A 72089-nucleotide genomic window follows, 5' to 3' on the forward strand; every position below is an offset into this window, starting at 1 on the left:
TACATCCTCTTTTCCTCATGGTAAATAGAGAAAAAAAGAGAAGTAAGATTTAATTAACAATGAGCATGAATAATGAAAACACTAAAGAATGTAAGAGATCCTCACTAACAAAATAAAATTAAAGCTAATATAATGCCTTATGGCAATAATTTTGATAAAACAGACAGTGGAATCCATTATACCCAACTATAAGCAATTAGTTTTAAGGGGGAATAATGAAAAGCTCAAATTTAGTGCACAAAATTTTCCTTCTCCCTAAATATATAACTTATTTACTGTGCTCTAATAAGAATATGACTCCTTTTAAAATTATTTGAAAATTGTACTTTTACTCTACGGTGCATAATAAAAAGCATACATTTCAAACTCTTTCACAAATAACACAGAATGGGGAATAATGTAAAGGAATTTGCTATAAAAAATCTAGTGTTTAATTGTATTTTAGCATTTGATCTAGTATTTAGTAATCTTTGACTTGATGCAAAAGATAATTATGACTTGCATAATTTCAGCTACTTTAAATTTTGGCATGTTTCAGGTAATGATTCTCAGGAAATGCTTTGACATTTAACATGCCACTAAATGCTAGGAATCTGGAATATAGCTAACATTTGTCAAAAATGATATTTATTTTAGCTGTACCCCAATAGAAGAAGTAATTACACTATTCCCAGACAAACTCCTTGTCATTACCATGACTCCCTAGTATTGCTCTTACCCATATGTGTGAAATCAAGCATGCTACTTTATCTCTCTCGTATTTACTTGATTACATTACATCAAAGTTTACTTCCAGTTCTCGAAATAATTCTGATTATATTATGATTTTCTGATGACAGTAATAATTTCATTCTCTATACTGACTTTTGATTTAATATAATTACTGCCTTTCTGGTTATAAGTGAAGACTAAATGTTTAAAAATGATACAAAGAAAATGTGTATAGGTATAAGTTATCCTAGACTATTTCTGTGAAGTGATACTCTTTCAAAGATAATATCCCATCTGCATTTCCCCCTGGTATTTCCTGTATCCTATCTATGCTTTCAAGCTGATGGCTGGTTCTCATTGACCCAAAATGAGGAGAGGACACGGCCCAAAGAAGAGAAATGTGTAAGTCTTGCCTGGTGTTTGAGTACCCCAAACCTAAGCCTATGTAGTGGTAAGGTGTGGGTGGGAGAATTTAGATTTGGAATCTAAACAAATTGTTTCAGAGAAAGAAAAAGTAACATTACTTTTCTGGGCTGGAAGGAGTATGTAACTAAAGAATGGGGCCAACAGTATTGGTCTAAGAATAGTGTGTCATATTTCCTGGTCAGAGTTTCAGGAAGTCTCCAGAGATCAGATATATGGATATGGGTATATCTAGGGAAATGAAGTCATAGAACCCTATTAAAATTAGTATGCCCTATATATCCAGACAAAACTATAATTGAAAAAGATACATGCACCCCTATGTTCATAGCAGCATTATTCACAATAGCCAAGACATGGAAACAACCTAAATATTCATCGACAGATGAATGCATAAAGAAGATGTGTTACATATATATGATGGAATATTACTCAGCCATGAAAAAGCATGAAATGATGCCATTTGCAGGAACATGGATGGAACTAGACATTATCATACTAAGTAAAGTAAGTCTGAAAGGGAAAGACAAATACAATATAATATCACATATGTATAGAATCTAAAATATGACACTGATGAAATTATCTACAAAACAGAAATGGACTCCCAGACATAAAGAACAGATTTGTGGTTGCCAAGGGGAAGGGGAGGTGGGGGAGGAATAGAGTGGGAGTTTGGAGTTAGCAGATGCAAACTATTATATAGAATGGATAACAACAAGGTCCTACTGTATAGCACAGGGAACTATAGTAAACATCCTGTGATAAACCATAAAGGTTAAGAATATACAAAATAGTGCATACATATATATAAATGAATCACTTTGCTGTACAGCAGAAATTAATAAAACATTGTAAATCAACTATGCTTCAATAAAAGCAATTACTATGTCCTATAATAACAAGGAAAGAACAAAGATACTTCCTGGATATCTTGCCTTCTATGACATAAAGGCAATTGCCACTTGTACATAGAATTTTGAGAAGTTTCACAATTATTTCTTTTCATTCTTCCCTTACTTTAATTTACAGCAGGCAACAGTGAACCTGTTACCTTGCCCCAGATGACTTTGAGCTTAAGACACAAGACTTGTTTTAACACATGGACTCTGGGCAGAGTAGAACTCTCCAGTTCTAAACAGAGGCTATAAGAGGCATAATGTGCTTGTTCTTGTCTCCCTTGTGCTATGCCATCAGTTACAAAAAAAAAAAAGCACTTTCCAAGTAGCTGTTACTCCTACAGCCTGGGTCCTGGTATGGAGAACACCTGATCTGATTTGCAGCCTGATGCTGGGTCCAGCTGAGTCCAGTTAAGCCCATGTAAGGCAAGCCAAGACACAGACTTTTGGGTGAGGAATAAATTTTGTTATTCACCACTAAAATATTGGTGGTTTTTAATTACAGCAAAGACTAACAACTATAAGATGTGACAGAAGAAATATGAATTATCTTAGCAGATAACTACAAGGAAAATAACTTAAGAATTTAGCATACCAACCCCCCCCCCCCAAAAAAAAACAATCAACCAACCAAACGCAATATTCTAAAAGCTCCTTAGGATTTGGAGACTATCCTGGAAACTGGTTGTAGCAATACCTAAAATTGAACAAAATTAACTTTTTCCGCCCAATTGAGAAAGATTGATAAGTGGAGAGAAGAGAATAAAGTGCAGATTGAGGAAAAACTGGAAGTTTGAGTTTTTTAGGTAATAGAGTTTAGAGATATGCTGTCCAATATAGTAGTCACTAGCCACATGGGGCCAATTAGTGAATTTAAATTAATTAAAGTTAGATAAAACTAAAAACTCAATTCCCCAATCACACTACAATGTTTTAAATCTTAATACCTACATGTGGTTAGTTACCCTATTGGAGAACACATATTATAAATATCATCATCACAGAATGTTCCATGGGACAATGCTGGTCTAGAGGTCTCAGCGATTTATCCTTTACATGGATAATAAACAAGATAAAATAATTCCTATGTTTCCATCTTGGGCAAACAGAAAATTATGGGATACTGTATTATTCCTGAAAATTTTCACTTTTACCTTCCTCTCTTTTAATATAGACTTGGCCCTGTAAGTTGTTTTGGCCATATGAAAAGAAGTACATTTGATGTGGTCAGGTCTGAGCGGAAGCTTTAAATATGACTGCAGGGTTCATCTCCTCACTTTGATTTTCCCCTTTGACATAAAAATTGGCATGTCTCAAATGAGAGCTCCTTCTTATTCTGAGTTCCAGATGAGACGGCAGTGGAGCAAAAATCAGGCTAGAGTAGACCTACACTCCAGAGAAAATCCAAAGGCAACGTGAAACCCTCATAAACTGTGAAAATGAACGTTGTTGCTGCAAATCACTGAAATTTGAATTATTTGCTTCCTCTAACAAATCTAATCAATACCAAAATGATTCAGAGAACAAGGGAATTTTGGAGTAGAAAATAAAATTTTAGTATGTTGAGTATAAGATCCCAGTGTGATGGCTTAGTGAAGATACCTGGTAAATATGTCCAGTAGATATTGGCTTCTGGAGCTCAGTAAAAATAATTGAGGCGGGCAATATAAGATTTGGTCATAAGCTGCACAGAGATGATCATTGAAATTTGGGAATGGATGCTGTTATCTATGTGGGATTCATAGCATAAACAAGAGTTTTGAAAATGAAATCTCATTTTGGTAGATGCATGTTATCATTTTATAAACCTCCAAATATGTATTTGCCCTTTGCTAGATAAAATATTATTATAATTGCAATCTGGAAAAGTGCTTCAACCTTCAACCTGCTTTCCATGGGTTTAGCTGTATCTAAAGCTCCAGAGGTGGGCTTTCTCTGGTTAAACCAGTCAGAGTATTTCTTTTCCTTGTATACAATGATCACTACCCTTCATGAACAGTGAGACATGAAAAGGTATTTGTGAGGCTTCTGGGAAATAGACCTTTTTTTCATATAAACAGGAAGAGATTATTTTCCCCTGGATGGTGTAGTATGACTGTGAGGTGTACAATTGCCATAGCAATGTGTGATTCAGGCAGATTTTCTGAGGATGCTGGAGTAAGGGTGCCCAACGTGGAGGCTGAAAAGAAAACTGGCACCATGATAGAAAAGAGTGAAAAATGAAGGCACAGAAGAAAAAAAATAATCAGGGTGCTTGATGGTTTTTGAACTTTCTAAAGCTTCACCTAAACAGCCCTACTATTTGTCTTTTTAGTTATGTGACCCAGTATCTTCACCCTAGTGATTGAGTTAATTTGATATGAATTTTTAATATCTCACAATAGAATTGTAGCTGGTATACAAAAGAAGCACAAATATGAATAAATGGCTGAAGAAAAAACACTTAATTAAGCCTTGAAATGGCATGCCACAGAAAACAGGAAGAAAAACAGAATAGGCCATGGAAGACTGCTTCAAGTAAAGGGAAAAATTGATAATTCAGATGCTACTCAAAAATACAGAAAATAAAAACTGTAATATTCTCAAAATTTTCACTGCATTTAGTAACAAAAACATATTTTGGAATAAAGCATGCTATGAACTGAATGTGTCACCGGATTCATATGTTGAAGCCCTAACTCCCAATGTGATGGTATCTGGAGATGGGGCATTTGAGAAGTGATTAGGTCAGAAGGATAAAGCTTTCATGATGGCATTACTGTCCTGAGACACAGAGAACTTCCTCTCTCCCTCTCTCCCTCTCTTCCTCTCTCCCTCTCTTCCTCTCTCCCTCTTTTTCTCCCTCTCTCCTAATCATGTGAGAATATGAAAAAGCAGTCATCTGTAAACTTCACTAAGAACCTGACTTCTAGCCTCAAAATCTGAGAAATATGTTTGTTGTTTAAGCCACTCAGTCTATGATATTTTATTTATTATAGCAGCTACAACTAAGACAAAGCATAATGCTTTATTCAAAGGTATGAATAAGTTATACGGTGGAAATAAAACTGAGATTTCTATAGTTTGGGAACGACTGAGAGTTTTTAAAATAGAGCAAAAGTAGACAACATCCACAAACAAATTTGGCTATGAAGTGGGAAAAACAGGTAAACTACTTGGTGGAGTAGCATATGAATTTGAGGCAAACTTTTTATGTTTATGCTTTTAAGATTTGTGTTTTTTAAGTTTTCATACATATGATCACTTAAATATATGGTAATATGTCAAAACAGAGAACTGGACAAACTGAAAACGTATGAGAGAGTTGGGATAAGGAAATGGATCCATACCACAAATCAAGTGGGAAAGGGAGGAAACAAAGCCTTATATTAAGACAGAGCCTTGTTCTAAATGTGGTATTAGGAAGTTAAGAATTTTTTATTATTATTATTATTTTTTCTTGAAGTTCTGAAACAAGAACTCTGCATGAATAAGTGATGAGGTGTTTGACTAAGTTTGCAGTAGAATTTGTAGAGAAGAGAGGAAATTATGAAAATGAAACATTTAGGAGAAAGCACTGAGGGTTTATTTAATGTTGGGAAACAAGAATCTGCATTGTGTTGTATAGCATTGGGTATACAGTCCAATTGAATGTGGTAGTCAACGAGAATAATGGCTGGATTTAGAATACAGCAGACTCATTCATGTTAGGTACTACACTCTTCAGTAACTGAGAGAATGGTGAGTTAAAATTGAGTAGTTGGAGGAATAGGCACACCCAGATGGCATAATGCTCAAAGGAACAGATGCTTTTAACATGAGGGTGATGCAATAATGATCTTGAAACTATATTCAGGAGTGAATTGGTTATCATCCTTGTTTCCTAGTACTAATGTAGGTGGGATACAAGATAATGAGGAGGCTATAAGAAGAGTAATACTCTTAGCAGACAACCAGATTTCAGTTAGTGCAATGAGATTGAGGCAAAGTATACAGAAATGTTCAGGTTGTGGGAGAGTTTTATAGCTGAGAATGTGAGTTCCAGAAGGCAGAATGACATGTTTTGATAAAGAGAACAACAATGGGAAAGAGAGTTGATATAAAGGCAGCAAAGCATAGATGAACCTTGTGAATGTACTACAATTTTTTTAAAAAATGCTGAATTGTGCAGCTTAAAAGAGTTAATTCTAGATAAGTGAATTATATCTCTATGAAGAATAATAATTATTAAAATTACGGAGATTAGTGAGGACTAAAGGTATTTTCATGGATGATGAAAAGTTAGGAGCGAAATGTTAGAATTATCTGGAAAAAATTTTCCCAAAGGAATTAGATCCATTCATACCCAAGAGAAGGCGGTAACTCATGCTTCTTCCTACAAAGAATCAGCAGCAAATAGTCAAAAGTAATGTATAGACGTACTTGACGGAGACAGTGTTCACACTTAGCTGTAGTGCTGGCTCAGCTGGTTTGTCGAGAAATCTGAGCCCTGACAAGCACTGGTGCACATCACCATAGGGCACACAATAAGCAATTCTGAAGTAGTCAGAAGGAATAAAGAATCAAACACACACACACAAATTAAGTAACAAAAATATTATTGCTATAGCACCATTATCTCCCCAAGAGTAGGTGAGCTGCTGCTCTTGAAAAACAGAGCAGCAGAAAAACATAAACCTCTAACATTTTTTCTTTGTGTCTATTATAGATTTTTACTGTCCCACCAGAATTCATTCTCCAAAGATAGGATTCCAGTTAGAAAAAAAAATAACAAAAAATAAAAAATAAAGAACAGAGATTGTTCTTCATTATATATCATCTATTAACAGCAGAAGAAAATGTCTGTTCTGTTCTGGGCTTAGTGCTGAATTTTGAGTAGCAGAGAAAAACAGAAAATGAAGGCAGTCCTCACTGACAAATGTTCCACAGAAATAAATCTGAGATGCTACAATATGGCAATTACATTGATATAATAGACACCCAAGCCCCTGTAACAAACCCAAGGGCCTCAGGAGGAAGGAGAAACACTATGTTATCTATCACGGAGAGATTCACTTCATGTGAAATTCATTGAGTCCTATGGGCTGTGTGTTGAGATTTTGCTGTCATTTTAATATAGCTAGGTTTTCCAGAGTTGTTTTAAAGGCATTGTATTTTATAATACAAACAGAAAAGGAAAAGATTAAAGATGATTTAATAAGAATAAAATAATGATTGATGACAGACATATCGGGTACTGAGACAACGTTGAGAAAACTGATTTTAAGCAAGAATAGTCTGTATTATAATTTCTTGATATGTTTTTCTGGACAACTGGACAGGAGAGAATGGTAATAGGGTTTAAGAGAAGAAGGAACAATACATTTCCTGGAGAAAAATTAAGCAGTCTGATTATGTCATTTATTTATAAGACTCACCAGTTCAAAAATATTAAATCATGTAAATTAATAATTAATTCATAATTAAGAGAGCCTTTGTCATTCTTATAATATGAACAATGTAAAAATTTGTCAACTTTCTATAACCTATTGTTTAATGCCCAACAGAATTACAGTTCATGTCTTGGGAACTGATCAAAAGACTCCAACTTTGATTTTCTTGCTGTCTAGAGTTAAGTTATTCAGAATCTCTTTATTTTGATATCAAAGGAAGGTCTCTACCATTCATTAGAAAATTTCAAGATTCTTCTCTAGTACAATTTTGTTAATCCTTATCTATTTCTGGATGTGCCTTTGTTAGAGCAGGAAAAAAAAATCAGAACTCTTTGTGCCTCGTGCCTTTATACTTAAATGATAGCACACAAGGCAAATTTCAGAGACGTCATTTGAAGTCTGAGAGCCTTTTAATGTTTTCTAATTTTTCAGTTTTAAAATTTTTAAATGACATTAAGTATGGTAGCCTCTTTTGCCATTTTTGGGACAGAAAGTGATAACATTCTGACTTTTGCAAGCAATAGGGTTATAGGACAGTGGCATGAACATTTATAATGTAGAAATGAGGTAGTACTCCACCAATAGAACAGTTGATATGAAGTGAGAATGAGAAATGTTGAGAAAAAATGTTCTATTTTTTCCATTTACAGAACAGCCATTGTTGAATTCTTAGGAAATAGTTAATATTTGGACATTATTAATAAAAACCAAAGAAAAAAACACTGAAGTGTATTATTTCCTGATGATCAAACAATAAAGGAGAAGGAGATTCAGATTCAGTTAAATAGAAATGGAATAATGGTGGTGGGAGCACAGGTGAAATCACAGACAACCCAAAACTTGTGATTAATAGAAACTGATCAACAGTGATATCCAAAGGAGAGAAACAATTTTGGAATGAATTCTGGGTAAAGCTTGGCTAGGAAGATGGGATAGAAAAACTTTTCCAGCTGAACTCATTGGGCTCTAGTTAATTAGTGTACTGCCTTATCCTTTTCCATCCATCCCCACCCTCAAGAGGCTAAGGAAGAGATGCAAACTCTTAGTCTTGGTTACTTGAGGAAGGGAAAATAGAGGATGAGCTGGTAATGGAGTAATTCATGGAGAGGAAAAGTTAACTTAATAAAAGGGCTAAATATTCACCTACTCACAGAAAACAAACAGGTACCGTGAATTAACGGACTCAAGCACAAGACAACAGGGAGTCAAGAGGACTGTGAGAAAGAATACAAGTTCTTATGAAAGACATTGAAATTTAAAGGAAAATGACTGAATGCCAAAACAGACAAAGAAATGAAAGCAACAATAAAAAATGCATGCATGTCTACGGACAGATAAAATTCTTGTGCCACTAACTTGCTTTTCTTGCATAAAGAAACAGAATAAATCACAGACCAGATCAGGGTTTAGCTTTGTAAATTAATTAATGGAAGGAATATATTTTAAATAGCATATATCAATAAAAGGAGGGAGAGTAAAAACAAAACACAGAAATCTGAGAATCAGAAAGGAAAATATCAGTAACATCCATCTAATCACTAACTTTTGGATAGATTTCTCAGACATATTGGCATAAATATCATTTTTTTAGGATGCTTAACTCAGAATATCAGAAACTAAAGTTACTTCATATCCAAATCATATCAGCTCCCTGAAGGAAAATAATTTAACTTTTCATGTTTACTTTCTAACAGGAAAGAGTCTGATAACAGGCAATATGAAGGTCTGAATTGTTTTTCACCATGTAGCAAAAGGAGATGTTTTTGCCCAAAAGTTTTACAGAATTAAAAATTAATTCTTGACAAAGTTGCACTATAAAAGGTATATATTTATATATATGCTAGTAGGAATCTAAATGTGGACATATATGTTGAAATTTGTTCTAGCATTATTTTTAAATGGTAAAATTGGGGAAAGGGTAAAATGTGGCATAGTCATATGATAAATATAGCAGTTGAAAGTTAAAAAACTAAAACTACTCAGTCAACACAGATAGATCTTCAAAATATACTTGTGAATGATAGAAGAAATTGCAGCATTATGCAAATTGTAAGGCATTTATGTTAAGAAATACATAAAATATAAAATTTCCATGGCTATGTATTAATATTTATAATTTTAAAAATATTACACATGGATCAGTTACTAGTACATGCCTCTAAAAAAGGGGTAGTGTTCAAATGGGCTTTTATTTTTAAAAGAAAATTATTAATTATATAACAAAAGAATATTCTTAATATTAATATTTAAAAAGTATATATAATCAGTAATTAAATATACAATAGTCTAAGTAATAAATGGACAAATATACACATACATAATTCAATAAGGAAGAAATTCAAATGCCTGATAAATGTGAGCAAATTCAAAACCACTTTCAAAGATGTCACCTTCCTTCATAGTAAACTAATATGAAGTTGTTTAAAATCATAGAAGTCTATATAGGAAAGGCCGGTAGATATAGGTTCAAAACAAAAAAGTCTACTATTTTATCCTCCAGATGGAAGAATAAGTTGGCAGAGTTTGATTTTAAAAATTGCTCAAATTTATCCCAACCCTAAAAGTTTATTTTCTTGACTCAGAAATGCTACTTCTAAGAAATTATCTCACAGAAATAGTCCGAGAAGTATGCAAGTTTTAACTAAATTAGCCTTCATAGTCTTATTTACTGTACAGAAATTGGAAATAACACAAATAATATGCACAGGGAAAGGAAAATCTTTATAAGCATTACTCCAAGAAGGGACATTTATGGCTATGAATATCAGAAAACACACTTAGTAATGTAGATACTTTTTTTTTTTAACATCTTTATTGGAGTATAAACACTTTACAATGTTGTGTTAGTTTCTGCTGTACAACAAAGTGAATCAGCTATACGTATACATATATTCCCATATCCCCTCCTCTTAAGCCTCCCTCCCACCCTCCCTATCCCATCCCTCTAGGTCATCACAAAGCATCGAGTTGATCTCCTTGTGCTATGCAGCAGCTTCCCACTAGCCATCCATTTTACATTTGGTGGTGTATATATATGATTCTTATAATATAAAGCTGGGTAGAAAAGCATACACAATTTCTTATATGTTATGATTGCAATATATTTAAAGTGTATTGAAAAGTAAATTAGTAAAATTATTCCCAAACTTTGTGTCTGGGTAAACAGGTTGTAGATGACCTTTCTTGTTTTTATGCTTTTCTGTTCTATAATTATTTTGATACTGAGCAGGCATTATTTTTAAAGTTAGAACAATAAGAAACAAAGGAGTGGGAGATGTATCATACAGAAATTATTCCTAAAACCTGATTTTCCTCAGGCCTTGCAAACCTACAGACCCCTAAATTTCAAATGCACATTTTAGGAAGCTTTGCATAACTGCATATCATAATATTACCTCCTATTACCTATGGTTTATAACCTCAAAATTCTGTTCAAGAACAAATACATTCTTAGGGTATCTAAACTGATAGAACACAATAGTTCCCTGTTGCTGCTGTCGTTTCAACACTTTCAGATGCACCCTCCCTGTTCCATATGCTTTTCCAATACTGCCTTGTCTCTTCATCATTGAGATCACTTCTGTCCTTCCAACATGGCTGTCTTGGTCAGATATTAGTATTCCAAGTTACTCAGCCTATGCTGTGGTCTCTTACTCTCCAATAGGCTTAGAAATTTTTGGCCCACCGAGTAGAGCTGGAACCCAAAGTCAATATGACATGATCAATATGAATCATGTCCTCATATTATACTGGGATTTTTTTTGGCCACATTTACTGATAAATAATTGACATACAACATTGTGCAAGTTTAAGGTGTACAACATTTATACTGTTTTAATTAACATTATTGTTGTATCAAATTAGGCCAGTAAATTTATACATAGGGAGAGACCTTCCCTCTCAGATATTTCATTATAGGAGAGGAGTTATTTTGATTTTGTTTGTGACAATATCTTTTTTTTCTAAAAGTTTTTTTTTTTACATTCCTTAGCCAGCATTTAATTGTTCCTGTGATAAATAACCAATATTTGATTACCTATCACACAGAGGGCAACAATGCCAGATTACAGTCTCCCTTCAGGAGGAGCAAGAAATAGATATCTTCTCACCTCATTCCTGCTGTAAAATACCAGTCCTGAGCCAGGGATAAAGGGAAAAACTTGTATATTAGCTGTGAGACTAAAGTTTAGATTGAACTGAATTTCCAAATACCTAAATCAGAGACTGCCCTTTTACTCCAAACTGATTGTAAAAGCTCTGGAAACTTGCAGAAATATTATCCAGTGGTGGTAAGGAGGAAAAGCCAAGAATCCCACTCCAAAATGAAAACTGGTGGAGGCATAGATGAGTGGTGACCACCCTCTCGTGGATAAAGGTATGGGTATATAATTCCCTTTGAGTGTTATTCAGTAACAGTAACTCTGTACAACCCTTGTTGAGAGAGAATAGACTATGGAGACATCAGTAGATCAACATTACAGGTCAACATAGCAGACAAGATTAAGACCAAGATTAAGAATGACCTTGTTATGTCGAGAACCAGAAAAGGGCTAGTTCCTAGGAATAGACAAAAGTATTTAAAAATTTGAAGTTGGAGAGTTGGATTCTTACAAGCCATGATAAAAATTTTGGATTTTAATCTACTTATAGTTCATAGAAGAGTTCAAATTTGTAGATTTTCCTACCAAGCTTATGTTAACCTTCTCTAACTACAGTTCTGTAAAATGCAGGGCATTTTCTTCACTTGTAGGTGTAATAACAATTGATGTTTTGGGGTAAGGGGCGGAGTACCCCTAACAGAATGTAATAAGCAATAGCAGTTATTTTTCTATATTATTTGTAGTTACTCTTAAAATTTTATTTTCTCAAAGGATTATCCAGGAATGAATTTTTCATTCAGTTCCTCTTAATCAAAATCTCATCATTCACATTGTTATATTTAAATTTCTCTGTATAGCATTGCTGAATTTCTAAGTATTTCGATGAAACTCTTCAGGTGTATTGACTGGAATTAGGAGAGAATTCATCAGACACTACTAATTTACTATAGGAAATATTCTCTTTTGTCCTTCAAAATAACCTCTTTGCGAAAGGAATTTATGTCTTTTATCTATTTTTACTCTTCTCAGGTAAGAACACAAGTTTACAACAGGATTATTGATAAGCCCTTTTGGTAGATTTTATTGCAGTCAAACTTGTAGAGATACAAATCATACAGTTAACATATATTTTAGTGTCTATTATGTCCCTAGATGCCAGAAACCTTGGCAAAGGACGTGTAATCTGACATCAAGATTCTTTCGCTTGATTTAAAGAAACAGTAACCTAAGAGTTTGCAAGCAAATCATACATGTGGCATGATTCAAAAGTGAATTTGAACTTCAATTTCTCTTTTAAAATAAATAGCATTAGGGTAGTCAGATAAGGCAGGAAATAGCATTATAAGTTACAAGGATGTAAGTTATTCATTATAAGTGTTATGCTATTTTTAATGAAATTAGGAGAACTTTGAAGAAGAAGGAATTATCAGGAAAGATGCAGAATTTATAAATTTGCATTTAGCCAAAACAATGGTATTTATAACCCTTTGCAGGTCAATTGAGTTCTTGATAGAAGTGACATTTTAAGTACAGTATTTCAGAAGGTTGTTGGTGATTTATAAGAGGAAATTTAATAAAATTTATTAAAACACTACTTTTATACCATTTTTACTTAAATTATATGCTTTAATTTACCTGAATTAGTTGAACAATTGATTGATCAATATATGCCAGCTAATCAGAGACATTTTGCTTTGTTTTTATCCACTTGACTGTAAATTTCCAAAAACAACACCACATCTTCTTGTTTATGAACAGAAAATATCCTGCTTCCTTTAATGACGTGACCTAAGACCTTGGACAAAATGAATGTCCACAATACAGGTTTCTTCCTTTATCTGTTTTATTTCTTAATTTTCATTGTTTGTTCTTCATTATGCTATTATTTCTTTTTCCCTTTACTTTCATATAACACTTCAAGTTTCTATTCCAATCTTATTTTACATTTTTCTTTTCTGCTTATCCAGCAGTACTTTATTCAACTCTAAGTGCCAGGCGCACACATTTTTATCTAGTGAGCTATAGATGACCTAAAGATTCAAGACTTGTGTCTATGATGGAAAAGGAGATAAAAAACAGAAACTTTTTTTTATAATTTATGATTTACTACCTGTCCCCTTCAAAAAACAATTGAGGAGCACTAATTATATTGAAATAAAAGTTGATATTCTTTATGTATGTTTCTTGGGAACAACGACTATTGGCTTTGGCAATATTGTACAAAAAACAGCTCATTGTAGAAAATGTAGAGAAGTTAGAAGTGGCATTTCTTTAAGAAGTTCAGTTTTGTGTTTGTCGATATTTGAAACTTTTTCTCATTGACCTTTGAAGATGCCATAGTCAACTCTTGAACAGGACTGGTTCCATTTGAATACTGAGGATTCCACACATTAGCTGTGTGCTATTGTGCAAGATACTACTCCACGTGTCAACTTTTTCACCTTTAAAGGTTAAGAGTACTAACCTAGGCCAAAGTGTTGCGGTGAAAATTAAGTGAGTTAATACATATAGAGTCTTGTACTTAATAATTACATAGTAAGTATCAGCTATTATTACCATTGTGGTTACTCTTTAAAAATCTAAAAACAACTAGATTGTTTATATCATTTAAGAATGGCCTGGTTCCAGAAAACAAATTTATCGCATTCAAAAATTTCACAGAGAGTAATTAATCCTAATGCTAATGAAAATTAGATAACTAATCTAAAATTAGATAATCTAAGAAAATTAACCTCGAAAGTTTTTCCCTCTTTCCTCCTACATTATGTAAAAATAATTTTGGCTTACTCTGCCAAACACACAGGTTTGTTGGTTCTCGAAATTCTGGTTTAACTTGATGTCCTAGTGAGAGAAATGTTAGTTAAAGAATAGAGCTCAATATTTTATTCTGAGATTCTAAGATCGAGAAAAAAAAGAATAATTATTGTAAATTTTTGATGCATTTACTTGAGCGATAGAAGTCTTCTGATTTTTAAATAAAAAAATTAGTTCCATGCTCTGAATTTTATTTTTAATAACTTATTTTTCCAAGCCAGTTTCAAAGTATCAAATTTTCATGAAACAGTAAACTTCAAAAGTTTTAGTTCAGTACATACAGCAATTGTTTCTTAATGAATGAAACATATACTCTATTTATGAAGAAAATAAAAAAAGTAAAATGTGACTTTCAAGCCAAATCTAACATCTAACATTTAATAAATAGTATTAGTTGTAAAGATTATATATACATACAGACACATATAAAATCTGTATAATTATATGGTATAGAATATGTATAATCTGCTCTTTGTTGTGTACTTTGGTGCCAAGTGTGTAAGTCATCAGAAAACCATGTAATAACCAACTTTTTAGGATATTATCAAGTTTAACATTAGTCCAGGGAGTTTGAACAGAATGACAATTATCACTGACTACATACAGAGAATTAAACTTTCAAATATGACCTAGAATCATTCCTTAATATCAGATTTCAAATGAAAACTTAAATTCATAGGTGGTTTGCCAATTTCAACCATAATAAGCATATAAAATATCTAACAGAGGTTTGCTCTTGAAAGGAACTCTTCTCTGTTCGGTTTTATTGCATGTCTTAAATTCTCCACTACCTATAAAATGCATTTTGATAAAGTGAAACTTAAAAATATTAGAATATAATCTTGCCTATTTCCCAGCACAAGAAGTTTTATCCAAATTGAAGCATGAGTATATAAAAGTCATGTACATTAATATAGTCCAGAGCTCCACATGTGCATATCTGATACATAATTATATTCATCCCTTTGATGTCTAATATGTGATAACTATTTTTGTGATTTGGGCTCAAAAGAAAAGAGAGTGAGTATCCAGCTGTTCATTCTAGGTATCAGAGGAGGTTTTTTTCTTAATGAGAGATACTAAAGTTTTATTGTCAGACAATCAAATTTATCGGATTATTTATAAATGGCCACATTCCATATGATTTATATTTCATATAAGTTTTAAATAGATTTATAGAAAGTTACATCTTAATCAGAATATCAATTTATTTATTTGTAAGTAAAAACACAGGGAAAGAGAAATATCATATGATATCATTTATATGTGGAATCTGAAAAAGAAATGATACAAATGAACTTATTTACAAAACAGAAACAGACTCACAGACTAAGAGAATGAACTTATGGTTACTGGGGGGAAGGGTGGTGGGGAGGGATAGTTAGGGAGTTTGGGATTGACATGTACACACCGCTATATTTAAAATGGATAACCAACAAGTACCTACTGTATAGCACAGGGAATCGTGCTCAATATTATGTAAAAACCTGAATGCGAAAAGAATTTGAAAAAGAATAGATACTTATATATGTATAACTGAATCACTTTGTGGTACACCTGAAGCTACCACATTGTTAATCAACTATACTCTGATATAAAATAAAATATTAAAAAAAAAAAACCATACTGGAATAATTGTGTTGGCATGCCAAGATCTCCTTCCTAATTTCTAAGTGCCTGCAGAATTCAATTAGCAACAACAACATTGTTTTACAAGCATTTTGTCAGAATGAAAGTAGATGAAGAGTTTGTACAATATTTCAGCTCCAGGGAAATTAACCCTGCTTGTATGTAGAATGTCTCAAGACATCTATTTCTATACTTTTGATCTCACTGTCAAAGAATGTTATAATTTGACTATATTCCCACGTTTTAGAATGAATCTATTTTAAATATCTACTCTCCTTCCCAAAGTTTTGACTCCCAGCACTTTAGTAGATTAATTTTAATTAAATAAATATTTACTAAGCACAACAGATTACTTCTTATCCAAATCAATAGAGTTGGTTAATTTTTAAAAAAATTCCTCAAAAACTGGAAATCAGAAAAATAAAATCCCAGGGATGTAAATATTTTATATTTATTAATATTCATTCACCAAATTTTTATTGCAAGTACAAAGTATTTTCTTTGGGCTTGGGTGCACTGATTGTCATTTGTGTTGACTTTATTTTGTATACTACACCCATACTGCTATTTCTTCTTATCTTCTATTTTTACATGATATTTTGTTTCAAATAAAGAAAAAAAGTGCTAAACCTCTATCAAAACTAATGCAAACTATGATAAAGGTAGAAAAAAGTGTCCAACCTCTATCAAAACTAATGAAAGCTATGATAAAGGTAGAATATAGAAGGTGCCTAGGAACACATAAATGGAAGCATTTAAGTATTACTGAAGATCCCAAGTAAATTTTCCAAATAGGCAGATATTTTGAGCAGAGTCCTAAAAATATAAGACTTTTCAAGGAGGTCAAGATGGGAAATTCATTCTAGTCAAATGGCACTGGATGTTCCAACACCTGGAGGTGATCAATAAATAACTCAGAAACTTGTGCCTTATTTTCAAACAAGGTAGAAAGTTAGCTGAGGTCTATGTTGTAAACATTTGGTTTTACCTAGAGACAAGGGACTTATTAGAGGACTTGATTCAGACAGGTTTTTGTTTGTTCGTTTAACCAAATTTGTAGTTTACATGGAAGTATTCACATGTAAATTCAGTATCTAAAATATGGAAATAGAGAAAAGTCTTACTTCCAATTCTATGATCTGACACTTTCAGAGTGATTTGGGGCAAATTTCTTCAATGTACCTTGGATGTTAGCAGAGATCTCACTCTCTTTCCTTAACCCCAGATCTTGGGCAAAACTACTCAAACATGATTACCTCAAGCTGAAATTCTATGGCAACTTATAGCCTTGACACCTGATTCTTCCTCCGCAGATCCTTTCTTACCTCACTCACTCAGGCAGGCACAAGCATACCGACAATATGATAGCATCCTCTAGGAAAAGCATGGTACCAGAGACCAGAGCATGCCTGGTCCTGGGATTAATATTTCCCCATCCTTTTTCAGTGTCTTAACCTCCATCTTTTGTGTCTCTGTGGGGAGCTCAGGATGCTTATATTAATTTTACAAAGTGGAGATGGACACAGAAGACAGTTTTGTCAATTCTTTTAAGTTTTAAAAGTACATTTCTTTACGTATGCCATATAAGTAGACATCAAAAATATCAGCACCAATGTATTCCAGAGGCATGACAAAACTATTTTTGTAGTTCAAAAAAACACTTGTAGTTAAAATTTCTCAACACCATAGAAGAGCATATCAACTGGACAATACAGATTTATTTCCTTTTCTTTCTCACTAGCCTTACCAAAATAGCCAGACTAAGTTTATCTGTCTTTATCTATCCATCAACCATCTATCTATCATTTGTCAATCAACTATCACTTATTTATCTTTATTTCTCCCAGTTTTCTCTGATTCTTGCTCCTACTCAGGATGGATACTAGCTTCCAGAAAGGTCCCTCCTATGTAGCTTGAAGATGTCTCACATGAGTTCATTAATGAGAGCCTTCAGGTTCAGTTTCCATAAGGCATCTATAATTTTTCCATTTTGTTTATTGATGCACTCTTTTGTTGGGCACTATCATGTACTACAGATAACATGCCTGTCTAGCATTTCTGCTCCCTGTAGGCACACTTCTGCTTCCATTGGTAGTTTTTTTTTTTTTTTTTTTCTTTTAATGGGACCCTGGTACTTTCACCAGGATCACAGGCACCCTGATCTGTTGGAAACTTTCTGGAGCTGAGTGCCATAGTCCAGGAAGCATTTAATATGTACAAGGCGTTAAAGGTACGGTATGTTTCCTACAGAAGTCAATCAGTTATATCCTTCTATCATTTTGTGTTGTAATTTACCACATTAGTACCAAAACACAAAGCTTTTCAGAAAAAAAGCTACTGTGGTTCCACATGTAGCTTTTTAAAAATCCCTCCACACGTCTCAGATGTGCTGGATGGGAAAACCACAGGGTGCTGGGCAGGAAGAAAAATCCTTGTGAGACATCCAGCATGCTGCATTCCCAATCACCCAAACCCTCTGTCAGGGAATAACACTTTGTTACTTGACATTGTATGAATTCCTTAGGAGAATTTTTTTTCCAGGAAGCTCTGAAATCCCTTCTCCTAATTAGCTCTGATAGATCTTCCTTATCAGGTCACCAGCCATTGTCAGATAGAACTGAAGCCCAGCACTGACATCTCCAAGGATCATTTTAGAATCCTCTCTGAAGGTCAGGAGCTACATGCTCTTCTCCGTATAATATTCTATTTTCCCACATGCTCTTGCCACATCTCTCTTGTGACTCACCAGTAACCATTTCACATTTTTTCATCTAACATTGATGGACTAAACATATGGCTGCTGGATGAACACTGAACCATTCAGAGGTGAGGCAATACCTACCCAGCACAGGGTATGACTGTATGCATACAAATGCACTTGAGTGTGCTGGGAGAGGGGCCTTGCATTGGCACGCAAGCTTTTTAAGATATATGTATTTGTACTTCTATACTGAAACAGTTCTAGCCGCCAAGATGAACTATCTTACTTATCTAAAATCTCTGTAGGAAAGAACATTTTCTAGTTTAAAAGGTGAAATAAAACTATATTTCCCAGAAATATTAATTAAGCATGTTTTCAAGAGTTCTTTTTTCTCTCCCCACCCCAGACTTCTTCTTGATATAATGTATTAGAAATTTGCAAATGTGTTTTTTTTCTACCTGGGCACCCCAAAATATTTAGTATATTGGTGACTACCTATGAAAATACTAGTAATGTCTGCACTTATACCATGCAATATAGAACTATAGTCCTTCTTTGTTTTTTTTTTTAAAAAGAATCCTTTGACAAAAAGCAAAGCATCCTACATACAGAATTAAAGATGAGATATGCAAAATGGTTCAATATAAATAAATAAAACCCAACAAAGTAGTAGAATAAAGTAGGAAAAAAATGGAGTTCTTTCTCTACAAACATAAGCCTCTACCTAAATCCTCCTAGAAATATGCTTGGCATTACTATCCCAACTCTCAGATCCAATATTAATAAGATAAAGTTGAAAATATAGATTTAATATTACAGAATAAACAAAAAAATAAAAAGATTGAAACATGGAGGTGTCAACAACAAATTGGCACTTGTCATTGGCACTTACCATCTACCTACAATGATTAAATCATGTGCTGCTGCAGCTGCTGATTTTCAACACCCCCTGAAAGGAGTTCAGGGTGGAGAGCAGAAACAAGGCACTCTGTGCTCTGAACAGGTCTTCAGATAGATGTTTTCAGGAGCCGATTATATGAGCCCAATTCTTGTATCTCCTCATATCTAGAAAAGCACTAAAATCCTTCATGGTGACGTCTACTCCTCATGACAAGCAGTAACCTTCATGAGACCAGCAGAAACCTTCTGCAAAAAATATGTGCTTGATTGCATGTACTCCCCCTTCACGAAAATCACATATATACTGACCTTCCCCCCTACCTCTTTGGAGAAGTTTCTCAGAGCTATCTGAAATGCTGTCTCCCAGGCTATAGTCCTCATTTTGCCCCAAATAAAACTTAACTTGCAACTCTCATGTTGTGCATTTTTTAAAAGTTGACAGACGTATAGAAAATGAATAAATTAGAAAATATCGAAATAATTAAAAAATGAGTTACAGGAATGAGTTGTAGGAAAATGTACAAATGGAAAAGTATAACACAAACAATAAAAATAATAAGCTATGAAAACCAGTAGATATTAGAAAGCCTTAAAAATGCTTTTAAAAGAGAAAACGCTAGTTATTTACAAGAAAATATCCAAGTCAGTATTTCCAAGTAAACATGTATAGCAGAATTAAACCTATGGCAATAAAAAAGCCTGCACAAAGTTTTTCCACTATACAATATTTTATATAGCATACTTATATTATTTTAAATATAAATGGATACTTCCTGCAACACAAATTAACAACACAATTTATATATATATAACTATATTTTTCATCTTCATAATTATAAATGAATGTATAAAATCATTTATTTTTCTTGAGCTACTATATTTTCATATTGTGAAATAGATTCATTAACATAAGCAATTCTAGTGAAGAGTTCACAATAAAAGAAGTAAGAATAAAAGATTCCAAACCAATGCCTGTAGTCATTAATCTCTAACAAGCTGAAAGGACAAAAAATTATCTTGCCTCAAAATACACTTTTTTTTTTTTAATCGGTATGCACATCCAGTCCACAGCAGATAGGCTCAGCAGGACCACTTTAATCCTCTATTTGAATGCAGATTTCTAGATGTCAGATTTAGAATATCTCAGGGATGCTAATTTTCTCTACTTAAATATCACCTTACATTCTGAAGTCCCCTTACGATTCTGTGACTCCTGTGAATGGAATAGTCTCTTTACTATGACTTTGAAAATAGTTCCTAAAATAAGCATCTCAAAGCTGAACTTTAAAATTCAGCTTTGAAAACTTATCAGTATTTATTATTTAAAAACATCTTTGAATCATGGATTCTCTTTATTTTACAAACATGTTTTTCTAGGTAGGTTAAGTAATCAAATTCATAAAAACATGATAATTTCCTTTGTGATTGTTTTTGGCAGCTTTCCATTTGATAGACTTTTTCTTTTCCTATAATTCCTCAAGGTGCTAATACTAGAACTTGGAAAATAAGTTTAGTTTCTAGTGTAATGTACTGATTATATTTTCTATCACAAAGCTGCTTGCATATATGCAACAGATCTAGTCTCGGTTAAAAAATATGAGGTAAATAAATATCCTTTCGTAAAATGTCCTGCAGAGAAGACAAAACAAAGTTTTAAGGTTTTGAGCTGGCCGCAATGCCCAAATCATAATATTGTAAGTTGTCTTAGATTCTTCTCCATTTTAATATCTCCCTTCTCTCTCCAGGAACATCTCTCCACACTGTCCCTTTGTGATATTACACTCAACAAGGTATCAGTTGATTTTTGCTAATCAAGCAATAGAGTTATTTGTGATCAGTATTTAGGTGGATGAAGATATTGTGTAAAACATTCAATGATATAAGGAAGAAATATTTAATTCTGAAAGGTCTAACATGGGTCAGAGTAACTATATTGGTATCTGTTACGGCGTAAATTGTGTTCCCCAAAAAGATATATTGAGACTAACTCCCAGTATTTGTGAAGATAATCTTATTTAGAAATAGGGTCTTTGTGGATGTTATCAAGTTCAGATGAGGTCATACTTGATTAGTGGATTCTAATCCAATATGACTGGTGTTCTTACAAGAGAAGAGACACAAACACACAGAGAGGAGAATGCCATGTGAAACAGAGTCAGGGATTGGAGAGGTGCATCTATAAGTCAAGAAGTTCTGAGGATTGTGAGTAACCAACAGAAGCTAGGAGAGAGGCATGGAACAAATTTTCCCCCAAGCCACCAAGAAGGAACCAACCCTATTGATATCTTGATTCTGGACTTCTAACCTCCAAAGCAGTAAGAAAATAAATTTCAGTTGTTTTAAGCCACCCTTGGTGACATTTTGTTATAGCAGCTCTAGGAAGCCAATAAAGTGTCCTTGTTTGGCACCCTTAAAGAAAATTATTTGATGTATACTGCTGCTCCATGGAAAATCTATGGAAAAACAGTAAAGATACATAAAGATACATGTTCAGCAAGTTTCTGGCCTTTTAAGTTAAAAATGGGAATTAAGATCACAAGCTTAAAAGTCCTTATAGAAGAGAAGTGTATATTGCAATTTATCATGTCACAAACTATTACTCTGATGCCCGTGCTATGTGGCAATAAAAGCTGATACCAGTCTAGCATCTCTCTGACCATTTTTATATGTGAAAACTTGATTAAAACAATCATAAAAGGAAAGGTATTCACAAGGAATAAAAGAATGAAAGGAAAGTCAGATTTTGGATTGAGCAGTTTAAAGATGAGTTAGCAGTGGAAAAATGAAGTGCCAGACATGTTACCCAGGAGTTGGAGTCCCATATTTAACCTTGGCTCCTCCACCAACTAGCTGCCTTCATATCTGTTAAGTTTTCTGAGCCTAGGTTTCCTCATATGGAAAATTAAAAGTTAGACCGGACACACCGGACATCTACATTCTACCTAAATCACTGGAGGTAACCAACCTGACAGTGATACAACTTTGATGTATCCACTTCTTCAAACTTCTTTCAAGTCAGAAAAACAGGAAACAATTTATCTTGACTTGTTTAACATTGGAAAGACAGCTACTTGCAGCTAACTCTAAACAAAGTACAATATGAAAATCAAAATGGATTAGAGACCTAAATGTAAGGCCGGATAGTATAAAACTCTTTGAAGCAAACATAGGCAGAACACTCTGACATAAATCACAGCAGTATCTTTGTGGATCTACCTCCTAGAGTAATGAAAATAAAACCAAAAATAAACAAATGAGACCTAATTAAACTTAAAAGCTTTTGCACAGCAAAGAAAACCATAAACAAAATGAAAAGACAACCCACAGAATGGGAAAAAATATTAGCAAATGAAGCAACTGACAAGGGGTTAATTTCCAAAATATATAAACAGCTCATGCAGCTCTATATCAAAAAAATAAACAACCCAGTCAAAAAATGGGCAGAAGATCTAAATAGACATTTCTCCAAACAAAACATACAGATGACCAAAAAGCACATGAAAAGAGGCTCAACATCCCTAATTATTAGAGAAATGCAAATCAAAACTACAATAAGATATCACCTCACACCAGTCAGAATGGTCATCATCAAAAAAATCTACAAACAATAAATTGCTGGAGAGGGTGTGGAGAAAGGGAACCCTCCTACACTGTTAGTGCGAATGTAAATTGGTACAACCACTATGGAGAACAGTATTGAGGTTCCTTAAAAAACTAAAAATACAACTACCATATGATCCAGCAATCCCACTCCTGGGCATACATCTGGAGAAAAACATAATTTGAAAAGATACATGCACCCCAATGTTCATTGCATTTACGATAGCCAAGACATGGAAGCAACCAAAATGTCCATCAACAGAGGAATGGATAAAGAAGATGTGGTACATATATACAATGGAATATTACTCAGCCATAAAAAAGAACGAAATAATGCCATTTGCAGCAACATGGATGGACCCAGAGATTATCACACTCAGTGAAGTAAGTCAGAAAGAGAAAGACAAATATCATATGATATTCCTTATATGTGGCATCTAAAAAAAATGGTACAGATGAACTTACATACAAAACAGAAACAGACTCACAGACTTTGAAAACAAGCTTACAGTTACCAAAGGGGGAAAGTGGTGGCGGAGGGGAAGATAAATTAGGGGTTTGGGATTAACATATACACACTATTATATATAAAATGAATAATCAACAAGGACCTATTTTATAGCACAGGAAACTCTACTCAATATTTTGTAATAACCTATATGGGAAAAGAATCTGAAAAAGAATGGATATATGTATGTGTACAACTGAATCACTTTGCTGTATACCTGAAACTAACACAACATTGTAAATCAACTTTACTCCAATATAAAATAAAAAATTAAATTAAAAAAGTACAAGATGAGAATGCTTACTGAAATGACATTAAGATTTTAATATCATCCAACCACCAAATCATTTCTCTCTCCCTTAAGGCCTAATTTCTACTTTTATCTAAAGATCTTTTTTTATTTAACTTCATCTGCTTGTTGTTTCTTAGGTGATGTGATTTCACTTTTCAACATTTTCCACTACCAGAGTTATCTCTCACTTTCGACAGGGACAAAATAATTCCAGTCCTCTCTTTAGAGTAAGGGTCTCTTTTGGGTATCTGTGATATAGAATTTCCTTTATGCTCTTGATTATTCTCCTGAAACATGTCTTATTACCCAATATTCTCCAATTTCACAAAGCAAACCGAGTTAGGCACTACTCTTTAAGATAACATAATTCATTTAAGAAGAATTATATCCATTTAAAAGAATTCTTGAGTTTCATAGTTTAACACCAACATCAAGGAATAGGAAAAAGGAGTAAAAAAAACCTTTCACTCAGTATAACACACTACTACTTCTTGTATTCATTTCTTTCCAGTTCAAAACAAGAATTAAAATAAAATTGGAAAATTTATCTTAACATTGCATAAGTGAACACTGAGACTAGCACTGTCATCTTTCTAAATATTCTGGCAAGTACTATTGTCTGCTACATAGGAATTTCTTTCTGATTATTATAAAGACAAGAAATGTACTGAGCCCTTTTCTTTCTTTTCTTGTATATGTCCCTCTCAGAAATTTTTCTAGGATTTTGAGTCTCTTTCCTCTGATATCACTAATCAGCCTGGCAAGCTGGCCTTAATTCTCCTTGTGGGAAAAATCCTATCCCTCTAGGATTCTGGGAGAGTTTAAGGTATAGGTGGTGCCCTTTCCCCTTGCCATTTTGACTCTTTAGCCTCCACAAAATAACACATTCAGACTCCATACAAAATATCAATAACTAAGAAAAAAAGTTCCAATGCTGGAGAAACAAAGGTGAAATTTCTAACTAACCTGAACTTTTCGCTGAACATTTTTAAAGAATGGATTATCAATGCATGCCAGCTCCCAGTGGGAACTTCCAATGCAAGTTTCTTTCACTCTTACCTATGTGTGTTTATCCTCAAGTTCAAGTTTTCTGCTCCATCCCATAAACAAACTTCATTCCAAGTCTCTCTCTGTGAGACTCTAAGTAGTTTGTTTGTTTTTTTTTTTTAGAAAAATATTATCTATTCTCTTGGGAAGAGAGTTTGCTTCCTAACTCAATCCTATGTCTTAGAGTCTTAAGTAGTATCCAGAGTCTCAGCCAATACATCAGAATTTGTTGCAGCTCTGTTTCATTCACATGGAGGAGATGGCTTCAGGCCCATGAGCAAAGATAGAAGTATTGAAGTTTATTTTTAATATTTCTACCAGAAAAGCAGCATGTCTTCGAGTTCTCTTAATTGTCGATCAATAATGTTAGCTCCCCTCATGTATCAGATAGGGTGGCTTCACCATTAAGTTACAGAAATCCTGACCTAAAATGGTTTATGAAATAAGTATATTCTTATATAACAGTAAGTCCCAAGGTAGGGCAAGTTTCAAATCTACTTGATTCAGTGGATTCATGATGCCACCAAAGACACAGATTATTTTCATTTCCTTGTAGTGTCATTCTATTTTATAGTCTGTGTAAAGCATTCTAAGCATCATATATAGATTTGAATGTATCCCCCCCAAAAAACAGAGACCTTCTCTTCATGCAGCAAGTTTCTTTCCAGAAGGCCCTCAACAAACTTTTCTCATGAATTATTGGCAAGATATGGGTCACATGCCCATTTTCTAAACCAAATACAAATGAGAGGAATTGACTTCCCCTTAGGCCAAGCAGGCCTCATCTGAGGTGAGCTGGGGGTGCCCTGAGGCACAAGCTGAGCAAAGTTTATGCTTTCCTGGGGGAACACAGGTAAGAGGAGTAGGTGCTAAGTAGACATAAATCATTGCCTTAAAGAACCTTTTATTTTCTCTCTTAGAAATGATAGTAATTTCTAAATTCAACACCAGGATAAGGCATGAGCTTTTCTTAAAATTTTCAACTCAGTAATTTCCAACATAGGAGAATGGGTGAAAGAAACCAGGCACAAAATGGTCTCCTCAGTATATTAGGAACCTATCTCTTCAGGTCTACATGATCATTAGAAATTAAGAGAGATACTAAACAAGTATCTTATTATCTTTTTTGGAAATAATAACATATTCCCAATCAGATAAATAGTCCTCACCTTTACTCAATTAAACCATTTTTATCTCATAGCATGAGGGCCACCATCTTATTTAAAACTTCTCAGATTTCATAATATTTTCTTAGTGTGATGCAGGTTTGAAGGTTTCCACTTTGTCATTCAACTTTGCCAGCCATACCTTCAGTCTCTTTTGATCAATGTTTCAAAGACCAAATGGGGCATCAGAGAAACTCAGGATATACTTTTTTAGTGTTGTTTCAAGTCTACTGTCTGGATTTAGAGTAGAAAGCCATTCTTGAAAACCATCTCTACAAAGAGTAATGTCTAATTTTTTTGTGTCCGATTTTACCTAACCTTTATAAGAAATTAGCATTCTTGGACTGATCCTTTGTAATTGGCAGGCTTCCACCTATGTATTATTGGAGACAAATTTTAAAACTGGACTATATCTCTTTTTGTCAATTCTAGAACTCTATAATAGTATTGTTTCCCCTACAATGGCATTGCAGAAACAATAAACAGAACCAAAAAGCTTTTCATAGATTATCTCTTAGCTCAGCTGAAATATGAGTAATAGAATTTGCCTTTCCATCCACAGGAATGGCACTGAGATCAATAGACAGTATCTAGATAATTTTCGTTATTTATTGAAATGCTTATGTCTTTAAAATTTGAATTTTGAACCTTAGCATCTTCTCACTCCAATAGTTTACTTGGCATCTGCATTGGTTTTCTACTGTGCATCTCAAATGCAAACAGCATGTATTATTCTCCCAGGGCTGCCATAACAAACTGCTAGAGACTGGGTAACTTAACAACAGAAATTTATTTTCTCACAGTTCCAGAAACTAAGTCCAAGATCAAGGTGCTGGCAGGGTTGGTTTCTCCTAAGTCCTCTCTGCTTGGCTTGCAGTGAGCAGCCCTCTTGCTGTGTCCTCACATGGGATCTTCTCTGTGTACATGCATCCCTGCTATCTCTCTCTATAAGGACACCATTGGATTAAGACCCCACCACAAGGGCCTTATTTTATCTTTACCTTTTTCAAGGCCATTTCCCTAAATACTGTCATATTCTAAGGTACTGGGTGTTAGGACTTTTAACATATGAATTTGGCAGGAACACAGTTCAGGCTATAACACTGCAAAACAGACACTTGATTAACCACCTCAAACCTCTTTTCCTTGTTTTCTCAAGTCTAGAGGTGCCACCATCCAGCTAAAGCTGCTTAATCTCTCCACCCTTCTCTGAACTCTTCTCACTAACTTTCCTTCTACTACCTTGATCCAGGCCTCAGTTATCTTCTGTCTGGACTATCAGCCTTCATATGACTCTCTTCATCATTTATTAAACTCCAGCCACATTAGTTACATCTCTGTTTCTCATATAATTGAAATTTAATTATGCCTAAAGGTATTGTTTTGAATTTCCCTCTACTTCAAATCTTCTCTCCAAATCCTGAAATGTATGGATTTTTAAAATCATTAATCTCTTCTCAAAAGTCCTTATTTCTAACAGTTTTATTTCCCCCCGATCATCCTATCCAAATTGTCCCTCCTTTTACTCTTTCTCCAAAATCCCTGTTTTATATTGTGATCCCTCTGTGAATGTTACTCTTTATCGTTGGTTTGTTTATATTTTTCCTAACCCAACTTATATGTATGTTCTTTTAGAGCTAGGGTCTTTTCTCTTTCATTCACAACTCAAACAGGACCTGGAAAATAAGAAGAGCTCAATAAATACTTATTTAATACTTAAGTAGAACAGGTCATCAGGAATGATGCTGGTCCATATGACACACCATAGATCTAACCAAAACCACTCTCCTTTTTTGAAGGCTGTGAGATAATATTTCACACCTGGCCAGCAAATGCTTCCTTGAACACTACTTCTATTTTTCAGACAAAAAAAAAAATTCTTGAATTATAAAACTGACAATTTCTCTGGTTCTATCTCATGAGGCACCAGCAAAGGAAATAAAGCATAATATTTATTTCTGAATAATGAGTTATTTCTGAACTCTCTGCTAGAAGACACTGACATATAAAGCTTCTTGGTGGAATATAGCTATATTCTAAATTCCAGACTGTGGTACTGTTGTTCAAAGTATAAAGAAAGTTAGAATTATTCTTATTGCAAGAGCTGAGCTACCTGTGTCAGCACAAACTAATCATTTCAGACATGAAATTGAGAGATGCAATACTGCCTGGTTCATCATAAGAATACTGAAGTCATTCCAAAAACTGACAGAAATTATGGTGAAGAAGACTCTAAGACTGGTTCCAAAATTGTTAATAAATTACAAGATTACAAGACTCATGTGAAGTCCATAAATGATTGCAAAGTGTAGAGACAGAAATGGCAGAACCGGAATGGAATATACAATGGAATATTGGCTATAAAAAAGAATGAAATCTTGCCAATTGCAACAACATGGATAGATCTAGAGGGTATTATACTAAGTGAAATAAGTCAGACAGAGAAAGACAAATACTGTATGATTTCACCTATATGTGGAATATATAAAAAACAAACAAAAACAAACAAAAAAACCCAAATTAACAATGATGACTAAGAAACAGAGTTATAGGTATAGAGAACAAATAGGTGGTTGCCAGAAGGGAGGGGGTTGGAGGAGGAAAGAAGTAGGTGAGGGAGGTTAAGAGGTACCAATTTCCAGTTACAAAATAAATGAGTCACAGGTATGAAGTGTGCAATATGGGGAATATAGTCAATAACTTTGTAACATCATTGTATGGTGACATATTGTTATCCTGGTGATCATTTTGAAATGTATAGAAATATTGAATCTCTATGTTGTGTAACAGGAACTAACATAGTATTATAGGTCAATTATACTTCAAAAACAAACAAACAAACTCATAAAAAAAGAGGTAAGATTTGTTATCAGAGGTGGTGTATGGGGAGAGGAGGAATTGGATGAAGGCAGTCAAAAGGTACAAACTTACAGTTATAAGATAAATAAGTACTAGGGATATAATATACAACATATAATTAACACTGATGTATGTTATATATTAAAGTTGTTAAGAGACTAAATCCTAAAAGTTCTTATCACAAGAAGAAACTTTTTTTCTATTTCTTTAATTTGGTATCTCTATGAGATGATGGACGTTCACTGAAGTTACTGTGATAATCATTTCATGATAAATGTATGCTGTATACCTTAAACTTATACAGTGCTGTATGTTAGTTATATGTCAATACGACTGGAAGAAAAATATCTATTATAACCTTTAAAAAAATAGCAGAACTGGATAATATATATCTCAAATAATCAGATGTTCTTAAAAAATGGCAGAACTGGAGACTATATCTCTCAAATATTCAGATAATCTTTTGGGTAGCAAAATAATCATCCAAAATGGCAATGTGAGCAAGGAAGGCACTGACCCCATCTTTTTATCTTGGAACAATACATGATAAAATAGAGTTGACTAAGACATGATTTTAGATGGGCCTTCCCCCAAGTAGCTATGTACATTTAATAAACAAGTTTTTGGTCAAGTTTTGAATTACAGTTATCTATAATAAGAAACATTCTTAGCTACAAAACAGTCTTAAAAAGTAATTGAGATACCTACAATTATGCTAAATAATTGAAAATATGCTGAATTTTAAAGCAAACTAAAGTGTTATTTTTAAATGTAGGTGTAGCCTCTATTAAGCTCAAATTCAGCTTTATTTATAATAGAACATAGGAACAAAATCTCAAAAAGATTAAGATGTTTTGCAAGAAAAGGCCTCAATCTAATGTTTGAATTTTAACACTGAAAGACAAGCCCTAACACCAAACTCAAAAACAATGAAATACATTTACAGACACCGTCTTAAAGAAACCAACTCTAAGGTGTTTATTTTCTGAAGTTTGCATTTACTGGGAATGAGTAATTTTTAAAAGTTGGTGATATATTGCAAAATGATCACCACAATAAGTTTAATTAACATGCATCACCACACAAAGTTATAATTTTGTCTTCTTGTGATGAGAACTTTTAAGATCAAATAATTACACTGTATACCTGAAACTAATATGATGTTACGTCAATTATGTTTCAAAATGTCCATCAACAGAGGAATGGATAAAGAAGATGTGGTATGTATATACAATGGAATATTAGCCATAAAAAGGAAAGAAATTGGGTCATTTGTAGAGGCGTGGATGGACCTAGAGAGTGTCATACAGAGTGAAGTAAGTCAGAAAGAGAAAAACAAATATCATATATTAATGCATATATGTGGAATCTAGAAAACTGGTATAGATGACCTTATTTTCAAAGAAGAAATAGAGACACAGAGGTAGAAAACAAATGTATGGATACCAAGGTGGGGGGGAGTGGGAGGAATTGAGAGATTGTGATTGACACACATACACTATTGATACTGTATTTAAAATAGACAACTGATGGGAACATACTGTATAGCGCAGGGAACTCTACTTAATGCACTGTGGTGTCCTAAATGGGAGGGAAATCCAAAAAGGGGGAGATATATGTATATGTATGGCTGATTCCTTTTGCTGCGCAGTAGAAGCTAACACAACATTGTAAAGCAACTATACTACAATAAAAATTAATTAATAAAAAAATCTTAAAAAATAAATAAAATATCATTTGATGAATGCCAAATGTTATGAGATAATCAGAGTAGTTACTGTTATGTCCTTTCACAGTTGAGGAAACTGGGGCTGAACAAAGGTAAGAGGACTTTCTCTTCCAAGGTCACACAACTGGTAAATACCAAGTGAAACATGAACCCAGGTTCTTTTTATTATTATTATTGTTATACTGGGTTTAATCTCATCGGCAAATGGATCTCCATGTAAATATACCAATAAAAAGTTTCTAAAAGGAGGAGATCTTTTCTGAAATGTCCTTAGCAAGGCATTCTTGGCTAAAGGATTACTTATACTGAACAAACCCAGGATCCATAGATTTATCAACCTGGGCTCCCCTTGTTTGTATTAAGGATTATGTAAGGTGGTTACTGAGAAAACTGACATTTAGAGAAGTTAAGTTACTTGACTTAGGTTCACATATTAGGTGTAGTTGACTATTAGGTGTCGAGACAAGATTCCTATCTAGCAAGTCTGACTCTGGATCCTGCACTCCTAACCACTACTCTCCAGGCCTCTCCATTGGACACTGAAAAGAAAATTTATAGAAATTTTCTAAAATCCTTCCAAATTCTGAAAATGTATAATTTTCCAAAGTATTCTGACAATACGGTATTTTAAAAATTCATTTGATGTGACATGTTTAGATTCATAAAATAATACATTTTCTTTAAAAATATTTAAAGCACTAGGACAAAATAAATCACATTAAATTACAAGAATACCTATGCATTACAAGACTCCAAAGAACATACTTGTAAATAAGTTAGAACAGTGCTTACCAGGCAAGGTTTTAAATGTTCTTATACATTAATTAGAAATAAACAACAACAAGAGTTTTTTCTTATACAAGTTCTTAACCTCTATATATTGCTTACCTTTATCTAAATTAGGTTTACAAAATGTTGAGACAAACTGTCCTTTTTACTCTATCATGAGAACTCAAGTAGAAGAACAATAATAGTAAAATGATAATATTTAACAGTTTATATTTATTTATTCTGCAATCCCAAAATATGGTTAATGTGGATATCACATGGAAAGAAGTTGATTTTGGCAATGACGCATAATGATCGTGGCAATAACACAAAAATGGTGATGCTAAAGTAGCCAAAATATACATTTATTTAATAAGTGACTAAGGAACAGGTATTGTTTTATCCCCTTTACTATAATAGTCAGGAGTTTTACGTACTGAAACTTCTTGATAGATCTTATCACAACACTGGTCTTCTTACTTATTCCACTTATTCAATAATGCTTAACCTGAAAAATGACCTTATTTTAAATCATCAATGTTCTTAAGAACATATTAGATTTTAAATTTTGAAATATTTAAAATCCTTACATAGCATGTTTATGTATACTATATATATGCATAGGTGCTATAAATATACATGCACTAATTTAATATATATGTATAGGCATACATATATGTTTATATATATGCATATGTGTATATGCATGCATGTGTGTGCATATATATGCACACACACACATATATATAATTAGTGAATAGTTGTAATAAATGGCCCAGAAAGATAAATATCTAAAATTTGATATGTTAGGTTATTTTTCAAAATCAAAGCTTTTAAAATCAAAAATGCTATAAATATTTCTATTACTATTTTTCCATAACCCATAATTTTAAATCTCAAGACCTAATAATTGATTCAAATATTTATTTTTTTCTTCAACTGTAAGCTAGGTTTTGTTCTACTCTATGTCACATGCCAAATTAAATCTTCTGAGCTGTACCATAATTCATGTCAATTCATATGAACTCTGGCTACAGTCATTTATGAAAAATTACTGTGATCTTATTATTCATAGAAACCATTTGTTCTCTTTAATAAAGCTCATCACCAAATTGTAATTTTATATATAGTGTGTTTTGAGATGAAGCAAGGGATGTGGAACTACACTGAAATAGGCTTTCAAAATTTCAATTATCTTGATTTTTCTTCATCTAGAATGTGATGAAATTTCCTGCATAAGTATATGTGAAATAAATGAAGTAAATATATATGCACACACACATATATATTATGTGATAATGAACCCATGACTTATAAACAGATATGCAGCTGTAGCTATATAGGCATATTTTGGAGGTAATGAGGGTTCAGTTCCAAACCACTGCAGTAAAGCAAGTATCGCAATAAAATGGACACAGAAATTTTTTGTTCCCAGTGCATATAAATGTTTACATTATACTGTAGTCTATTAAGTGTGTAATAGCATTATGCCAAAAAACCAATGTATATACTTTAAACAAAAACACTTTATTGCTAAAAAATGCTAACCATAATCTGAGCTTTCAGCAAGTTATAATAGTAACATCAAAGATCACTGATCACAGATCATCATAACAAATATAACAATAATGAAAAAGCTTGAAATATTGTGAGAATTACCAAAATGTGACACAGAGACAGAAAGGGAGCAAATGCTGTTGGAAAAATGGGGCCAAAGGCCTTGTTCAATGCAGGGTTACCACAAAACTTCAATTTGTAAAAAATGCAATTAAAGTGAAGCACAATAAAATCAGGTATGCCTGTTTTGAAATACTGATAATCAAATCGCTTAAATATCTTTAAGCAATGATCATGTCTGGTTTATTGTAAATGGAAACATATTAAATATTATATAAAAGAATTAAGAATTTATCTTTATGATCAAAAGCTTTCAGAAACATGCTATTGGATAGAAGTGGAAAATTTTTTCCCAGTTAAAGTTGCCTTGAACACTACTCAGAGGAAATGATAGCAGTCAGCACTCTGTCATGTCTTAGAACAAACTACTAAATTCACTTTGGGACTTCAAAAATCTAAACTGGCAATATATATTTTCAAGTTACAGTTTCTAAATTGCTTATTTATATTTCAAAAATTCATCCAAACCACTGTTTATTCTTTAACAAAATACCAACATTAGCTCTATAAACTGAATTCTTAAACATGTAAATCCATTGACTGTAACCTTAAAACATACAAAAACATACATTTGATTTTTCCTCTTTTAATATTCAATCTGTCCTTAGGTAATGAATCACAAACATATGGGAGCCCCAAGCAAGGGAAGGGCAATGAGGAATTTACAAAGAAATTTCATCTTAAGGGATGTAAATGAATAAAATCATAAAGAAGCTAAGTTTAGTGAAAAATTATTCAGTTTTGAATCATCATCTCATCATCATCATCATGACTAAAGTTTAAATGCTGCTGTGGACTGAATTTTGGTTTCCCCCCCAAATCATATATTGAAGAGCCAACTTCCAACGTGATGGTACATTAGCACCTGTGGTGTTTGGGAAGTAACTAGGTTTAGATGAGATCATAGCAGGGAAGCCCCTATTGGGGGATTAGTGCTCTTATAAAGAGAGAGACACCAGAGCTTCCTCTCGCTGTCATGTGAGGATACATATAGAAGGTGGCCAGAACTGTGACAAATAAATGTCTGCTGTTGTATAAGCCACTTCGTCTATGGTATTTTGTTACAGCAGCAGGCTGACTAAGACGAACGTTCACAATGATCAAAGGCTTTACACATCTCATCACTAGTCTAGATGATGCCTCATCAATAGACACTGTGAGGTCAGAAATTTCTGCCTTTTAAAATGACCCGATCCCACCGTACCACCTAAAGCAATGCCTGACACATATTAGACTTGAATAAATATGTGCAGAAGGGAGTAACAATACACTTAACATTTGAATAAACAAATTTACATAAATTAAAACAAAGCAAAAATGAGACCAAGGGATAAATAATGGAACATTTACTATGTACATGAAGCACCTCAGCCAGACCATGATGGATGAATTTCACTAGTCAAAAAAGAAGAAAAAGCATTTTAAACAAAAGAATTATGAAGAAAAAGTCATGAAGTCACTGAACCTCGTAGGCTGTGTAGGAGAAACATGTCTGTCCTTATTACTAGACTGTAAAGCTCACAAAAAGCAGGGAGTAGTGATACGGTGGAAAGTGGGTAAAGGATGTGAAAGATTATTGCAGAGCTCCAGTGAGAGGTAGTGAATGCCTAAACTATGATGTTGGGCAGTCATATGCTGGAAAATGTTTACTAATTGCTCTTCAAAAGGAAAATATGTATGCGATGGAGTGTGCAGTGTGTGTGTGTGTGTGTGTGTGTATCTGTACATGCTAGTAAAATTCACAATACCACTTGAGGGTTAACTTTACTATTTTGGTTATTCCTTTACATAATTTAATAAACAGCAGTTTAACAAAACTATGTACACTTAAAAAATATACTCCTTTAAATTCAGTGTGACTGGCTATTTCTCACCAAATCTACTACAAATTTTTATCATTCTGGCACATATGACAATTTCACAAAATCAGATTCTGAATAATGTTTGATTACTAATGAATGGGGAAGAAATCACTCAAGTCAGTGATTAATAAGCGTAGTTCCAATATGAATACTGTTTGAGATCTTCACGTACATTAATAGGTAAGCCAACATGAAACAATGAAGATCTATGCCAGAACTTCAATTGTCAATGACATGAGTGAATTCTTTGCTAAATCTGATTGTTTTAAGAATGATGTGCAAAAGAGAAAAACAAATATCGTGTATTAACGCATATATGTGGGATCTAGAAAAATGATACAGACGAACCAGTTTGCAAGGCAGAAACAGAGACACAGATGTAGAGAACAAACATATGGACACCAAGGGGAGAAAGGGGTGGTGGTGGGATGAACTGGGAGATTGGAATTGACATATATACACTAATATGTATAAAACAGATAACTAATGAGAGCCTGCTGTATAGCAAAGGGAACTCCACTTCACTGTACAGTAGAAACTAAAAAACATTGTAAAACATCTATACCCCAATTTAAAAAAAAAAGAGTGAGGTGCAATATTTCCTCAATTTTTTTGGTGCTATTTATAACATAAGGGCTACCGATATGATAGACTTTAATCTGCATCAAAATGTTCTCCATTATTTTCCTAACTCTGCGCAATCAGCAGAACAATAAATCAAGCCCTAATTTGTAATGTTCATCCATTTCCATGGTGTAAACCCTGCAACCATGCCAGATTCCAAGCTACCAAGGGAGCTTTCACTGCACATGAATTTGGGAAGAGATGTGCAGCAATACATCATGATGTAAAATTTCCACTCTATACATACAATAGATATAAGGTCAAGAGCACAGGCAAAAGATAAATCAGTAAGATAATTAGGAAGTAATGGTAAAAATTAAATAATTATGAGCTTTGTTTATAATATAAATTTTAATTGTAGCTTTGTACAATTTAATTTTTAGTAATAGCTGTGTTTAACAACCCAATTACAAAAATTACTAAAATTTAACCATTGGCTCTCACAAGCAACCTCCACCACATCATCATTGGGGTTACCACATTTTGGGTTTAAAATCACTTTTAAATTGGGGCTTACTCTTTATGAAAAATGTAATATCTATTTTAGCCATTATAAATATATTCAATCAGTCTTCTAAGATCTTTCTCTAAACCAATAGAGAATTATATTTTAAGTAAATGGGAGGTAACCCAGATTCTTTAAGAAATTAAAATTAAAAAAGTAAATAAGTGAAATTTATTTGACCACAAGCTTGGACATAATTGGTACACAAGCATTTTCTTTCTCCAAAGAATTTGGAATTCCGTTAGAAAGTATACTCAATAGTTTGCCAAATGAATTATTGATTTGCATAAATTTGGTTTCAAAGAAAAAATATGAGAGTTGAATTAAACATTGAATTGAGAGAAAAAATCATTTTATAAGGTTAGAGATATTAATTTGAAAATATTTTACATGATATAAAAGGGAAATAGCGTGTTCATTAGACATTCAGAATATGATTATATCTTTATCTTCTCTTGTGGTTTAAGGCTAAAACCAGTTTCTAGGAAAGAAAGGAAGTCCATAGATATCTGACAAATGTGTAAAAAGAAAAAGGTTATCTATATTTATAGAGAGAGATAAGCTTTACATACATACTATTTATATATGCCTGTGTGTGTATGTGTGCAACTTTTCTCCTAAAAATAAATGTCAGATATTGTGGGGCATGTATAAATCTTGCTTTTATATGTTTTTTTTTTCCTGTCAAATTCATAACAAAAGACAGAATACTAGACTGGAGTTTTAAACCATTGTGGTATCCTGGGAAGAAATTCTTTATATTTTGTGTTTCTTCCTCACTGATAATAAACAAACAATTCTGTGTCATCAAGGTAAGTGGTTGAGGTATCTATTTTGAACTCAGGCAGTTCCATATATTTTGGAAAAGAGTTTATGAGTCATGATAGCTTGACAATTTTATTATGAGGACAAATGCCAATCACTCAATTTCAAATATATTCTTTACTTAACACTGGCATTAGTGGTATAGTGGTGAACATAGCTGCCTTCTAAATATATTCTTTACTGGGAACTGAGATTGATGACACATTGATCAACTTGCAAATGACAAAAAATATACTATCCGGCTAGTGACATACTAATTACAATTACATATATAAATGTAAAATATTTTAAAGTCTTTTATTTCAGAAGTAAGAATGTCAGACACTAGTGCTTTTTATAGTAGAGATCAAACTTCTTAATTTGTAACTTAGGCTTAGAAAGATATTATAAGGAAGATGGTATCTTTATGTGTAATAATTAATTTGCTATCTGCTTACTGTAAGCTAAATGATGAGTGAGTCATTTTTTTAAAAACCAAAATGGAAAAATTCAATATATCTTAAATGTTTTGAATTTATGGCTTATTTTAAAACTGTGCAGATATTAAAATATTGCCAGGTAGTACTTTAGAACATAACTTCATGGAGATTCAAAATAAATCTTAAAAGATTAACAAACCTGAAAATTAAGTCTCCAAACCAAACACTTGCCTTGGAAAATCAGCTGAAAAGAACCAAAGAGTGTAAAATTGTATTGGAGCAAACTACATGATTTGGGTTAGAGTCTACTTTCCTACTCAAATTGAAAACCTCACCATAATCTTTTCTGTAAGGTTTGGCTTTCAGTTTTATCAGGGAAGCAAATATATGTGCATGTTTTTTCATCTTTGCAAAATACGTTTTTCCAAGAGCAGGTATTAACTAGTTTTTTGGTAGTTCAGTAGTCAATGATTATTTTTAATTACTGAAATACAAAATTCAGTGAAAGAGAGAAATAAACTATGTAAGTTCTAAGATGATATAAAAAGTGTAATGGGTGTTTAGGGAATAAAATTGATGCTTGAGAAAATGACAGAATATATATGAGAGAAAATGACAATTTAGCCTGGAACTGAAGAACAAATGTTTTATTAATAAACTGATAATAATAGCAACATGTAATAAATGAATCATGTAATATTTTAAAATAGTTATGCTAAAATGCAATACTTAAATACTTAAAATCATCATGGATATCTAAGATATATTTTTAAAGTTTTTCAAAATACACCTATACTAATGCACACATTATAAAATTATCTTGAATATATGAATTATGAAAGTGAATACCCCTATCAGGATCCCAAGGAAAAGAAGGCATTCAAAAAATGCCATATTACAACAGCACTGTAACAAAGACAGATTATGAAAATGACTAAGATATTGCCTGTCTTCATGTATAAATATTATATTTATCCCAAAAATTGATGTATTGATGTAAGATAGATTCTTGTCATGGGATCAAAAAAAAAAGCTGAATCTTAATTAAGAGATCACGCTGCTATTTCAGATCAAATATATTTGATCTATATACTGAGTTACAATCTTAGGAATAATAATGAATTTTCAACAATAGTCACTATTAAGGCTTAAACATGGTATGAGATCTCTGAGAAAAGAAAAAGCACAGAGAAGACAATATAGTGAATCAGACTCTATTTTCAACATGGAATCACGGGAGTTACTATGTTGGTGAAAAACAGAGGATGACTAGGAAAAGAAGAACAGAGAGAAAAATGGCATTTTAAAGTTTTTTTTGCAAGAAAAGGTAGACTTTGATTTCAAAATTATTTAGTCCTTATAAAATAGGAATGGGAGGATAAAACCAATAAAATTTTGGTAATAGATAAAGCCAACAATCTACATAGATTTTGTTGTTGCTGTTTCATGTTATCTGCTTCAACATGTCACTACTCTAAAAGTTTCTTTAAAAACACAGTAAGTGTACACACATACACACACACACTTAATGATACAATATACCTGTAGTAAAAGGAGAGTTAGTAGGTACATATATATAACTAATATGCATATTGTATTTCATGCTATATAGAAGTTATAAAGGACAAATAATAACTCATACTTCAAATTGCTAGCTAGTTAATAAATGAAACCATTAGAAAAATACTAGACAGACAACAAATACGATAAAACAAAATCATTAATAAAAACTTTGGCACTCAAGCAAAAGAAAGAGGGAGAGAGCACAAGAATGAGAGAGTAAGAGAACATCTAATTTAATACTGGCTTTTTTTTTTCTCCTTAACACTAAAGACTGGAAAACACATTGACAAGTCAAGTGGAAGGAATATCACTCTAGAGCATTATGTTAAGTTTGTACTAAGTTCGATAGTGGACAGAATGTGTAAAAAGTAGGTAGAGTGGCTAACTGGATGGGTTGTAGAGGAAATTATGATATAAAATATGATCGGACCTGGAAAGACTTCAAATGTCATCATCACCACAATCATCGAATTTATTCTATGTCTAGTGGTATTTTATCAAAGTCTTGAAAATGGTGAAAACACAGATTTCCTTTTTTGTAAATTGTATTTGACAGATGAGAAAATGTAAAGTATTTGGGTCAGAGGAATGAGAAGGGGAGTTGTCACCAAAGAAAAGGAAGATGTTTCAAAAGGAAGGAGTGTGTATACTAAAGATAAACTTGATCAATGGCATAGTTTTGTTTGGAGCTGGCACTAAGTTCTAAGTGAGAACCTAGGATGATTTTTTTTTCCTACAGGTTGTATTTCAGGGTCATATAAATCTCCAGAAGGATAACATACCATAGGACTTCAAAAAGATTACAGAATAAAATTCCATAATAAGAATATAAATATGGTAACTTATTGCTACTAAGGTTGAAGAGCATAATGATATGAGTTTTCCATATATAAAATTCCTATAAAACTCAAAAAAAGTGTGAAGTAACACTAACAAAGGAAAAGTACTTTATAAAAATGTCTCTTAAAAAGATTTTATTTCTTTATTTTGAATCCTACCATTTTCCCTGGAATCTAACTTTATTTTATTTTACATTCTATATGCTTTAGTCAATGGAGTTTTATTGCCAAATTTTGAAGTCATATGTGTGGGAAAACTTTCTTTCATAGGACATTTTCCCATATTATTGTCTTACAAGACATCATCAATAGGAACTGGGATAGCTGCTTGTTCATCTCATTTTTCACTCATTTATTTATTTTCCTGTTACTGTTAGAGAGAGAAATATTTCGTGTATTGTCTCATCCCCAGAAAGTATACTAAGCATAATTTGGCTTAGGCCAAGAAAGTTTAAAGAAGGTAATATACCATAATGAAGAATATAAAAAAAAAGAGAGACATAATAGCATCCTAAATATTTTCTGGCTTTGTGTATATCCAACTGAATCCTAACCTCATGAAATTTGTCTGAATGTCTTAGAACTTTACATGTAAGTTTGATTTTTCTTAAGCCAAGTTTGTTTTATTTACATAATTTATAAAGTCCTCAGTATGACATAGACTCATTTCGATGTTACTTGTTTCTGTGAATTTCTGCCATGCTCTATTGAGATTTGGCCCTGATTCACATATTTTGTGATTTTTTATTTAAGGAAGATACTCAAATAGCCTGAGATTGAATAGCTGCATTACTTGGAATTCCCAAGTGATTAGTCATTTTTCCTTTCAATATTTAATTCTAATTCCAGTTGTTATGAGAACCATAGTCATTCTTGATACTAATTATTTCCCCTAAAAACATAAATATGCTAATCTGTTCCCTTTTACATTTTTACATTCAGGGAATTCTTCTAATCATTGTCTCTATCTTTCCATTTTTCTCCCTCTCTCTTCCATTAGGAAATTCACGCATAAGCTCTATTTTTCTTTTTCTTTTTACTTTGCTGGATCCCTCCTCATCCTTGATAATTCAAGATGTCTCCTACTCTGATTAGAACAACATATCTCTGAAAAGTGCATTTTATTGCTATAAAAACATCTTAAGAAATTCATATATGCACTTTATGTTAACTCATCATCTTTGAAGACAGTGCAGAACACTGTTGAGTTGGTCAAAGATAATAACAAGTCAATATACTTTCTATCACTGCTAAATCATTTAACAAAATATATTATTTTCTGGTACACGTACAGATAGTCCTAGTATCTCTACAACTTTGCCAAAGATCATCATAATAACATTTAGAATGCCTTCTCAGAGGCTTCAAATCCCTTGATTATACAACAGAACCCACATTTTATAGTATTACACGTTTGGAAATCATATATTCAAATATATTCAAATTATTTTATTTATAATATTAATTAAATACATCCTTAGTATAAATGTTTTTTATTTGCAAAGTTGTATCCTATGCATATTAAACTTGTTCTTATAAAAAATGATTATAAGTGCTTTTGTTTTCTTAACCCTTTACTTTTTAGCTGATTATTACAACACATCTATCGTATTGGGCAAAAGGGGACAATCCATTAACACTGCCTTGGAAAATTATGCTTGCTTTGAAATTCGCATTCTCCCTGCAAGTGCAATCAAAATAAATTGTGCTACTTAGCTTATAAATTGATTTTTTGGACCACTTTGGAAGATTTCTCTAGGTTTTTATCACTGACTTTACAAGAAAAGAGTACTGCATTTAAATGTCATAGTCCATGTCCTTACTCTGTGCAAGTAACACTCCCCATAACCACATCGTGGATTCTAAATACCAGAGCACTTCACTTTAATAACACGTCATTTAACATGGATCTTCATGGTCATTGAAAGAAAATGATTAAATTAAGTCAGGAACACACAAGCATTCCTGTGAACTAGCTTAAGTACAAACCCCTTGGTCTTCAAATTCTGTTTAACAGATGGAAGTAAAATTTTTTTTAAAAAAATAGAACTTTGGTGTTGACCATACAATGCTATTATGGCTACAAAGTATGAAAAGATGAATTCGATATCATAAAGTAGAGTTATTCTCCTTCACTGAACTGATGAAACAGGTAGATAAAACGTGAAAATGATTTATCACAGCAAAAATTTTTAATTATTTGGAATAATAAAAATAAGGATTTGTAAAGTTTGATTGTCATTCTTACTAGGGAAAATTGAATTTCATTCTGAATAATTTTATTCAAACAGTCAGTGAAAAAAAAAACTAAGTGTTGGGACCGATTTTAACAGAAATCTATTCTAAGATAACCAACAACGACCTACTGTATAGCACAGGGAACTGTACTCAATATTTTGTAATTCTGCAATAATCTATAAGGGAAAAGAATCTGAAAAAAATAGATATATATTTATGTATAACTGATGTATACCTGAAACTAACACAAAATTGTAAGTCAACTTTACTTCAATAAAAATAAATTAATTAAAAAATTAAAAATAAAAAAAATAAAATAAAGGAAATCTAATTACTCATTTGATCTTTATACTGTTATTTCTTTTCTAAAAAAATCCTAACCAAAGTTTATGTTTGAATATCTATAATAGTAGAGACTCAGTACATCCCAAGAAAGCCTATTTTATAACTGAAAGACTATTAGAAATAATTTCATAAATATATTCATATGAAATCTTTTTATTTTAATTTCCAAAAGTTTGGGAAGCTATCCACCTGAGACCACACAGAATAAACTAAGGTAGTACACATTCGATACCATCAAACACATAAAGAAGCATCTGATATATAATTTACTGTACAACCTTCTCAAATTTAGTTGCACTACAAAATTAAGCATACTCAGCATTCAAATATGGTTCTAACTATGGCTATCTCTAGAGAGAGCAAATTAGGAAGAAAGCATTTTCTCTACACATTAGCCATTAAATACTATAAAAAATACTTAGAAAACTCCATCTTTGCTATTTTATTGTCTGTTATACTCTATATATATGAATGAAAAAGAGTCATAAAACAAATAGAATCTATAACTTTGTATAGTCTTTCCTATCTAAGCAAAGAATAAGTGTTCTAGAAAGTCAAGAAATTAATATAAGCCTTTGAAATGAGGACAACTACAAGTACTTAAATGAGGTGGCATCTTTCTCTATCTGAGAGAAAGTTTCTAATGATCTTTGCCCGAACCATGGTATTTGGATTAAATGTTTCCGCTTTATTGTTTTACTTTTTAAAATTTTCTTGTTAGTTTTGTAGAGTCATTGTTCTCTAACATATTTTTCTAACCTGGGAATAAAATAATTCATTGGGAAGTCTTTAATAATCACACAAAAAAGTTAAAGTAGAGATATTCAAAAATTTTAAAAAATCTATGTGAAAATTATATTAACTTGTTAATAAACATTGAGGCCTTCTTTTTATCTGTACCTCCAAAGATGGCAAGAAAAAAAGAAAAAACACTGAAACACTTAGTAGTTTTTTTCATTTCCTATATGTATTTTAATCTCCAGACCCATTCCAGGACTAACCATGAAGACCTATCGATAGTTAGTAAATTTTTCATAATAACTGCTTATCAGGTCTCTGCATAAAAATTAGCTCTATATAGCCCATAGAGGGACTTAGGTATAAAAGCATTCTATTTGCTTTTAGGTATATCTAATAAGAAAACATTATATTTCAAAAAATAGTTTCATAGGAAAATGGGCTGAGAATTATCAGAGTACAAATATTCAATTTCTATCTATAGTAATATTGTGAATGAGTTGTCCAAAGAATATAAAGTATTATTCTAAATTATCCTAAAAATACTACATCATGATTACTGGTAAGATGTGTTCTACCTTGATAGTATAAATACATCTAGCAATTCTTAAGTGAATCCATGTTGAAATTGAATTTAAATCATATTCAGAGCCATCCCTAGTCTGTACCATATCAGAAAACTGCTACCACAAATCTGATGATCATTAGTAATCAAATTATTAAAAAGGAAAGAAACAGTGGAAAAGAGATTCTGGACATCTAAATATAAGGAATACTCATATTTTCTCTTCTCTTTAAACTTTAAATTATAAAGAATTTATTGTGGGACTAAAGAATCTTCAGATTTTCATTTCTGGCTTAGAATTGGCTCCCTTGTGACTTCTGTTAACAAACATTAACTGGAACATGTTTACATAAAACTAACTTTTACTACATTGACTATCATCATTAGAAGTATTGTTAATTTCACACAGTAATAAACAGTTTCCCTGGTACTTGCCAACAACTAGAAGTGGAGAGGAGAGAAATTGTCTAACAGTGCTACTACTATGTGAACACACAGAAATCATGTTCTATATGCCATTCTGTGTAAACCATGCTTACAATTCATCCTGGGTGTTCTATTTTAGCTCTATAATAATGCTGATGATCAGAAGAAATAAGTGTTACTCTTTGTTTCTTCTTCATCACCTTAGGAACAGATCTGATTGTGTTTAATATGAGATAAATTAACTAGAAGAAAAAAAAGATTAAACAAAGAGCACAGGGCTTCCCTGGTGGCACAGTGGTTAAGAATCCACCTGCCAATGCAGGGGACACGGGTTTGATCCCTGGTCCGGGAAGATCCCACATGCTGTGGAGCAACTAAGCCCATGCGCCACAACTACTGAGCCTGTGCTCTAGAGCCCACGAGCCGCAGTTACTGAGCCCACGTGCCACAACTACTGAAGCCCGTGCGCCTGGAGCCCGTGCTCCACAACAAGAGAAGCCACCGCAACGAAGAGTAGCCCCCGCTCGCTGCAAATGGAGAAAGCCCGTGCACAGTAACAAAGACCCAATGCAGCCAAAGATAAATAAATAAATATTAAAACAAACAAACAAAAAACCAGAGTACACATTTTAACTTGTAGTATTCTATATTCTTTATGCAACAGTCAGAAGAGAGTGCATAATGTATAGACTAAAATGTCCCAAACTTATTTTTGACTGAAACATGTTGTTTGTAAACAACTAATTTAAACATGTTAAAGAGTCATTCTCTTGACCCAGTTCCAACAGTCATATAACTCTTCCAGTTCACTCAGAATCTTAAATATTAATACTTTAAAATCAATACATACAAATATATGTACACATGTATTATATATATGTGTATACACATTACATATGTGCATATATACACATGTATATGGGTGTACATATTTACGTGTGTGTGTAATTGAAAGGTTTACCTTGCTACTTGTGTGTTTTTAAGAATAGCCTTCTTTTTTCCATTTAAAGTGAATGAATATTTATTTAATGTGAACATTATGCCTAGGACTCTTAGACAAACAATGGGAGTATAATCCATTTAAAAGATACAATATCCTCAAGGAGCTTTACATTGTGTGTGTGTGTGTGTGTGTGTAGATAAGATGTAAATACTAAAGCAATAATATGAATTACACAATAAATCCTTTAGGTTGTGTATGTAAATAATGTGTATGTAAAAAAATGTTAAAAATTGTGCTAAAATTAAGTGTAAAAGATAACATGGCAGTGGAAGGAGCATGAGCCTTGGATTTTAATCCATACTGTTTTAAAAAAATTTTGCTATTCAGTTTTGCACAAATTACCTAACATGTCTAGGCTTCAGTATCTACATTTATAAAGTGCTAATAAATTACTAGGTCATATATTTGTTTTGTGGATTACAAAAATTGCTATATATAAAGGATTTGACAAAGTGCTAGGTATCTGATATATGCTCAAATTTGGGTGGCATTCTTAATGTTGTTAATATTGAACACACTTAATATTTAATAGTTAAAAGCCATTGGGAATAGAACAATGTTAATATTAAACATGAACACTGATTCAAGTAATAATATCAATAAAACAGCAATTGAGCACCATTTATTGAGCATATATTGTTCCAAGAAGTGTTCTATATTCTATCTCAACTCTGATAGAATTTATCAATAGGTTTTTTTTTTTTAATCGCCATCCTTGTCCACTTAGCTTTTTGTTTGTTTGTTTTAATTTTTATATTTATTTTTGGCTGTGTTGGGTTTTCGTTTCTGTGCGTGGGCTTTCTCTAGTTGTGGCAAGCGGGGTCCGCTCTTCATCGCGGTGCGTGGGCCTCTCACTATCGCGGCCTCTCTTGTTGCGGAGCACAGGCTCCAGACGCGCAGGCTCAGTAGTTGTGGTTCATGGGCCTAGTTGCTCCACGGCATGTGGGATCATCCCAGACCAGGGCTCGAACCCATGTCCCTGAATTGGCAGGCAGATTCTCAACCACTGCACCACGAGGGAAGCCCCTCAATAGGTATTTTTAATATGAATCAATATCCTAATTTAATGAAAACAATACATCCCATTAAGTTTGAAAATTAGCATAGGTTATTCAAAAAGGGGTGAGAAAGTGATTCTAAAGTATTGCTAAAGTGCCTTCAAACCCTGACACCCTATGTACATTTTTTTGTTTGTCACTAATTCAGACTAAGATAAATTGGTCTTTTTATTTTGTTCCTAAAAGCACAATCTTTCAAGGAAACAAATTATCAATTTCAATAATATAATGTAATCATATTCATTTATATATAAAAGGTATTATATAAATATGGGTTATTATTAAGCTAGAATAACTTTTCAGAGTGAAAGTTCTTATATAAGTATCAATATTGTATGCTTTCTATCTTGTGATTTCTGAATTTCATCTTTCAAATTTAAATATATACATCAAAATGTTTGTCGCAATTTTATGAAAATAGTCTCTTAATGGCAAATTAATAAAATATGGATATTATAACTATGAATTCCAGTTTTACTGTGTTCACTTCCAAACATATCTCTTCAGTTACAATATTTAACCCTATTCTAGCATATGAGAATAGTACTGACACCAACATAGAAATGTACTAGACCTGTTCTCCCTTCCCCAGTCCTGCTCTACCTGGACGACCTTCATCAGAGTTCATGACAGTCTCATTATTCTGGTTTTTCAGGCTCAAAGAATAAACGTGCCCTTCTCTCTTCTTTTTCTCACTCTTTATATCCAATCTATGAGCAGTTCTTGTTGGCTATATTGTCAATATGTATCTACATTCTAACCATTTCTCATGATTTTCACTATTACAACCCTTGTGCAAGTTCCCATTATCTCTCTCCTGGAATACTGCAATAGTCTCCTAACTGGTGTACCTGATTTATGTCAACATAGCAACCAAAACACTACTTTATAAATTAAAATTGTATTAAAGCACTCTTGAATCAAAACGTTCCTTAGCAATTCATTTTTCTCAAAATAAAAGCTATCCAATTAGACTCCTTTACCTCTGTAACATAATCCACTACTACTCTAACCATTGCTGACCAAACCTACTTACTGTTTCTTGAATAACCAGATACACATTCCCTCATCCTCTTCCTCCCACCCACAGATATTTACTCAACTATTCCCTTCCTCTTTCAAGTCTTTGTTGCAATAATACCTTTTCAGGAGATTCTACACTGGTCCTCTTATCTAACATTGTAACCTCCAGTCTTAACCCTCACTCTCTACCCTGATTGTTGTTTCACTTTCCTAAGTAACTCTTTACTTTCTGACAAAATGAATAATTTACCTACTACTTATGTATACCATTTCTTTCTGTCCCTACCAGAATGTAAGCTCCTTTTTTTAAGGTAAAAGTTATATTTTTATTGGAAAGATGTTTAACAAAATACAATGACTCTATCTTATAACCTTTCATTTTTGTTGACCTTCCAGTCCTTGTACACATCAAACAGATTCAATCACAGGATTACATACCATAATGGGTGCTCAATGCAGTGATGGAGTCCCACAATATGCAATACTACCATTAAGAAGTGCTCCAAATTTTAAGTCCAGAAGACAAAGAAACCTAGAAACTTAGCAAGATAAATATTTATAAACAGTGTAGGAAAAAGCAAAATATTTCAATAGTTTCATTAAATGCCTTCTTTCAGGTGTAACAGAGGCTACAGAGGGGGATACAGCTAGCAGTCTCTTGATCAGAAAAGGAAACTTGACCAAAAGCAAAACAAACTATGCTTTCCCAAACTTCCCAGGAACCCCGAAGTGAGATTACATGAACAACTATACTTCAGAAGTCTAAAATTCTCAGCAGTTGATTGATGTTGGTACCACGCTGCTCTCTATAGATCACTAAGGCAAGCATTGCTTCCTTTAACATTCCTGCAATGTTTTCATTTGTGAGAAAATCTCCAGAAAGAACTCTGTTTACACCAAAGCAAGGTAGCAAGGAAACCGGTTACTGTGGAATAATAAGGCCCTAACAGAATGTAAGCTCCTTGAGGGCAGATTATTTATCTGTTGGTTTCTCACACCACAGCACTAAAAGCAATGTACAGCAATTGGTAGGTGTGAATGATTGAATGAAATATGCAGGTAATTAATCTCACCTCTATCTTTGAAACAGATAAAACTAGTAATTAAGTAAATTATAATCTATGTGAGGCAGCATGTCAGAGTCAGCAGGAATTCTTTGAAAAGAGTCAGTTCATTGGATTCTTTAAGGAAACATGTCTGTAAACAAAGAAGCACTTACATCAAATTTATGGATGAGGATGTTGATATATGCAACTTGGTAAGGTAAAGCTTCAGATTATATATTCTTATTTACTTCCCTTTAAATTATTTCTTTATATTTTCATAATTTGATTTTTATGAAAAATCATAATTATTTGATTATGATTTACTATAGAGGAAAACAAGGTATCTTATTTTTTTAAGTGATTAAATGAGAAGACAAGATGTGTGATACGGAAGCTACTTAAAGTTGCTAAGAACACTGATCTTAAAGAGCTTAATTTAATAGCAATCACTTAAACCACATTTTAACCTTTTCTATCTAAAAGCTGTACACAAAATCTCTCCTATATTAAATACTTTATAAAAGTCATAGGTAAATTTGCTATTTAAAGAACCCTAAAACAATTATTTTGTTTTAAAAAAATCACACTTTCCAATACAATAATCCCCTTCTTCACCTGTTCTGTGGTCAAATGTTTTACTATTAAATTTTCTTAAAAGTGAGATGTGCTTCCCAATTTGCTGTAAACATTTTCGATACAGAAAAGACCTCTAAGTAAATTGACATGGCTATAAAATTAGCATTATGAAAAGTCTTTTTTCCCCCTCTTTCTCTTAAACATGTCAGACTCATTGCTGGAAGAATGTAGAAGACTTCCATTTGAAATATGTGAATGAACATACTATTTTAAGAAACTGATCACATTTCTATGGGATCCTTCCCCCTTACAAGTAAAATGCAATACTTTCACACATGATATATTTCCAGCAAATTATATTTTTGGTTATCCATGTTTGTAGAAGCAGAATTATTCCAACAAACTAGGTTTGTTTTAAAAGTCCCTGTATTGTGGTGGTTAAGCGGTCAGGTAAAGCACATGTGAAGCCTGTAAGTGTGGTAGGCTCCTGGTAAGTGTACATATGCTCTATATTGATCGACATTGCTTTGAAACAGTAGTAACACAACTCCGGTGTTGAAACAACTCACTACCAGAACTCTTTGTTTTGAAATGCTCTCCTTAAAACTTTCTTAAGAGTATTCTGTTTGTCAAGAGGTAGAGGGCACCAGCTCAGAGGACAGGGATCTTGGAGTCCCACCCATACTTCACTGGCAGCTTCTATTTCAACTCAAAAAAGAGTTTCACATGTTACAAAATATTTAAGAAACACAATAGCGTAGAATTTTGAATTCACTTTTCTGCTCTACATACTAATGATACCAGGTCATAAAAATCACAACAGTAGGCAAGTTGGAGTACATATGTTTGTTTGTACTTTGTTTGCAGGTGTGACAGAGAAAGGAAGCAAGTTTGAAAGTGAGAATTAGAAAAGAATGACAAAACGAAGTGAGTGAAATGAGGAATCACCACTATTTGTAAACAAATAGAAGTTGACTTTGGTGTAACCAGTTATTAACTTGTATTTCGTGTAAAGCATTTGATTAAATACATACTAAAATATATCATTAAAAAACAAATATTTAGGTCTAAACCATGGTGAGGGTGTGTTAATTTTGCAACAATTCTTATTCAAATTATTTCAGTAATTTAACAAAGTAGAACTTCATGAAACATCCTACAAACTCTTGACTTCTAAATATCCACAACCTTTCCCTTAAACTTGCTAGAATGTTTTATCAGATGTATCAGGTGACATTTCTTGAAATTTGCTCTGCCTACTCAAACGCTATCACCAATTTTATAATGTAATTATGTGGAAAATCTACTTTGCTTTATCAGACTTTCAGCATGTCAGGATAAGAAGAATAAGTAAATAAACAGATAGTGCATTACTATCAAGTTTTCTTAATACTCAAGGCATCTATGTTTTTTATTAATCCCACTTGATCCTCTAACTATATTAGGAAGGATATTATTGACTGTTAGTATTGATGGTGTAGAGAGATTTTTTTTAAATAACTTAAATTAGACCTGAAGGAGCTATAAAATTTGTAATGTTTTCCTTTTTATGAAGAAATCCAATAGATAAAATAACATGTGGCAAAGATAATAGAATGCCACTGAATCCATCTACAGAAATAACTGTAAGTAAACATTTTAAAGACAGATTAATAGTTTCAGTATTCTTTCTATGGCTTCCAGATTTCAATTCATTCAGAGAGTGAGGGGGGAAAAAAACGATTTACCAAAGGATTATTTCAGTGCATACATTTTTTTTTAATTTTAAAACATTTTATTGAACTAGTAATAGAAGAAAAACATTGCTTGACATAATAAAGAATAATGTATTTCAAATGATCATCTATCATTTTACTTTGTGGTGACACAATGGAGGCATTCCTATTCGTATCCAGAATAAGATGAGAATATTTGCTATCACCAATAAATTTTGGGTTTTTCCTGGGCATTCTAACAAATGCAATATGAAAAGAGGGAAAAAAGTACACAAATACAAACACTGTAAAGGAAAAATCAAAGTTTTTGCCAATGACACAAATATCTTTTTCTTTTTTTTGAATTTTATTTATTTTTTTATACAGCGGGTCCTTATTAGTCATCAATTTTATACACATCAGTGTATACATGTCAAACCCAATCGCCCAATTCATCACACCACCACCCCCACCACCCGCCGTTTTCCTCCCATGGTGTCCATACGTTAGTTCTCTACATCTGTGTCTCTATTTCTGCCCTGCAAACCGGTTCATCTGTACCATTTTTCTAGGTTCCACATACATGCGTTAATATACGATATTTGTTGTTCCCTTTCTGACTTACTTCACTGTGTATGACAGTCTCTAGATCCATCCACATCTCAACAAATGACCCAATTTCGTTCCTTTTTATGGCTGAGTAATATTCCATTGTATATATGTACCACTTCTTCTTTATCCATTCGTCTGTCGATGGGCATTTAGGTTGCTTCCATGACCTGGCTATTGTAAAGAGTGCTGCAATGAATACTGGGGTGCATGTGTCTTTTTGAATTATGGTTTTCTCTGTGTATATGCCCACTAGTGGGATTGCTGCATCATATGGCAATTCTATTTTTAGTTTTTAAGGAACCTCCATATTGTTCTCCATAGTGGCTGTATCAATTTACATTCCCACCAACAGTGCAAGAGGGTTCCCTTTTCTCCACACCCTCTCCAGCACTTGTTGTTTGTAGATTTTCTGATGATGCCCATTCTAACTGGTGTGAGGTGATACCTCATTGTAGTTTTGATTTGCATTTCTCTAATAATTAGTGATGTTGAGCAGCTTTGCATGTGCTTCTTGGCCATCTGTATGTCTTCTTTGGAGAAATGTCTATTTAGGTCTTCTGCCCATTTTTGGATTGGGTTGTTTGTTTTTTTAATATTGAGCTGCATGAGCTATTTATATATTTGGGAGATTAATCCTTTGTCTGTTGATTGGTGTGCAAATATTTTCTCCCATTCTGAGGGTTGTCTTTTTGTCTTGTTTATGGTTTCCTTTGCTATGCAAAAGCTTTTACATTTCATTAGGTCCCCTTTGTTTATTTTTGTTTTTATTTCCATTACTCTAGGAGGTGGATCAAAAAAGATCTTGCTGTGATTTATGTCAAAGTGTGTTCTTCCTATGTTTTCCTCTAAGAGTTTTATAGTGTCCGGTCTTACATTGAGGTCTCTAATCCATTTGGGGTTTATTTTTTGTATGGTGTTAGGGAGTGTTCTAATTTCATTCTTTTACATGGAGCTGTCCAGTTTTCCCAGCACCACTTATTGAAGAGACTGTCTTTTCTCCATTGTATATCATTGATTCCTTTGTCATAGATTAGTTGACCATAGGTGCGTGGGTTTACCTCTGGGCTTTCTATCTTGTTCCATAGATTTATGTTTCTGTTTTTGTGCCAGTACCATAATGTCTTGATTACTGTAGTTTTGTAGCATATTCTGAAGTCAGGGAGCCTGACTCCTCCAGCTCCGTTTTTTTCCCTCAAGACTGCTTTGGCTATTCAGGGTCTATTGTGTCTCCATACAAATTTAAAAATTTTTTGTTCTAGTTCCATAAAAAATGCCATTGGTAATTTGATAGGGATTGCATTGAATCTGTAGATTGCTTTGGGTAGCATAGTCATTTTCACAATATTGAGTCTTCCAATCCAAGAACATGGTATATCTCTCCATCTATTGGTATCATCTTTAATTTCTTTCATCAGTGTCTTGTAGTTTTCGGCATACAGGTCTTTTGTCTCCCTAGGTAGGTTTATTCCTAGGTATTTTATTCTTTTTGTTGCATTGGTAAATGGGAGTGTTTCCTTAATTTCTCTTTCAGATTTTTCATCATTTGTGTATAGGAATGCAAGTGATTTCTGTGTATTAATTTTGTATCTTGCTACTTTACCAAATTCATTGATTAGCTCTAATAGTTTTCTGGTGGCATCTTTAGGATTCTCTATGTATAGTATCATGTCATCTGCAAACAGTGACAGCTTTACTTCTTCTTTTCCAATTTGTATTCCTTTTATTTCTTTTTCTTCTCTGATAGCCATGGGTAGGACTTCCAAAACTATGTTGAATAATAGTGGTGAGAGTGGACATCCTTGTCTCGTTCCTGATCTTAGAGGAAATGCCTTCAGTTTTTCACCATTGAGAATGACATTTGCTGTGGGTTTGTCATATATGGCCTTTATTATGTTGAGGTAGGTTCTCTCTATGTCCACTTTCTGGAGAATTTTTATCATAAATGGGTGTTGAATTTTGTCAAAAGCTTTTTCTGCATCTACTGAGATGATCATATGGTTTTTATTCTTCAATTTGTTAATATGGTGTATCACATTGATTGATTTGCATATATTGAAGAATCCTTGCGTCCCTAGGATAAATCCCACTTGATCGTGGTGTATGATCCTTTTAATATGTTGTTGGATTCTGTTTGCTAGTATTTTGTTGAGGATTTTTGCATCTCTATTCATCAGTGATATTGGTCTGTAATTTTATTTTTGTGTAGTATCTTTGTCTGGTTTTGGTATCAGGGTGAAGGTGGCCTCATAGAATGAGTTTGGGAGTGTTCCTTCCTCTGCAATTTTTTGGAAGAGTTTGAGAAGGATGGGTGTTAGCTCATCTCTAAATGTTTGATAGAATTCACCTGTGAAGCCATCTGGTCCTGGACTTTTGTTTGTTGGAAGATTTTTAACCACAGTTTCAATTTCATTACTTTTGATTGGTCTGTTCATATTTTCTATTTCTTCCTGGTTCAGTCTTTGAAGGTTATACCTTACTAAGAATTTGTCCATTTCTTCCAGGTTGTCCATTTTATTGGCATAGAGTTGCTTGTAGTAGTCTCTTAGGATGCTTTGTATTTCTGCAGTGTCTGTTGTAACGTCTCCTTTTTCATTTCTAATTTTATTGATTTGAGTCCTCTCCCTCTTTTTCTTGATGAGTCTGGCTAATGGTTTATCAATTTTGTTTATCTTCTCAAAGAACCAGCTTTTAGTTGTATTGATCTTTGCTATTGTTTTCTTTGTTTCTATTTCATTTATTTCTGCTCTGATCTTTATGATTTCTTTCCTTCTGCTAACTTTGGGTTTTGTTTGTTCTTCTTTCTCTAGTTCCTTTAGGTGTAAGGTTAGATTGTTTATTTAAGATGTTTCTTGTTTCTTGAGGTAAGCTTGTATAGCTATAAACTTCTCTCTTAGAACTCCTTTTGTGGCATCCCATAGGTTTTGGATCGTCATGTTTTGTCATTTGTCTTCAGGTATTTTTATTTCCTCTTTGAGTTCTTCAGTGATCTCTTGGTTATTTAGTAACGTATTGTTTAGCCTCCATGTGTTTGTCTTTTTTACGTTTTTTTCCCTGTAATTCATTTCTAATCTCATAGCATTGTGGTCAGAAAAGATGCTTGATATGACTTCAATTGTCTTAAATTTACTGTGGATTGATTTGTGACCCAAGATGTGATCTATCCTGGAGAATGTTCCATGCTCACTTGAGAAGAAAGTGTAATCTGCTGTTTTTGGATGGAATGTCCTATACATATCAATTAAATCTATCTGGTCTATTGTGTCATTTAAAGCTTCTGTTTCCTTATTTATTTTTATTTTGGATGATCTGTCCATTGGTGTAAGTGAGGTGTTAAAGTCCCCCACTATTATTGTGTTACTGTCGATTTCCTCTTTTATAGCTGTTAGCAGTTGCCTTATGTATTGAGGTGCTCCTATGTTGGGTGCGTATATATTTATAATTGTTATATCTTCGTCTTGGATTGATTCCTTGATCATTATGTAGTGTCCTGCCTTGTCTCTTGTAACAGTCTTTATTTTAATGTCTATTTTATCTGATATGTGTATTGCTACTCCAGCTTTCCTTTGATTTCCATTTGCATGGAATATCTTTTTTCCATCCCTCACTTTCTGTCTGTATGTGTCCCTAGATCTGAAGTGGATCTCTTGTAGACAGCATATAGATGGGTCTTGTTTTTGTATCCATTCGGCAAGCCTGTGTCTTTTGGTTGGAGCATTTAATCCATTCACGTTTAAGGTAATTATCGATATGTATGTTCCTATGACCATTTTCTTAATTGTTTTGGGTTTGTTTTTGTAGGTCCTTTTCTTCTCTTGTGTTTCCCACTTAGAGAAGTTCCTTTAGCATTTGTTGTAGAGCTGGTTTGCTGGTGCTGAATTCTCTTAGCTTTTGCTTGTCTGTAAAGCTTTTGATTTCTCCATCGAATCTGAATGAGATCCTTGTTGGATAGAGTAACCTTGGTTGTAGTTTCTTCCCTTTCATCACTTCAATATATCATGCCACTCCTTTCTGGCTTGTAGAGTTTCTGCTGAGAAATCAGCTCTCAACCTTATGGGAGTTCCCTTGTATGTTATTTGTTGTTTTTCCCTTGCTGCTTTCGATAATTTTTGTCTTTCATTTTTGCCAATTTGGTTACTATGCGTCTCGGTGTGTTTCTTTTGGGTTTATCCTATATGGGACTCTCTGCACTTCCTGGACTTGGGTGGCTATTTCCTTTTCCATGTTAGGGAAGTGTTCGACTATAATCTCTTCAAATATTTTCTCTGGTCCTTTCTCTCTCTCTTCTCCTTCTGGGACCCCTATAATGCAAGTGTTGTTGCGTTTAGTGTTGTCCCAGAGGTCTCTTAGGCTGTTTTCATTTCTTTTCATTCTTTTTTCTTTATTCTGTTCTGCAGCAGTGAATTCCACTATTCTGTCTTCTAGGTCACTTATCCGTTCTTCTGCCTCAGTTATTCTGCTATTGATTCCTTCTAGTGTAGTTTTCATTTCAGTTATTGTATTGTTCATCTCTGTTTGTTTGTTCTTTAATTCTCCTTGGTCTTTGTTAAACATTTCTTGCATCTTCTCGACCTTTGCCTCCATTCTTTTTCCGAGGTCCTAGATCATCTTCACTATCATTATTCTTTTTCTGGAAAGTTGCCTATCTCCACTTCATTTAGCTGTTTTTCTGGGGTTTTATCTTGTTCCTTCATCTGGTACATAGCCCTCTGCCTTTTCACCTTGTCTATCTTTCTGTGAATGTGGTTTATGTTCCACAGCCTGTAGGATTGTAGTACTTCTTGCTTCTGCTGTCTGCCCTCTGGTGGATGAGGCTGTCTAAGAGGCTTGTGCAAGTTTCCTGATGGGTGGGACTGGTGGTGGGTAGAGCTGACCTTTGCTCTGGTGGGCAGAGCTCAGTAAAACTGTAATCTGCTTGACTGCTGATGGGTGGGGATGGGTTCCCTCCCTGTTGGTTATTTGGCCTTAGGCAACCCATTGGAGCCTACCTGGGCTCTTTTGTGGGGCTAATGGCGGACTCTGAGAGGGCTCACGCCAAGGAGTATTTTGCAGAACTTCTGCTGCCAGTGTCCTTGTCCTCACGTGAGCCACAGCCACCCCCCACCTCTGCAGGAGACCCTCCAACACTAGCAGGTAGGTCTGGTTCAGTCTCTTATGGGGTTACTGCTCCTTCCCCTGGGTCCCGAAACACACACTACTTTGTTTGTGCCCTCCAAGAGTGGAGTCTCTGTTTCCCCCAGTCCTGTCAAAGTCCTGCAGTCAAATCCCACTAGACTTCAAAGTCTGATTCTGTAGGAATTCCTCCTCCCATTGCTGGACCCCCAGGTTGGGAAACCTGACATGGGGTTCAGAACCTTCACTCCAGTGGGTGGACTCCTGTGGTATAAGTGTTCTCTAATCTGTGAATCACCCACCCACCAGTTATGTGATTTGATTTTACTGTGAATGCACCCCTCCTATCGTCTCATTGTGGCTTCTACTTTGTCTTTGGATGTGGGGTATCTTTTTTGGTGAGTTCCAGTGTCTTCATATCGGTGATTGACCAGCAGCTAGTTGTGATTCTGGTGTTCTCACAAGAGGGAGTGAGAGCACGTCCTTCTACTCTGCCCTCTTGGTTCCTAATCTCAGTGCGTACATTTTTATACCTCCACAAAATGAAGGCAGGGCTCTGTTAAATTCACTATCTAAGGTTTATAACCTATTATTTTTGTCATTTTCTTAAATTGATTCTATTTTAATTATTCAAGCCCTTGGTTACTTTTCACTTCCTTGAGTAATTCTTCTTACACATTTTAAAAGACATTAGACATATTTTTTTCTTTATGTTCATGTCTTCATTCCAACACAGCTTTTCTCTAAATATGCACAGTTAATAAGAAAAATTATAAAAATTATAATTATCATTATAAATAATATTTATTCTTATGAATTCTCATGCATTTATATAGAATATGTACGAGGTTTTTGAAAGATGTGTCATTTTTAAATTATATTTTTTAAATGTGGTGTCTAAGCTTACATCCATTTTCTTCCTCACAGCTCTTAATAAATGTTTCATACATATGGTATTACTTTTGAAATAGTAAACTAGTATTAAGAACAAACACCGGTAAGGTATTCACTGTAAATAGTAAAATATTTCTGCCACTATTTTTTTTTTAGCTGGTAAATTCATTTCTAAAGAAAGTAATTGTTGCCTGAGGTATTTAGCTTAAGACTATGCTGTTTTGAGACTTCACAAACTGAACGTGATTTTAACAACAGCAATACCACACAAAATTACAAATATATTATTCAGAATTATATTATTGAAATGACAGAAGCCCAATTCAAAGCATCTTAGGAGGTAATGGGAATTTATTGGAAGAATACTGGATTAACTTATATAACCACAGTAAGGCAGTGTTGAGCTTGTATCTAAAAGGCCACTACATTTTTTTGTTTTTAACTAGAACTAAAGGAAGTAATTCAATCCCTGAAAAGTGAAACTCAGAAGCTGATAGTGGTCATGTTTCTGACCAGAAGGGGAAGCAGAGCTGGGAGAATTCTTTTGGTTTCTTTGACCCACTATTTTTTGGTGTTCCTCATTACTCTCCTGGCTACTTTTCTTTTTAATTATTATTGGAGTATAGTTGATTTACAATGCTGTGTTAGTTTCAGGTGTACAGCAAAGTGGATCAGTTGTATATATATCCACTCATTTTTAGATTCCTTTCCCATATAGGCCATTACAGAGTATTGAGTAGAATTCCCTGTGCTATACAGTAAGTCCTTATTAACTAATCAGTTTTATATATAGTACAGTAGTATGTATATGTCAATCCTAATCTCCCAATTTATCCCTCCCTCACCCCCTGGTAATCATAAGTATGTTTTCTACATCTGTCACTTTATTTCTGTTTTGTAGATAAGTTCATTTGTACCTTTTTTTTAGATTCCACATATAAGTGATATCATATTACATTTGTCTTTCTCTGTCTGACTTAACTTCACTCAGTATGATAATCTCTAGGTCCATCCATGTTGCTGCAAATGGAATTATTTCATTCTTTTTTATGGCTGAGTAATATTCCATTGTATATATATATACCACATCTTCTCTACCCATTCCTCTGTTGATGGACATTTAGTTTGTTTCCATGTCCCAGCTATTGTAAATAGTGCTACAATGAACATTGTGGTGCATGTATCTTTTTGAGTTATGTTTTTCTCTTGCTATATGTCCAGGAATGGGATTGCTGAATCATATGGTAGCTCTATTTTTAGTTTTTTAAGGAACCTCCATACTGTTCTCCATAGTGGCTGTACCAATTTACATTCTCACCAACAGTATAGTGTTAACAAATGAAATTAGAACACTCCTTAACACCATACACAAAAATAAACTCAAAATGGATTAAAGACCTAAATGAAGGCTGGACACTATAAAACTCTTAGAGGAAAACGTAGGCAGAAGATTTTTTGACATAAATTGCTGCAAGATCTTTTTCGATCCACCTCCTAGAATAATGAAAATAAAACCAAAAATAAACACATGGGACCTAATTAAACCTAAAAGCATTTGCACAGCAAAGGAAACCATAAACAAAATGAAAAGACAACCCTCAGAATGGGAGAAAATATTTGCAAATGAAGCAACCGACAAAGGATTAATCTCCAAAATATACAAACAGCTCATGCAGCTCAATATCAAAAAACAAAAAACAAAAACAACTCAATCAAAAAATGGGTGAAAGGTCTAAATAGACATTTCTCCAAAGGTGACATACAGATGGCTAAAAAGTACATGAAAAGAAGTTCAACATCACTAATTATCAGAGAAATGTAAATTAAAACTACAATGAGGTATCACCTCACACCAGTCAGAATGGCCATGATCAAAAAACTTACAAACAATAAATGCTGGAGAGGGTGTGGAGAAAAGGGAACTCTTCTACACTGGCTACTTTTCTAAGCAACCCAGTTAACTCATTCCCTCAATGTAGATGTTAAATTTTTATTTCATGAATTAAAAAAAAAATTTGTATTTAGTTATCCACACTTTTCCTAGGAGAAATCATCTCTCATATGGCTTCAATTAGCATCCATACCCAGATAAGTCATATTTCTCTCTCCATCCTGGGATGCTACACAGAGTTCCAAACATCAATATTCAGCTCTTTAATTGACACTGTGAATTATATATATCAAAGCCAACTCAATATCAATATAAGACATTATTTTTTCCTAGTCCAGCATACCAAAATACACAAAAAAGAAAAGTTACTGGCCATCTTCAATGACCTTCAGGTCATTAAATGGATTTGTCATCCATATGATGAAACTATTGGAGTCAGGGAGTTATACCTTCAATTTCCCTTACCTGAGCCCAACATACATACCTCTACACTCACACAATTAAATCCAAACATCTAATCCATTACCAAGTATTGCTGAATGCCTCCTGAAAAATGTGTGCAATTCCTCCATTTGCTCTATCTCCACCACCACTACCTTAGTCTATCTTACATCACTTCTCAATTAGGTTACTCAAGTAGATTACTAAACATTTTATGTTTATTCACATATTCTCTTCCAAATAGTTCTCAAGGCAGTGTCTGTGGTTTGCTAAAATACAGATATTTTCATGTGAAATACATTCTTTGGATCTTTGTTGAAAATGCTTGAATATTTCTTTCGCTGTATCTCTTAATATAAAGAGAAAACCCTTAATGTGACCTCTAAAACCATCACTAGTTAGTCCCTATTTACCTCTCCAAATTTCCCTGGCACCACATCCCGTTTATGCTTTTCTCTTTACAACCTGTGTTTAATTCACTCATATAAATCAGAGTCACCCCCACTATCATCTCTTATAGGTCCCTCTGTGTGGAATGCTATTTTCTCCCTTTAATTCTTGGTTAATTCTTATATCTTTAAGGTCTCAGCTCAAATTTGAGATCCTCATAACCTTTTTCCATCCTGGTTGTGTCAAATTTTGTTACCATTGGCACCATTTACCACTCTGTCACAGTTCTTATTATGGTGAAATGTTGCACATATTTCTGTTATTACTTAAATATTATCTCTCTTCAATCACTGGAGTGTGAGTTTCATAAGACAGCAAACATATTCAGCTTTATTATTTTATTCCCAGCTCCCAGGAAAGTGCTCAGAACTATCTTGTGCTCAGTTAATGTTAAATAACCAAAGGTAGAATGAATATCTACATTCAGCTATAAGAAAAAAAGGTAATTTTTTCAAGACCAAATTATGTCTCCTTTAAGAGAAATTAGCTACTAATCATAGTAGTAGATGATTCATTTAAACACATTGGTTCAATTAACAAACAACCTCTTTCACAACAATAATCAAACTAGAACTTAAAGATTTAAAATAGGGCTTCCCTGGTGGCGCAGTGGTTGAGAATCTGCCTGCTAATGCAGGGGACACGGGTTCGAGCCCTGGTCTGGGAGGATCCCGCATGCCGCGGAGCAGCTGGGCCCGTGAGCCACAATTGCTGAGCCTGCGCGTCTGGAGCCTGTGCCCCGCGACGGGAGGGGCCGCGATAGAGAAAGGCTCGCGCACCGCGATAGAGAAAGGCCCGCGCACCGCGATGAAGAGCGGTCCCCGCACCGCGATGAAGAGTGGCCCCCGCTTGCCGCAACTGGAGAAAGCCCTCGCACGAACCGAAGACCCAACACAGCCAAAAATAAATAAATAAATAAATAAAATCAAGTAAAACTTTAAAAAAAAAAAAAAAAAAAAAAAAAAAAAAAAAAGATTTAAAATAGTCCCACTTTTACCAGAAATAAAGTGATATTTTATAGTATATTTTATATATTATATTACCAGTATATTTTCAAGTTTTTTCAATTTTATCAATTTTATTGAGTTCTAATTTTTATGCAATAAGATACCCATATTTAGGTGTAGATACACTTTTTTTAAGTTCAAGGAGATCTGACAAAATCTTGTAAGCACCACAGCAATCAAAATATAAAATATTTCTAACTTCCCAGGAAGTTCCCATATTCTTCTTTATGGTCAGTCTCCACCCCTCCCACCCACACATACATCAGACAACCACTAATATAATTTACATGACCACAGTTGGTTGCTTCTTCTAAATATAAATTTACATGGAATCAGACTTTGCATTTTTGTGGCTGGCTTTTCTCAATATACTGTTTTTTTTGAATTTTGTCTGTTGTAGCGTATGTCATTATTTTGCTACTTTTATTAACAAAGTTAATATGAACAATCTTGTACAAGTCTTTTTGTGGGTGTATGCATTGATATCTCTTAGATGAACAGGTAGTATTGAAATTGCCAATTTCCAAAGTAGTTGTACCATTTCACCATGCCATCAGCAATACACAAGAAAAGAGGTTCAAACAATATAGTAACATTTTTGGAAGGGCTCCCACTGGCCAAATCTGGGGTAAATTGTACAATAAAGCTATGAGAGGAATGAATGATAGTTTATTTAAAAAAATAGGAATCCTGAAATCCATACTGATATAAATAAATAATTAAATCGGGGAGATGAGAAATTTCCTTCTTACAGTAAAACACTAACTAAAAAATGTAGAAGGAGGGAATTAGAAAAATCATCATTTAGTCACCATGAGACTAATAATTTATTGAAATAAAAAATGTCAATGGATGTTAATAAAAAGAAAGAATGTTTACTGAGAGATAGGATTTTTACATATTCTCAAAATATCACTCCACAAAAGACATTTACTAAAAATGAAAACATTATAACTTTACAATGGAGAAATCTGGTAGATTACACCTTAATCAAGTGATCTAGTATCACCAGTAATAATAGGACACGTTGATATTGGATGCTCCATAAGATGATATACACTGAAGAACACAACGTACTTTCTGTAGCATTCCTGCTAAAAGTGAATATTCCCAACACAATCATGAAGAAATATTAGACAAAATCGAATTGAAGGGTATTCTACAAAATAATTAGTCTGTGGTCTTTAAGGATTTCACGGTTACACAAGAAAAGAATCATGTGAGAAAATGTTTCCTACTGAAGGAAACTAAAAGATATCATAGGGCTTCCCTGGTGGCGCAGTGGTTGAGAATCTGCCTGCCGATGCAGGGGACACGGGTTCGAGCCCTGGTCTGGGAGGATCCCACATGCCGCGGAGCGACTAAGCCCGTGCGCCACAACCACTGAGCCTGCGCGTCTGGAGCCTGTGCTCCGCAACAAGAGAGGCCGCGACAGTGAGAGGCCCGCGCACCGCGATGAAGAGTGGCCCCCGCTCACCGCAACTAGAGAAAGCCCTCGCGCAGAAACGAAGACCCAACACAGCCAAAAAATAAATATAAATAAATAAATAAAATTTAAAAAAAAAAAAAAAAAAAAAAAAAGCACTTGTTAGTGTTGGTTTAACACTAACAAGGTGGTTTAAAAAGATATCATAATGAAATGCAAATAAAATAAAATAAAATAAAATGTTACTGGATTCTGGACAGGAATCTTTTTCTTTGAAAACAAAAGAATAAAATGTGGTGAAGTTATAGTACCTAATCTAAAGTTGCAGTAATAATAAGAGTAGCCTATTGGCATAAGAATAAACAAATATATCCATGGAACAGAACACAGCCCAAAGGAACTGAGGTGACTTTATGATGAAATGACAATTTTTCAAGAAAAAAATCTGCTGAAACAAGTGGATATCAATTTGGATATCCAAAACAAAAACAACTCCTTGACTTCCACCTCACAGCTTTCACCAAAATTAATTTATGTATTAGATCTGTGAATAAAACCTAAAGCTGTTAAGCTTCTACAAGAAAACAAAGGAGAAGATCTTTACAACTTTGAAGTAAGCAATGATTTCCTAGAATAAACACTGAGTACTTCCTTATTTTGGGGCACAGCAAGATATCCCAAGCCTGTTTTCTCTTCCTGTCCCAGTCTGGGATCAGCTATTTCTCCTGGTATCTCAGTTTCCATTTAGTGGAGAATGGTATATAGAAACTAAAATCTAAGTACTAGTTGTGCTCCTTGCTATTAGGTCCTCTCAACAGAGAGAATTAGAAAATATATGTATGTATGTATGTATGTATATTTATATCTATACATTTATATGTATAGTAAAAACAATATTTCTCATTTATACCTCCAATTCTAAGCCAACACTACAGTGTTCATTTATTCTTGTATTTTCCTTATTGGTATCTTCTCTGAAAGTAAAAAAAATATGGTTCCCATTATCCTCGTTATATTTTCTGACTTGGTTACAGACACATACCCATATACACAATATATGCAGTCACACAAAACTACCAATGCCCTCCTTGGCCTCAGAGTGCTTTATAAGTATTAACTCACATAAATTTCACATTTTTCCATGAGATAAGTACTATTATTATGTCTATTTTACAGAAGAGGAAACTGAAGCACATGATTAAGAAATTTTCTGAAGTTCATCCAGGCACTAAATCATAAAGCAGAGTTTTAAACCCACATATATAAATGCAAAAGTCTGTGTTTTTTAATAAATTTATTTATTTAATTTATTTATTTTTGGCTGTGTTGGGTCTTCATTGCTGCACGTGGGCTTTCTCTAGTTGAGGTGAGCGGGGGCTCCTCTTCCTTGCGGTGATTGGGCTTCTTGTTGCGGTGGCTTCTCTTGTTGCAGAGCATGGGCTCTAGGTGCGCGGGCTTCAGTAGTTGTGGCACACGGGCTCAGTAGTTGTGGCACACGGGCTTAGTTGTTCCGCAGCATGGGGGATCTTCCCAGACCAGGGCTGGAACCCGTGTCCCCTGCATTAGCAGGAGGATTCTTAACCACTGCGCTGCCACGGAAGCCCAAAAGTCCGTATTTTTAACCCACTCTACCATGCTGCCTTCATATGACTAGTTGAATTTATTTGTCAAATAGTTCTTAGAAAAAAATTAATTTTAAAGACTATATTTAAAGCTTCTAATAAAATTACTATAGCCAGATTATAGAATTATATTTAGATGCAGCGTACATTTAGATATATATTTACTGTATATTAGGATGCCTTGTGTACCTTTGGCTCAGATATCTCTTTAAACAAGGTCAGTAGGTGGAGATAAGCCTCTTTGATGGTGTGAGTCAAATAGCATAATTGAGTTATGTGGGAAAACGTAAAACTTTCCTCATTCCAAGCAAATCAGTGAATTATTTCTTCGGTTTTCTTTACTCTTATCCACAAAATATCAGTCCTATTTATTAGGTATATTATTTGTTTCCGTTTTTTCACGAAGTAACCTAAAAATATTAACGCCAAATGATGATTAATACTTCCCAACAGCCTGAGCTACTGAAGTGAGAGAGCTCTTGGTGGAATGAGAGAAAATTACAGGAAATATGTCCAAGAACAGAAGAATAATTCATTAGCTATAATCAATGTTAATTCAGTAATATGTTTGTCTCATATTTTGTTTTAGATCTGTCAGCCCCAAACTTCTATGAAGTACAGAATATTTTATGAGTTAAGAAACAAATAATTACATATTTGAATGAATAAGCTAACTATAAATCAAACCACTCATTATTTTTGAATTGAAGGGAAGATGAGAGAAGAAGGGATTAAATAATGTTAATAATTCCCTCTAAGTGTATAGATATATGATCAAAATTAATCTACACATTGCCTAATTAGCTATATTTCAACCTTCAAATCATTTTCTCAGTAGTATGTTTTAAGTGCATTACATTTAATATCTCATTTTATATCTAATACCAATAATAACAACAAATGAGGTATGAACTATTAGCAGTTTGTCATTGACACATGACATGAGTGAAATGATTTCATCCAGATGAGAACCAATAGTGAGCTAGTAATGTAATGTAGTCATTAATTCTTTTTCTTTAAACTCTCTCTCCACTGGTTCATTACATATATATGCTCAATAATTTTTTTCTTCTTAAAACATGTATACATATAAGAATTCACCGATGCCCGCACACCTGTCATGTGTACATGCACAGGTCCACACCTAATATAATTTTGATTTCTTTTACAGCCAACCTTCTGGAATCTGTTGTCTAATCTTTATTTTACCTAGTCCCTCATCTCTACTCATACCTCAATCCACTCCTATCAGGCTACTATACAGTAGTGTGCTGAAGCTGGCTCATATCAGTGCTCCAGAGACAGTTCTTAAATTTTCAGAAATATTTTGAGCTAAGCACAGCATTATTAACATTGGCTTGTGGTAGAGGTTAGCCATACCTCTATTAAAAACCTTGATTTATAATTAGATACAACACTTCTTCAGACCACTGAGAACAATGATATAAGACCCTTAACTTCCAGTATCCCTAACTAGACTACAAGTTTTCTTACCACAAGGATTATTTCTATCTTGTTCACCATTGTATTCCCAGTGCTTGACTTATAGTTGCTCAAAAATGTTTAACATGTAATGTAAATGAAAAGAGTGAGGCATGCAATAGACAGGACTCCAAATAGAAGTGAAGTTAGAAAGAAAAGATAGGGAAAAAAAGTTGTTTCCTCTTTTTAAAATTTTGATCAGTTTTTCTCTGATAATAATTGCTGCAGCCATAATTCATGTCAAACATTTTTCCTAAGACTACAAACCTCAGGGTTTCACATGATTTTTTTTTTTCTGTACTTTATATTTGGGACAAAAAGTCTATTAAAGTTTAGCATGATGAGAAATATAATCTCAGTTAATATTTGAAGCTTAGCTCTTTTTTTAACAACTGAAGAAAAGAAAAATTACTTCTACTCCAAATGTAGGCAATTTCTAAACTGAGATAAGCATGTGGGATGAGAGCCAGAAACATTAAGCAATAGTACATAGCATCTAGCAATTTGAAGAGTAAAGTGCCCCACTGAAAGCATCCAAGTTCTTAAGAATGAAGTAAGAATGTTATAATTACATTAGATACATCAATTTCAAAAACTCACAGTAAATAAACAGAAAGTACAGGCATACCTGGGAAAGAGTGCAGGTTTATTTCCAGACCACTGCAATAAAGCCAATATTGTGATAAAGTGAGTCACATGAATTTTTTCTTTTCCCAGTGCATATAAAATTTTTGTTTATATTATATTGTAGTCTATTAAATGTGCAACAGCATTATGTCTAAAAATAATGTTCATACCTTAGTTTAAAAATGCTTTATTGCTAAAAAATGCTAATCATCATCTGAGCCTACAGCAAGTTGTAATCTTTTTGCTGGTGGAGGGTCCTGCCTCAATGTTGATGGCTGCTAGTTGCTGAAGGTTGGGGTGACTGTGGCAATTTCCTAAAATAAGACAACAATGAAGTTTGCCACATTGATTAACTCTTCCTTTCATGAAGGATTTCTCTGTAACATGCAATGCTATTTGATAGTATTTTACATACAGTAGAACTTCTTTCAAAATTGGAGTCAATTCTCTCAAACCCTGCTGCTGCTTTATCAACTAGGTTTATGTAATACTTTAAATCTTTTGTTGTCATTTCAACAATCTTCACAGCGTCTTCACCAAGAGTAGATTCCATCTCAAGAAAACACTTTATTTCCGTATCCATGAGAAGCAATTCCTCATCCGTTAAAGTTTTATCATGAGACTGCAGCACTCCTGTCACACCTTCAGTCTCCACTTCTAATTCTAGTTTTCTTGTTATTTTCACCACACCAGCAGTTACTTCCTCCACTGAAGTCTTGAACCCCTCTATAAGAGTTAAAGTCAACTTCTTCCAGACTCCTGCTGATGTTGATATTTGATCTCTTCCCATGAATTATGAATGTGCTGAATGGCACCTAAAATGGTAAATCCTTTCCAGAAGGTTTTCAAATAGACTTCACCCACACCCACTAGAGGAATCACTACTGATGCCAGTTATAGCCTTACAGAATATATTTCTCAAAATAGTAGGACTTGAAAGTCAAAATTACTCCTTGATTCATGGGCTGCAAAATGGATGTTGTGTTAGCAGGCACTCAGTATTTTTTAAGTGCCTTCTCTAAACTTTCTAATCCAAATTACTTACGACTGTCAAAGTAATTATTCCAAAGTATATCTGTAATCATAAGAAAATTCTGTTTAAAGCAAAAATGGTTTCTTATTAGACACAGCAAGCATCATACTCAATGGTGAAAAACTGTAAGGTATCTAAGTTTTTGTTAAAAAGTGACAAAGGCAGATGTTGCTGTTTTTTATCTTCTTCTTGCCTTGAACATGGGCATGAGATTAAACCTACAGTAGACATTTTGAAAACATAAGGGAAAGTAATAGTAACCAAATTTATAAAGAGTAAATATTAAATAATAGCAGATTTTAAGCAAAATAATGAAATATGAAGATATCTAAATCGCTTATATGAAAATATTTATTGGCAAGTAAATGATCACAGTATACTGCAAAAGTTTTAAATGGTATACAAACTATGCAAAAAGATGGTAACATTTTGTAAATATATGAAGATGAAAGAGAAAAGTGTAGAGTCTGGGTATTCTCTGGCAGTGTAATAAAAGAGGTGGGGTGATAGAATTTGTCTATACCAGACGCAGCCAACAATGGGGTTGTATTCTCAGTTATAGTACTTAGAACAGTAATAAAGCCAACCAAAAACTAATTAGTGATTTATTATTAATATGTACCAGTTGGCTTTTCTGTTTGTTTGCATAAATAATATCTTCTAAGGACAGAAAACTTGGAAAATAAGAATATAATCAAGAAAAACATCTTTGATACTTAGTTCACCAATTTTTTCCATTTTGTTAAACTACTCAAAATCAAGTGGCTTAAAACAACAATTTATCATTATTTTATTTCATATTATGTGGGTCAAGAATCTGGGTGGGGTCAAGGGGCTTATCTCAACTTCTCAACATCTTCTGTCTCTGCTGGACTGATTTGAATGGCTGGGGCTGGAACACCTAGAGCTGGTGGAGCTTCTCTGTCCAGTCAGACTCTGTCTCTGTCTCTCTCCTTACTTCCCCCAAGGCCTCTCGATGTGACTACCTTGAGCTTTCACATTGCTTGCACACAGAATGGTCTGACTTCTCCAATGCAGGTCAGTGTTCCAAGAAAAAGGAAGTGGAAACTGCCAAGTCTCTTTTTTATTTTATTTTTTTTTTTACTGCCAAGTCTCTTAAAGGCTAGGTCCCAAACTGGCAAGCATTAGTTCTGTCATTCTCCAAGCCTAGATTCAAGGGGATGGGATATAGTCTCCATCTTTCAAAGGGAGGGATGTCAAAGAATTTGTGGCCATTTTTAATCTGTCACGATATTTATGTATGGATTTGTGTACATGATTAACTGGTCAGATATCGTTCAATAATGAAACAATATAGCTTAAGAAAAAAAATTGAAATAAAAAATGAAACAATATACAATAAATTGTCAGAGTGATAGAGAAGACTAAGAAGAGTGGGTAAATATACTGGCTACTTAAAAAAATCCAGTTAGTTTCCAAGAGAGGCTAGACACAGGGTTCAAACTATGTTCTCTCTCTCTTGTTTTCACTCTCTCTTTCACTTGCTCAGATGTCCATGGAATAACCTGAGTGGACAGACTTTATAGGACTGTCATAGGACAGTACCTATAACAATATTGTAGCATGGAAAAAGGGGCCTGGTTAGCCAACCTGAGCCACATAACCGCCCCTGTGGGTGGAGAGATAAGGCCATGTAATTCTTTAGGTAAGAGAAGATGCATTAGACATTTCTTACTACAAAACAGAACTACCATATGACCCAGCAATCCCACTACTGGGCATATACCCTGAGAAAACCATAATTCAAAAAGAGTCATGTACCACAATATTCATTGCAGCTCTGTTTACAGTAACCAGGACATGGAAGCAACCTAAGTGTCCATCGACAGATGAATGGATAAAGAAGATGTGGCACATATATACAATGGAATATTAGCCATAAAAAGAAATGAAACTGAGTTATTTGTAGTGAGGTGGATGGGCCTAGAGTCTGTCATACAGAGTGAAGTAAGTCAGAGAGAGAAAAACAAATACCGTATGCTAACACATATATATGGGATCTTAAAAAAAAAAAAAAAGGGTTTTGAAGAACCTAGGGGCAGGACAGGAATAAAGATGTAGACACAGAGAATGGACTTGATGACACGGGGAGGGGGAAAGGTAAGGTGGAATGAAGTGAGAGAGTGGCATGGACATATATACACTACCAAATGTAAAATAGATAGCTAGTGGGAAGCAGCTGCATAGCACAGGGCGATCAGCTCGGTGTTCTGTGACCACCTAGAGGGGTGGGATAGGGAGGATGGGAGGGAGATGTAAGAGGGAGGAGATATGGGGATATATGTATATGTATAGCTGATTCACTTTGTTATAAAGCAGAAACTAACACAACATTGTGAAGCAATTATACCCCAATAAAAATTTTTTTAAAAAATTGTGTCCACTAACTTTAAAAGGGATATAGGTAAAGATAGTGTAATAAAATTATCAATAATTTATGGATATGTTCACCATCTACATGTGTTTTCTGTTTGAATTATTTGTGTTCTGATTTAATACCTGCTATTAAGTAGAATTATAGGTTTTTGTTTTTTTTTTTTAATTTATTTATTTATTATTTTTTTTAGCTGTGTGGGGTCTTCGTTTCTATGTGAGGGCTTTCTCTAGTTGCGTCGAGCGGGGGCCACTCTTCATCGCGGTGCGCGGGCCTTTCACTATCGCGGCCTCTCTTGTTGCAGAGCACAGGCTCCAGACGCACAGGCTCAGTAGTTGTGGCTCACGGGCCCAGTTGCTCCGTGGCATGTGGGATCTTCCCAGACCAGGGCTCGAACCCGCGTCCCCTGCATTGGCAGGCAGATTCTCAACCACTGCGCCACCAGGGAAGCCCTATAGGTTTTTTTTTAATATAAGAAAATTAACAGTACTTATTGCAGTTTAAATAACAGTAACTGTGACTTGAATATATGTCAGGAAAATATATCTCAAGGTTCTATATAAAATAATGATTTTTAAAATGCCTTTATAGTTTGTTAACTATGCACAAAGGATTAAATTATAAAGATTGATAATAGCAGAGTACAAGCTATATATCTCCCCATCTGAACATTAGCTCGGGAGCCTGGACCAACTACTGAATTTTCTCTATGTCAGATTTGAAATAGTCTCAGGAAAAGGTTAAAATCACTCCCTGTCAATCATTATCTGTCAGCACCAACATCAAGCCCAGGAAGGATAATTGTTAAAATAGGTGTCTTCTAACAGAAAGACACTTGCTGGGATACAGTTTGTTCTCACTATTTCCCATGGATGGATAACTGTAGAGTCCAAGGGTAGAGCAAGCTTCTGAGACCAGTCCAACCAGCATTTGTCCTATAATCACTGTTTTTTACATCAAGGGGACCTATATGCTGGAGGATTTCCAGAAATATCTTTCAAATGAAGGGAGGTCAGGAAATAAAATGTAGCATGCCTGAATTTGTCCCCATAATCTCTATATATGAGTTTCCATTTTAAGAATGACAGCTTTGATTGAAGTCAAATTTAGGAATACTAGTGAGGGTCAAAAATCAAGCTTTTATGGACTATATGCTGTTAGGATATTGTTCAGAAGAAGATGACTGAATTGTTAGAATAAACAGGAGTAAAAATGCAGTTCTAGGTGTGGAAGGCAAAAGAAGGCAACTGGTAGAATGTGCCATCTATCTATCTATCTATCTATCTATCTATCTATCTATATATACACACACACACACACACACACACATATATATATATATATATATATATATATATGCCATTACCCAATTGAAAACAATCTTTGTCATTTAAATGAATGCTTTTCAAACTGTGCTACCAGAGTCCAGAGCTTTCCAGATGTTGAGAAGAGTCAAGCAAGAGGATGCTAAGTGATTGGAATTTCTCACATATAATCCAAAGCCCACAGCAAATCTATCTGGATCATAATAATTTTGTTTTTATTAATGTACGTGATTGGATTTTCACAAAGATTTTATTTGAAGGAAAGAGTCCATTGCTATAAAGATACAGAAACTACTGAGCTAGACTTGTTGCCTCTTCAAATATTAATATGTATTTAGTCATTAAATTTCATGCCATTGTAAATATCTTATTCATTATAATCATGTATACCAGATAGAGATTTTAAAGGATCATAACATTTTAATTACTAAACAAGGTTTTAGGCCTCATTAAAATCTAATATTGATAATATTTTAATGAAAGGATTGATTACGCATCTCTATTTTTGAACATTTTTATTTAGAAATTTGTGGTATAACTATTTATAAGCCTTGCTCCATACAAATATATTTCACAACTGTGTTTTAACGACCATCATACCTGAAAACTATACCATGAAAGATGTACAGATCTAAAAGGAAGAAAACCATCAGTGGCTGTGATGACTTTATGCTGATTAGCATGTTTAACCCAAACAACGAACTGCTCATGGGTTTTTACTGAAAGGTTGCTAATAAATATTCAGAAACTAATGGGAATGTTTTTGAAATTGTTAGTAAATTGGTAGAAACCTCTCTTGAATCTCTTCATTTAGAAGATTTTTAAAGAAATAAGAAAATCTTATTTCCAATTATCTTTTTTCTGTTTTTACGTGCATTACATAAGATTTTAAAGATGTTACTAATCTTATTATGACGATAAAGTCATATGGTAACTGTTACAATTCCAGACACCTGTTTTCAAAATGACACTGTTCATGGCACAAATTTCTTTTGAAAAGCATTAACTCTATCATTTATTGTAAAAAGGTCACCTTTATGTTGAAAGAACTTTTATATTTATTTTCAATTTACAAACACTTCATCAATAGGTTATTACTGACAATCACTTATCATTCAGTAAAATGTCAACAAATTCAGAGCAATAATTTTTTTTTGTAAGAGAAAAATGTATAATTCATCTTTAACTTTGA

This window comes from Balaenoptera acutorostrata, chromosome 5 (assembly GCF_949987535.1).
Source record: "Balaenoptera acutorostrata chromosome 5, mBalAcu1.1, whole genome shotgun sequence".
NCBI classification, from domain to species: domain Eukaryota; kingdom Metazoa; phylum Chordata; class Mammalia; order Artiodactyla; family Balaenopteridae; genus Balaenoptera; species Balaenoptera acutorostrata.